Genomic DNA, 72,089 nt, shown 5'->3' on the forward strand with positions numbered 1-72,089 from the left:
GTTATACTAACCCACTAACGAGTGCGGAATCCAAGCTAGTAGGCAAACCGAGATGAAGCAAGTATAGAAACAAACACACAAGATTTCACCGATTAACACCACTGTATTAATACGTATGAAGGTTCCGGTTACAAGCACAATGTTTACAAATAGTTTGCAAACTCTCAAAGTGTGTGTGTGTGAGTTTCGGACAGAATGCTCTCCACAGAATGTCTGTCTTTCTAAGTGTGCATCTATCTTTCACACTACACTGCATGGGTATATATATACCCAGCACAGGTTGTCTATCTCGAAGGATCCGATAGATGGTCCGAAGGATCATCTATCGAGGACAAGTCATTCGAAGGATGAGCAGGGACCTCGAAGGATGATCCTTCGAGGTCTAACAGTCGAACCATATCTATCGACCATCTCGAAGGATCAATAGTATCCTTCGAGTCTATCCTTCGAGGCTATCCTTCGAGACTGACTAACATATCAAACATATGTTAACTGTTGGCCAAGTCAATCCGGAGGATGGTTGACTTGGTCAACTTACAGACTACCGAGGACATCGTTTATATACAGACCGAATACAGACAAAGTACAGACACAAGTGCACCAACAAACTCCCCCTTGGCTGTAGCTTTGTCTTTATCTTCTATAGTTGTAGACTCGTCTCGAACTTCGACGGTCTTTGGTCTTCGAGTTACCAAAACTCTGATGTCCTTTCAAGTCTTCAATGTCGGAGGATCTTCAAAGTCTTCACGTCTTGAAAGCAGAGAGTGTATCAACAAACTACCCGTATCATGTAGGCAGTGTGTTAACAAACTCCCCCTTAACATAAGCTCCCCCTTGAGTTATGCTCGTGAAATACTTTAACTTTATGAAGTGAGATCCTTGGTTCTGACATAGGTGTCATTTGTTTAAATGTTAACTGTATCCCAAGCGGTTGTTCTCATTATGCGTTTAGATTTCTTGCGTGTGCAGATGCTAAAGGCGATGAGAACATTGTAGGTCCCTTTTCTCGGAGGATCGAGAACAACCTAAACCTTGTTATACTAACCCACTAGCGAGTGCGGAATCCAAGCTAGTAGGCAAACCGGGATGAAGCAAGAACAAACACAAGAACACACAAAGTTCACCGATTAACACCACTGTATTAATACGTATGAAAGTTTACGGTTACAAGCACAAGGTTTACAATCTGTTTGCAAACTCTCTAAAGTGTGTGTGTGTGTGTGTTCCAGCAGAGTTTCTCTAACTCTCCAAATGTGCATCTGTCTAACACTAACACACTGCATGGGTATTTATACCCATACATAGCAGGTCTTGGTCGAAGGATCGATAGATGGTCCGAAGGATCATCTATCGATGACAGGGAGCTCGAACGATCAGCGTGGACATCGAAGGATCATCCTTCGATGTCTAATGGTCGAACCATATCTTTCGAGCACCTCGAAGGATGATGCGTATCCTTCGAGGCTATCCTTCGATCCAGACAACATCATGTTGTCCAAGTCAAACTAGGAGGATAGTTGACTTGGTCAACTTACAGACTGATTTAGGACATCGTTTACATACAGACCGAATACAGACAAAGTACAGACACAAGTGCACCAACAAACTCCCCCTTGGCTGTAGCTTTGTCTTTATCTTGTCTTTATCTTCTATAGATGTAGACTTGTCTCGAACTTCGACAGTCTTTGGTCTTCGAGTTTCCAAAACTCTGATGTCCTTTCAAGTCTTCAATGTCGGAGGATCTTCAAAGTCTTCACGCCTTGAAAGCAGAAAGTGTATCAACAAACTACCCGTATCATGTAGGCAGTGTGTTAACAAACTCCCCCTTAACATAAGCTCCCCCTTGAGTTATGCTCGTGAAATACTTTAACTTTATGAAGTGAGATCCTTGTGGTGTTGATGATGGCCAGCGGCAACTCGATCATCTTCATCTTTTGAGCGCCTTCTCGTCGTGTCTTCATTCCAAAGCTTGTCATCGACCATGTTCTCCTAGCCTTTAGAATCTGCACATGCAAGAAATCTAAACGCGTAATGAGAACAACTGCTTGGAACATAGTATAAACAAATGACACACGAATGACCATGTCACAATCAAACACCGTCTGACAGTTTGAAAGTTTAATAAATTTTTCAATTTTAGCCTTTAACTTTCAAAACATGCAAATTTCGACCGTTTATGAAGATTTAGTCAATTCGGTTTTCGTTCAGGTTTCAGGTAACGAAGACTCGAGCTCCAACATCGTACGATCGAAAATAAAGTAGAAATAAAATCTTTTTGGCTTTTATAAAGTTTATATTAAAACACACCTAAAATCTTTTTGGTATTTTTGAAAGTAAAAGACAACAATTTAAAATCCTTTGAGTGTTATCAAACGACATCACCGCTAATGTCGTGCTGATATGCACCAAACGACGAAACTGTTTAAAAAGAAAAACAATAAAAGTTAAGCAGTAAATAAATAAATATATACAAACATTCTTTTTGCGAGTTTCGAGGGTAAGAGAATCATATCAGTGTACGGTCATGCCAAAACACTCTTGTTGTTCAGTTAGTTAACATTAAAATAAGCATCCTATAACAATTATCGGTATTGTTGTCCACTTAAGCTCAACTTATCAGATGTAATCATGTTTAGAGGATACGTTAATGTATGATTTATACTTACCGACCGGTGTTCATCCACATCACGACACATTCCCGTATCAAGGTATGCACGAGAGTTCATCTTACCGATGAGTATACCGATTATCATCTGTTTGACCGTATAAAATTGTGAGATACTCACTTATTTTGATTTGAAAACAAGCCCTATGTGATATAATCACTTATTGATGAGGAACTTGATTTTCGTATGCATGAGGGCACAGATGCAAGTCCGTGAACAGGTCAGTACTTCCGTACAGCAGAGAGACGAACTTGACACCCGGATAAATGTGATATTTTTATCACTTATTTGATTTGGACATGTGATTGTTTATCACTTATTGAGGTCGAATGCAGTATGTAATATGTACACGTATGTATAGTATCATGGAAGATCTAGACTTGCGTCCCCGTTATTTTTCGGTAAAAGATACAACCATGATACCCAGATGATAAGCAGCATAAAGACCGAATATCTCAGAACCTCGGCAATCTATCAAACGAAATTTCGGTACTAAGACTATATGCCAATGAATGGTTCCCACCTGGTCTTCAGTCGATTAAGATTTATATCACCCTGCACACTTTAAAATGATTGTGAGCCTACCGATACATCTTATATAGAGCTGCTTATCGTTTTGCATTTAAGGTTTAAAGAGGTTTGGATAGACCACTGATGTACTATCATTTTCTCTTTTACTCGCCAGGAAACTCATTTTTGATTTTCTATTGTTTTTGTGTTTTTGAAATTTTTCGATGTTTTTGTATTTTCCGATTTTTGGATTTACTCCCCCTAAAATCAACAAACTAAGATAAATTTAAAAACACACAAAGATATGTACAAAAATGATTTTCCGATGTTGGTTTTACTCTTGCTTGACCTTAATGCCGTTTACCAATAATAAAAAGTCAAATCTAGATTTGTCAAAAGCTTTGGTAAATAAGTCGGCACGTTGGTCATCGGTGTGGACCTTAACAACATCGATTAGCCTTTTCTCAAAGCAATCACGTATGAAGTGATATTTGATTTCGATGTGTTTGGTCTTTGAATGCTGCACAGGATTTTTAGTGATATCTAAAGCAGCAGAATTATCAACGTATATAGGAGTAGTTAGAAATTCAAAACCGTAGTCCCGCAATTGTTGTTGGATCCAAAGAACTTGTGAACAACAACTTGAGGCAGCAATGTATTCAGCTTCGCATGTTGATGTAGCGACACACGTCTGCTTCTTGCACTGCCAGGTGACTAGACGATTTCCTAAAAACTGACATCCAGCCGTTGTGGATTTGCCGTCGATTTTACATCCGCCAAAATCAGAATCACTGAATGCGACCAAGTCAAAGTTATTATCCCTAGGATACCACAGACCGGTGTCTGGATAAGCCTTCAAATAACGAAAAATCCTTTTGACAGCTGCAAGATGTGAGGCCTTCGGGTTGACTTGATATCTGGCAAGCAGGCATGTTGGGTACATTATATCTGGCCTTGATGCTGTGAGGTACATAAGGGATCCGATCATCGCGCGATAGTATGAAGGGCTAACAGGTTCACCCTTCAAGTCAGGAGTTATTCCGTGATTAGTTGGCAGTGGGGTACCAATGGGCGTTGCATCGGACATCTGGAACCGGCTCAAGATGTCTCCAACATATTTAGTCTGATGGATGAATATCCCAGACTCCGTTTGTTGCACTTGTAGGCCCAAAAAGAAATTCATTTCCCCCATAGCACTCATCTCGAACTTATCCTGCATGATGCGCTCGAAATGCCTACACAAAACATCATTAGTAGAACCAAAAATAATATCATCAACATATACCTGAACCAGAAGAAGATCTCCATCTTGTTCTTTGATGAAGAGAGTACAATCGATAAGACCTCTTCGAAAACCGTTCTCCAGCAAATATGTAGATAAGGTTGCATACCAAGCTCGTGGCGCTTGATGAAGACCATAGAGAGCTTTGTTGAGCAACCAAACCCGATCGGGATGAACAGGATCTTCAAAACCTGGAGGCTGTTCGACATATACCTCTTCTTCAACCACACCATGTAGAAATGCACTTTTGACGTCCATCTGGTAAACCTTGAATCCTTTGAATGAGGCATAAGCCAGAAAGATCCGAATAGCTTCCAGACGTGCAACTGGTGCATAGACTTCGTTGTAGTCGATACCCTCTATCTGACGAAAACCTTGAACGACTAAACGAGCTTTGTTTCGAATAACCACTCCACGGTCGTCTTTCTTGCATTTGAAGACCCATCGAGTGCCAATCTTCTTGTAATTCTCAGGCTTTTCAACAAGCTTCCAAACACCAAGCTTGTGAAATTGCTGCAGTTCTTCCTGCATGGCTTCAACCCAAGCACTGTCTTTCAATGCTTCTTTCCACGACTTTGGTTCTTCTTGTGACACATAACACGCGAAGGACCAGTCATTTTGTTGACCAGATTCTCTTATAGCTGAATACAAACCAGCATTCCGGTTGTTTCTCAGCTGATTACGCGTCTGCACACCGCGATGGACATCTCCTATGATATTCTGCTGGGGATGGGTATCGTGAATCCTCATTTCAGGATTATCCGGTACACGAGCATTGATACCCAAATTGTTCAAATTAAGATCAACAACCAACTCCACACCAGGAATGTGGTTAGAGGTGGATGCATTCCCTTCAGCAGTATCTATATTCTGCATATGAGGTGTATCACCAGAGGCACCTTGAACAGGAGCAGCTGGAGCTGAAGATCCTTCGGCTGCATCATGATATTCATCATCTTCAGAAGAGTCATTATAATCAGCAGCATCTTCATAAACCTCATTTTGAACCATATTGTTGACTGACGTAGAAGCTTGAGAGTCAACAACAATAGGTCTAACCAATGGAGAGACAGCAGCGTTGTCACTTTCCAACAACATTCGAGCCGCTGCTGATTCTTCGTCAAAGGTTGGCAGATTAAAGGAGTCAAATAGCCCATCATAATCGAACATCCACGGATCACCCGGAGCCCTAACAGGACTCGTGTACCTTTGAACCCTAACTTCACTCCATAGCTCAATCTTTTTGGTAGCTAGATTCCAAACACGAAAATTCGGAGTTGCATATCCAAGGAAGAAACCCTCGATAGCTCGTGCACCAAACTTTCCATCCGGCTCAATCATAGTACAAGGAGCACCAAATGGTTCAAGGTAAGAAAGATCCGGTTTCCTTCTCTGAAGGAGTTCGAAGCAAGTCTTGCCATGTCTCTTAACTGTAAGAACTCTGTTCAACGTGTAGCAAGCAGCCGATACAGCCTCTCCCCAGAATTGAATAGGGAGTTCCGACTCTACTAACATTGTTCTCGCAGTTTCAATAATAGTTCGATTCTTCCTCTCAGCGACACCATTTTGTTGTGGAGTATAACGAGAACTGTACTCATGAAGAAGGCCTTTAGAAGTACAAAACTCATCCATAACTTGATTCTTGAATTCAGTTCCATTGTCGCTTCGGATCCTTTTCACTTTCAACGTATAGAGATTTTCCAACATTGTAAGAAGATCCTTGAGGATGCCAGGAGTTTCACTCTTGTGTGCCATAAAAGATACCCAAGAAAATCTAGAGTAGTCATCAGTAACTACTAAACAATAAGCATCACCAAACGTTGTCTTGTGCTTCATAGGTCCAAAAAGGTCCATATGAAGACGTTCGAGAGGCATGCTAACAGTGTTGATTTTCTTCAAAGTGTGAGACTTCTTTGTTTGCTTCCCCTTTTGGCACGAGACACAGATATCTTGTAGATGAAAACTTCTTACAGGCACACCATTCACAAGATTATTTTTCACCAAATGGTTCATTTTCCTCAAGTGAATGTGTCCCATTCTTCTGTGCCAAGATATAGACTCCTTTTCTGTGGCTTTTGAGACAAAACAAGTAACTTGAGCAGATGTTGTAATCGCCTGGCTCATGTCGAGAATATAAAGATCATTAACTCTCGGAGCCGATAAGAGAATCCATTCTTGTGGGATTTTGAATCCAGGTTTCAGCACATAGCAGCCAGCATCATCAAAAATCACTGAGAACTTTTTATCGCAGATTTGCGACACACTGAGAAGATTGTGATCAATTTGCTTCACATAATTGATCTTATCAAAGCACACGATACCATTGGAGATACTTCCTTCTCCAGTGATGTACCCGCCTTTATCACCCGCAAAAGCAACATACCCTCCTCTGATATTTCTCACGTCGTATAGGAGCCGTAAGTCGCCAGTCATGTGCCTGGATGCTCCACTATCAACAATCCAATGACTATTAATAGTTCCTCCTAGAACATCCTGCACATGCCAAATAAACACATCAGTTGAGAATGGGGACCCAAGCCTTAGTGGTCTTGGGTCGTCCCTTGGCATCACGATACGTAAGCTCTATCTCTTGATGGTGTTCAAGAACAACTGCTCCCCCTGAATTGTCACCCGATTTAGGTAACCAAGTTTGTCTTTGCCTACCAGTTTTTGAAGATTCTGGTTTTACAGGTTGTGACACTCTTGGTTCCTTTTGAACTGTTTTAATTTCAGATTTTAAAGCTTTTTCAACAGTTTTTATGTTCTTACGTCGTTGTTTAGTTTCTTGTTCTTTTACAGTTTGTTTATCTTGTTTAGATGAAACTGACCGACGTTGAGGGTGAACTGCTTCAGGTGGAGCCTTTTTCAACCAACTTCTTCTTTGGAGCATTTGGGCAATTTCTGATAATGTGCCCAATTTCTCCACATTTGAAACAAGTTCTCCTTTCAACAGACTTAGGAGAACTTGATCGACTATCAGATGTTGAGCTTGTAGAACCTGAGGTACTTGCTTTTTCATCACACCCGTTTGTGTGTTGGGTGTAATTGTTATCACTGTTTCGTTTCAAAATCTTGACTTGTTGTACAAAATCAGTGTTTGATTTGTTTTCAAAAGTCTCAATTTTATCTGTACCTTCTGATGCTACAAACTTAACATCTTTTCCTTTCTTCATGTAACGAGCTCCTTTTGATTCAACTTTAGCCTTTGGCTTTGGAGCTCGTTGTGGTTGTTTACCCTTAGAAGCAGTCGGTTGTTGAGTGGTTGGAGATTTTTGATTGCCAAACTGTTTCCTAATCTCAGCCTTAGGAATTGGATCACATTGTGTTACCACAATTCCCGGCAGTGTTTTTCCCAAAAATTTGTTTGTATTGTCTTCAAAGACTTTGTCAATCAAAGATTTATTTACATTTTTAATTGGAAAAACATGATCTGAATAGATTTTATTATCTCCAACCAAGGTGTACAACACATTACTGCTTTTAACAGTAGACACACCTGCCTTATCAACCTTGACAGGATCAATCACTTGCTTCTCAACTGATGGAAGCTCAGGAGTATCAGGATCACAAAGGATGTGATTCTCTCGGGAATATCTACTCCTTTCATCTTGCTAAGTGATTTATCCTGATCACTTACAGCCACATCTGATTCATCATCCGATGTTTCATAGTCCTCGATAATTGGAGGACTTTGTTTCATGGATGGTGAAGTTTCTTGTTCCTTAGGGGCTGTGTTTGGAGAACTGTCCGGTTTGAACCCTAGGCCAGTAGAAAATTCCTCAAAGTTCAAAAGGCACACTGGGTTCATACCGAGGCATTTCCTCTTCATCGGGCATCTTGGTATAGTTGTCCATCAAAGGGGGTGGACACGCCTTATACCCTACACCTTTCACGTTTCCTTTCAGTTGTTGAACGTCTATGATGTGATCAAGCACAAATCGGGAGTTAGAATAACTATCCAATTTCTGTTTGATCGCATCATGCTTGCATTGGGCAATGGCTAATTGCTTCTTAGTTTCTTCCACAAGGTTAATGTATTCATTTATACTTACTTGTTTGTGGTAAACTACTTTGTTAACCTCGGACACATTTTTCTTTAATGTTTCTATTACAGATTTAAATTCTTTTTCATTCCGGGTTAAAGCCATGTTTGCCTCTTGGCATTTTGACAGTTCAATAACCAAATTTTGATTATGACTATGAAGCTTTCTGATTCAAGCTTCACATCTGCACATGATTTACAAATACTAGGAGCAAGAGGTTCAGAAGTTACCTGACTAGTAGAGGCTGAACCATTTGCCATAAAGGCAGTTTGAAAAGAAAAAGCTCCATCTTCAGAGAATAGCTTTTCCATTTCCGTTGATGTAGCAGCAGCCTTCCTAATCAGAATTGATTTCTGACATGTAATCATGGCGAGGGATACGTTAAGGTATGATTTATACTTACCGACCGGTGTTCATCCACATCACGACACATTCCCGTATCAAGGTATGCACGAGAGTTCATCTTACCGGTGAGTATACCGATTATCATCTGTTTGACCGTATAAATTGTGAGATACTCACTTATTTTGATTTGAAAACAAGTCCTATGTGATATAATCACTTATTGATGAGGAACTTGATTTTCGTATGCATGAGGGCACAGGTGCAAGTCCGTGAACAGGTCAGTACTTCCGTACAGCAGAGAGACGAACTTGACACCCGGATAAATGTGATATTTTATCACTTATTTGTTTTGGACATGTGATTGTTTATCACTTATTGAGGTCGAATGCAGTATGCAATATGTACACGTATGTATAGTATCATGGAAGATCTAGACTTGCGTCCCCGTTATTTTTCGGTAAAAGATACAACCATGATACCCAGATGATAAGCAGCATAAAGACCGAATATCTCAGAACCTCGGCAATCTATCAAACGAAATTTCGGTACTAAGACTATATGCCAATGAATGGTTCCCACCTGGTCTTCAGTCGATTAAGATTTATATCACCCTGCACACTTTAAAATGATTGTGAGCCTACCGATACATCTTATATAGAGCTGCTTATCGTTTTGCATTTAAGGTTTAAAGAGGTTTGGATAGACCACTGATGTACTATCATTTTCTCTTTTACTCGCCAGGAAACTCATTTTTGATTTTCTATTGTTTTGTGTTTTTGAAATTTTTCGATGTTTTTGTATTTTCCGATTTTTGGATTTACTCCCCTAAAATCAACAAACTAAGATAAATTTAAAAACACACAAAGATATGTACAAAAATGATTTTCCGATGTTGGTTTTACTCTTGCTTGACCTTAATGCCGTTACCAATAATAAAAAGTCAAATCTAGATTTGTCAAAAGCTTTGGTAAATAAGTCGGCACGTTGGTCATCGGTGTGGACCTTAACAACATCGATTAGCCTTTTCTCAAAGCAATCACGTATGAAGTGATATTTGATTTCGATGTGTTTGGTCTTTGAATGCTGCACAGGATTTTTAGTGATATCTAAAGCAGCAGAATTATCAACGTATATAGGAGTAGTTAGAAATTCAAAACCGTAGTCCCGCAATTGTTGTTGGATCCAAAGAACTTGTGAACAACAACTTGAGGCAGCAATGTATTCAGCTTCGCATGTTGATGTAGCGACACACGTCTGCTTCTTGCACTGCCAGGTGACTAGACGATTTCCTAAAAACTGACATCCAGCCGTTGTGGATTTGCCGTCGATTTTACATCCGCCAAAATCAGAATCACTGAATGCGACCAAGTCAAAGTTATTATCCCTAGGATACCACAGACCGGTGTCTGGATAAGCCTTCAAATAACGAAAAATCCTTTTGACAGCTGCAAGATGTGAGGCCTTCGGGTTGACTTGATATCTGGCAAGCAGGCATGTTGGGTACATTATATCTGGCCTTGATGCTGTGAGGTACATAAGGGATCCGATCATCGCGCGATAGTATGAAGGGCTAACAGGTTCACCCTTCAAGTCAGGAGTTATTCCGTGATTAGTTGGCAGTGGGGTACCAATGGGCGTTGCATCGGACATCTGGAACCGGCTCAAGATGTCTCCAACATATTTAGTCTGATGGATGAATATCCCAGACTCCGTTTGTTGCACTTGTAGGCCCAAAAAGAAATTCATTTCCCCCATAGCACTCATCTCGAACTTATCCTGCATGATGCGCTCGAAATGCCTACACAAAACATCATTAGTAGAACCAAAAATAATATCATCAACATATACCTGAACCAGAAGAAGATCTCCATCTTGTTCTTTGATGAAGAGAGTACAATCGATAAGACCTCTTCGAAAACCGTTCTCCAGCAAATATGTAGATAAGGTTGCATACCAAGCTCGTGGCGCTTGATGAAGACCATAGAGAGCTTTGTTGAGCAACCAAACCCGATCGGGATGAACAGGATCTTCAAAACCTGGAGGCTGTTCGACATATACCTCTTCTTCAACCACACCATGTAGAAATGCACTTTTGACGTCCATCTGGTAAACCTTGAATCCTTTGAATGAGGCATAAGCCAGAAAGATCCGAATAGCTTCCAGACGTGCAACTGGTGCATAGACTTCGTTGTAGTCGATACCCTCTATCTGACGAAAACCTTGAACGACTAAACGAGCTTTGTTTCGAATAACCACTCCACGGTCGTCTTTCTTGCATTTGAAGACCCATCGAGTGCCAATCTTCTTGTAATTCTCAGGCTTTTCAACAAGCTTCCAAACACCAAGCTTGTGAAATTGCTGCAGTTCTTCCTGCATGGCTTCAACCCAAGCACTGTCTTTCAATGCTTCTTTCCACGACTTTGGTTCTTCTTGTGACACATAACACGCGAAGGACCAGTCATTTTGTTGACCAGATTCTCTTATAGCTGAATACAAACCAGCATTCCGGTTGTTTCTCAGCTGATTACGCGTCTGCACACCGCGATGGACATCTCCTATGATATTCTGCTGGGGATGGGTATCGTGAATCCTCATTTCAGGATTATCCGGTACACGAGCATTGATACCCAAATTGTTCAAATTAAGATCAACAACCAACTCCACACCAGGAATGTGGTTAGAGGTGGATGCATTCCCTTCAGCAGTATCTATATTCTGCATATGAGGTGTATCACCAGAGGCACCTTGAACAGGAGCAGCTGGAGCTGAAGATCCTTCGGCTGCATCATGATATTCATCATCTTCAGAAGAGTCATTATAATCAGCAGCATCTTCATAAACCTCATTTTGAACCATATTGTTGACTGACGTAGAAGCTTGAGAGTCAACAACAATAGGTCTAACCAATGGAGAGACAGCAGCGTTGTCACTTTCCAACAACATTCGAGCCGCTGCTGATTCTTCGTCAAAGGTTGGCAGATTAAAGGAGTCAAATAGCCCATCATAATCGAACATCCACGGATCACCCGGAGCCCTAACAGGACTCGTGTACCTTTGAACCCTAACTTCACTCCATAGCTCAATCTTTTTGGTAGCTAGATTCCAAACACGAAAATTCGGAGTTGCATATCCAAGGAAGAAACCCTCGATAGCTCGTGCACCAAACTTTCCATCCGGCTCAATCATAGTACAAGGAGCACCAAATGGTTCAAGGTAAGAAAGATCCGGTTTCCTTCTCTGAAGGAGTTCGAAGCAAGTCTTGCCATGTCTCTTAACTGTAAGAACTCTGTTCAACGTGTAGCAAGCAGCCGATACAGCCTCTCCCCAGAATTGAATAGGGAGTTCCGACTCTACTAACATTGTTCTCGCAGTTTCAATAATAGTTCGATTCTTCCTCTCAGCGACACCATTTTGTTGTGGAGTATAACGAGAACTGTACTCATGAAGAAGGCCTTTAGAAGTACAAAACTCATCCATAACTTGATTCTTGAATTCAGTTCCATTGTCGCTTCGGATCCTTTTCACTTTCAACGTATAGAGATTTTCCAACATTGTAAGAAGATCCTTGAGGATGCCAGGAGTTTCACTCTTGTGTGCCATAAAAGATACCCAAGAAAATCTAGAGTAGTCATCAGTAACTACTAAACAATAAGCATCACCAAACGTTGTCTTGTGCTTCATAGGTCCAAAAAGGTCCATATGAAGACGTTCGAGAGGCATGCTAACAGTGTTGATTTTCTTCAAAGTGTGAGACTTCTTTGTTTGCTTCCCCTTTTGGCACGAGACACAGATATCTTGTAGATGAAAACTTCTTACAGGCACACCATTCACAAGATTATTTTTCACCAAATGGTTCATTTTCCTCAAGTGAATGTGTCCCATTCTTCTGTGCCAAGATATAGACTCCTTTTCTGTGGCTTTTGAGACAAAACAAGTAACTTGAGCAGATGTTGTAATCGCCTGGCTCATGTCGAGAATATAAAGATCATTAACTCTCGGAGCCGATAAGAGAATCCATTCTTGTGGGATTTTGAATCCAGGTTTCAGCACATAGCAGCCAGCATCATCAAAAATCACTGAGAACTTTTTATCGCAGATTTGCGACACACTGAGAAGATTGTGATCAATTTGCTTCACATAATTGATCTTATCAAAGCACACGATACCATTGGAGATACTTCCTTCTCCAGTGATGTACCCGCCTTTATCACCCGCAAAAGCAACATACCCTCCTCTGATATTTCTCACGTCGTATAGGAGCCGTAAGTCGCCAGTCATGTGCCTGGATGCTCCACTATCAACAATCCAATGACTATTAATAGTTCCTCCTAGAACATCCTGCACATGCCAAATAAACACATCAGTTGAGAATGGGGACCCAAGCCTTAGTGGTCTTGGGTCGTCCCTTGGCATCACGATACGTAAGCTCTATCTCTTGATGGTGTTCAAGAACAACTGCTCCCCCTGAATTGTCACCCGATTTAGGTAACCAAGTTTGTCTTTGCCTACCAGTTTTTGAAGATTCTGGTTTTACAGGTTGTGACACTCTTGGTTCCTTTTGAACTGTTTTAATTTCAGATTTTAAAGCTTTTTCAACAGTTTTTATGTTCTTACGTCGTTGTTTAGTTTCTTGTTCTTTTACAGTTTGTTTATCTTGTTTAGATGAAACTGACCGACGTTGAGGGTGAACTGCTTCAGGTGGAGCCTTTTCAACCAACTTCTTCTTTGGAGCATTTGGGCAATTTCTGATAATGTGCCCAATTTCTCCACATTTGAAACAAGTTCTCCTTTCAACAGACTTAGGAGAACTTGATCGACTATCAGATGTTGAGCTTGTAGAACCTGAGGTACTTGCTTTTTCATCACACCCGTTTGTGTGTTGGGTGTAATTGTTATCACTGTTTCGTTTCAAAATCTTGACTTGTTGTACAAAATCAGTGTTTGATTTGTTTTCAAAAGTCTCAATTTTATCTGTACCTTCTGATGCTACAAACTTAACATCTTTTCCTTTCTTCATGTAACGAGCTCCTTTTGATTCAACTTTAGCCTTTGGCTTTGGAGCTCGTTGTGGTTGTTTACCCTTAGAAGCAGTCGGTTGTTGAGTGGTTGGAGATTTTTGATTGCCAAACTGTTTCCTAATCTCAGCCTTAGGAATTGGATCACATTGTGTTACCACAATTCCCGGCAGTGTTTTTCCCAAAAATTTGTTTGTATTGTCTTCAAAGACTTTGTCAATCAAAGATTTATTTACATTTTTAATTGGAAAAACATGATCTGAATAGATTTTATTATCTCCAACCAAGGTGTACAACACATTACTGCTTTTAACAGTAGACACACCTGCCTTATCAACCTTGACAGGATCAATCACTTGCTTCTCAACTGATGGAAGCTCAGGAGTATCAGGATCACAAAGGATGTGATTCTCTCGGGGAATATCTACTCCTTTCATCTTGCTAAGTGATTTATCCTGATCACTTACAGCCACATCTGATTCATCATCCGATGTTTCATAGTCCTCGATAATTGGAGGACTTTGTTTCATGGATGGTGAAGTTTCTTGTTCCTTAGGGGCTGTGTTTGGAGAACTGTCCGGTTTGAACCCTAGGCCAGTAGAAAATTCCTCAAAGTTCAAAGGCACACTGGGTTCATACCGAGGCATTTCCTCTTCATCGGGCATCTTGGTATAGTTGTCCATCAAAGGGGGTGGACACGCCTTATACCCTACACCTTTCACGTTTCCTTTCAGTTGTTGAACGTCTATGATGTGATCAAGCACAAATCGGGAGTTAGAATAACTATCCAATTTCTGTTTGATCGCATCATGCTTGCATTGGGCAATGGCTAATTGCTTCTTAGTTTCTTCCACAAGGTTAATGTATTCATTTATACTTACTTGTTTGTGGTAAACTACTTTGTTAACCTCGGACACATTTTTCTTTAATGTTTCTATTACAGATTTAAATTCTTTTTCATTCCGGGTTAAAGCCATGTTTGCCTCTTGGCATTTTGACAGTTCAATAACCAAATTTTGATTATGACTATGAAGCTTTTCTGATTCAAGCTTCACATCTGCACATGATTTACAAATACTAGGAGCAAGAGGTTCAGAAGTTACCTGACTAGTAGAGGCTGAACCATTTGCCATAAAGGCAGTTTGAAAAGAAAAAGCTCCATCTTCAGAGAATAGCTTTTCCATTTCCGTTGATGTAGCAGCAGCCTTCCTAATCAGAATTGATTTCTGACATTTAAGCTCATCAGCTTCATTCAGTAGCTCCTGTATATCATCATCTCCTTCTTCATTCACATCAGGCTCTGAGTGATTATCCCCAGAAACAGAGCCTTCTTCATCCGAACTGCCCGAATAACCAGAACTGTCATCGCTCCCAGAAGATTCTTCCTTTTGAACCTGCTCGATGACCTTAGCATACAATGCAGTTCCACTTCCCTGATCACCATCACCAAACTGAACTGACCAGTCACATCCTTCATCAGCTTGAACAGCCAAAGCCCGATTGTGATTGGTAGCTCCAGGCTGTCCCTGATTGTTATTCACTGCCACCATCCTCCGTTCACGGTTTTCTTGTTGGGCATTCACATTAGTCTGGTTTCTGAACGGGTTGTGATTGCCGTGTTTTGTTGGTCGAGTGCACTCACGTTTAAAGTGCCCTTTCTCGCCACAGTTAAAGCACGTGACGGCATTAATATCAAACCCATACTTCGTGTTTTTCTTTCCTTCCAACGAAGTTCTTCCAGTTCGCGCCATGAAATCTTTTGCCCTTCTAACCGCACTAGCAAAAGCCCATTTAATATCCATCAACTCCATTTCTTCCTTGTCGATCTGATCATAATCTTCATTGGTCATGTTGATGTTTCCAAGCTGACCAGCTACCAAACCACAGTAAGCACTGACCATGGTGTTGATAATTTCCATATGTTCCTTAGCAACTTCAATGCTAAGGTGTGAAAGATTTGAGTTGTCGACTCGGATAGTGTGATGACTTTGAGGCTGAGGTTGAGGATTGCTTGTATAGTGAGCTTGCTGTTGTTGTTGTTGAGGTTGTGGTTGTGGCTGTGTTGGAACAGGAATATAAGACCTCGGATCGAATTGAGGTTGTGGTGGAGCAGCTGTTGATTGAGGAAATGGAAAGGAACTCGTATTGGACACAAAAGCAGTTTGAAGCTTCGGTTGCTGAATAGAACTAGCTGAAGGACCAAAACCAGGCAAATACATTTCTGTATTCTGAGGAGCTGGAGCACGCCTTGCTTTCCTAATTTCTTCATCATTTTTATGTTCCAGCTTCTGAATGAACTCATAGATGTTAATCTCATCTAGAGCTTTAGTATGCTTCAACAACTCAATAAACGAACTCCATTTTGGGGGTAGTGCGTCAGCAAACCTATTCACCATGTCTTGTTGAGTAGCTGCCACCCCATAAGCACACATTTCACTAATCAAATGATAGAAACGTGTGGTCATATCATTCAGAGTCTCGTTTTCCAAAAACTGAAACGATTCAAATTCTTTCTTCAACAAATCATGCCTAGATTTTCGAGCAGCTGCATTGCCTTCTCCTCTAGCAACTAAGGCATCCCACAATGCTTTCGTGGTCTTGCAATATGAAAACTGATGGTAGATGTCTTTGTTGAGTGCTTGAGTAAGTATGGCATAGGCCTTTTTCTCCAATTCATAAGCCTTCTTGTCATTTTCAAGCATGTTGGCGTAACCTTCTGAAGTGGATGCTCTACTTTCAAGACTTTCATTGAATGCATTGACAAAGCACATCCAAAGGTCGGTGCTTTGTCCTTGAACATATGTGTGAAAGCGGCCTTTCCATGACGGAAAATCGTTCATGTGGTTCAGCTTTGGTGGACGATTGTTACTGCCTGTTTCACTTTCACTAATCAGAAGATTCTGAAGACTTTGACTTTGATTGGATACCAAAGCCCATTGACACGAACTTATTGATTGTTGTTGTTTTGGAATGGCACTCGTCATATATTCAGCCATCGACATCTGTTTCAGATCTGGTTGTGGATCCGTACTCCAATCCCAAGGACTTGTGCAACTCATTTTGATCAAAAATTTACAAATAACCTACACACCACAAACTGTTAGCAACAAACAGACAACAATTGAAAGATGCAATCTGATCGAAAGATCAAGACTTGTTCGAAGGATCAACAGTGATCGAAAGATTACTGTTGAGTTTCGAGCAAAGCCTTCGAAAGATTCTCAATGAAAGATCCTTATCTTTTGACTGATTATCACGAAAGATTCACAGTTCGAAAGATCTATATCTTTCGAATACTGATCTCGAAAGATTCACAATGAAAGATCCTTATCTTTCGAGATGTATCCTTATCTTTCGGACAACCAACTTTCGAAAAGATTCCAACTACGAAGGATAACCCTTAGACTTCGAAAGACTACTCGAAGGATGCTTATCTTTCGAGCTGCCTTTGATCGAAAGATGTCGAAGGATATCTTTCGATGTCGAAGGATATCTTTCGACAGCTCTGACACACTGACACACAGTACGACAGGTTGGTGAAAAGTTGATGTGGTTGGTGAGCCAACTTTCGGCAGAAAGGATGTTTCTGTCAACAACTTTTTCACCAACTTTTTGACTTTCAAAAAGTTTACCCAAAATGGCAACCTTATCCCCAAGTCCAGTCACCGGAAAGATGATCGGAACACGGCCGGAAAAATCAAAGTTTCACAAAAACAATTTTTATGTTACCCAAACCGACCCCGAACACTCCCGATAGGTTTAGTACGCGTTTTTATGCAGAAAACTACCAAAAACGGGTGCTGAACCAAGTGTCCAAACACACCAAGGAACTTGAACAAACCGGTTTTAAACAAGGTAAAGAGCGAGGCTCTGATACCACTTGTAGGTCCCTTTTCTCGGAGGATCGAGAACAACCTAAACCTTGTTATACTAACCCACTAGCGAGTGCGGAATCCAAGCTAGTAGGCAAACCGGGATGAAGCAAGAACAAACACAAGAACACACAAAGTTCACCGATTAACACCACTGTATTAATACGTATGAAAGTTTACGGTTACAAGCACAAGGTTTACAATCTGTTTGCAAACTCTCTAAAGTGTGTGTGTGTGTGTGTTCCAGCAGAGTTTCTCTAACTCTCCAAATGTGCATCTGTCTAACACTAACACACTGCATGGGTATTTATACCCATACATAGCAGGTCTTGGTCGAAGGATCGATAGATGGTCCGAAGGATCATCTATCGATGACAGGGAGCTCGAACGATCAGCGTGGACATCGAAGGATCATCCTTCGATGTCTAATGGTCGAACCATATCTTTCGAGCACCTCGAAGGATGATGCGTATCCTTCGAGGCTATCCTTCGATCCAGACAACATCATGTTGTCCAAGTCAAACTAGGAGGATAGTTGACTTGGTCAACTTACAGACTGATTTAGGACATCGTTTACATACAGACCGAATACAGACAAAGTACAGACACAAGTGCACCAACAAACATGTTCGATGACAAGCTTTGGAATGAAGACACGACGTGAAGGCACTCAAAAGAGAAAAATGATCGAGTTGCCGCTGACCCTTCATCAACACCACAAGGATCTGAAGAATTGACAAGTCAAAAGATTCACGAGAATGACTCAATGGAGAGTTCATTCTAAGGGGGACTTTGTTAACGCACTTTCTAAATGAAATGAAGAGTTTGTTGATACACTTTCTTATTACGACGCGTGTAGACTTTGAAGATCCACCGACATGAAAGACATGGAAGTCGAACCATCACATCAGCGTCCAAGGGGGAGTTTGTTGATACATTTTTGTGTGGACGCGGCACGTTCGGTTCGAGCCTTTCACAGCATGAAGACCAAGTCGGATATCCTCCTATCCCACTTGGGTCCGACAACTTTATCTCATTTGTTTTGTAACGTTAAACGAACAATGCATGTTGCATTTAGATTATTAGTTGTCTAGGTGTGTATATAGTCATTGGGCTTTGGAATTCACTTTGGGTCTTGACTTCACTTGGGCCCAAACATGACCTTGGTGAAACTCCCTGATCATGACGAAACATGATGAAACACAAAGTGTTTCATCACACTAAAGGACAAAACCATGATGAAACAAAGTGTTTCATCAATCATCACACTACAGGACAAAACACGGCGAAACTCCCCTGTTTCATCGTGTGATTGGGTTTCTTCTGGCCAATGTCTGGCCCAATGTTGTTTCGTCGAGCCCTTTTTTATTTATATAAGGCTCTTATATAATCTAGCCTGATTTGTCTGGGCCCTAATTTCCAGTCGCTATTTGCCATTGTCGCGACTGTTCCATCAACGTCTCCATTTTCAGCGCCGCTTGTTTGCGATTGCAGGTATTTGTTCGTTCATGGTTTCTCTGTTTGAATGTTTCCACTTTGCTTGTTTTCTTCCATAGATCTATCCGTTAAATCTTTTGGCCTTATTTTCTTTCTGATTTAGGGTTACAAAGTCTAGTTTCATTGTTACGCATTCAATTTCACATTTTACCTATTTTCGTCTACAAATCGGATATTTTATTCCAAAATCTTATTATTTTGCCTAAGTTTGGGTTAAGTTAGTTTGACTCTTGTGTATCTCTAACCTACCTAATCGCTGTTTGCTATTGTCGCAAACACTGTGTTTTTTCTTTTCTTGTTGACTTAGCTTCCACAGGTTTCTCAGTTAAAACCTGCTGACTTTTTTTTTTAGATTTAGGGTTACAAAATTTAGTTTAATTGTTGCAGTTACAATGTAACATCTTACCGATTTCCGTCTATGAATAGGATATTTTAATCTGAACTCTGATTATTTTGCCTAAATTATGGTTTAACCTAGTCTTACATGATTTTAGTTTGTGCTCTTCTTGATTCAGTGAGATCTAATCGGTTTGATTTGGTTTATTAAATTTGACTAAATTTGGTTTATACGATATTTGATTTTCATGGACGCCGCAGCCTGCTCTAATACAGTAACTTTAGGGCAAGATGAGATATCCGATTCAGTGTCCATGTAAGTCATTTTCCGATTGTTATCTAACTATACATCATGTGCGTTACGAGTTCAACTATAATCTTTGGTATACATGTATCAAAATAGCGACTTGTTTTCAAAACCCTCTGATCTGTCGATTTTTGCTTTTCGTAATTTAAAGGAATACATGTATAGATTTTATTTTTACGTTTTCTAATGTGTTTGTTTTAGGATTTTCGGTTTTCTAAATTAAATGTGTTGGCTAATTGAAAACATTAATTCACGATTTGGTCTGAGGGTTTTCTGTCACGAACGTGTTCTGATTATAAAAGTATATATTTTTTTTGTGTGTTAGCCATCAATCCACTCAGGGTAGACATTGATTTCACTCTTGTCCGAGGATTGGATCATAACATGTTGCTTGTTCATGGGGTATCTCTCAGGTATTATAAATTCAAATGTCCATATCCTTGTTATATGATTTTTTTTTTTCTTTTCAGATTATGATTTTGTATTTTTGAATGTTAAATATGCGCTACTATAAATCAGATGTGTACGTACACGGAAACACTATGCGACGTGGCGTACTATTCCATGCATCTTATGCCATGAACACAAGAACTAACCTGGAAGTAATCTACCATCCTAGGTATCCTTCTCTACCCCAACACCTCTTCACTTAAATGCAAATGGTCTCATCGTATGTAATTAAACATAAACATTTACTGCAGGATGTGTGCTTCTGCTTTTATAGTTCCCTATGATAAGGTCATGGAAGCACTTAACGTTAATTATTCTCCCGGAATGTGTTTTGAAATGCTTGTTGATGAAGGAGAAGACCCTGAACATATACGGAATAAGTTGTTACTTCTTGCTTTTAGATTTGAGTAGAGATGGCAATAGCGTGGATGGTGCCATAGTCACTGATTAAAGCTTTGAGACTATGTTTTCTCAAAATTAAAGTTTATTCTATTGAGATTTTGCTTTCTTACCTATACGAAAGGTACTATTAAAGTTTTGAGATTTTGCTTTCTTACCTATACGAAAGGTACTATTAAAGTTTTGAGATTTTGTTTTCTCAAAAAGATTTATGCTATTGAATATTACACTGTTAAAATTGAGTTACTTGGTAAGAATACAATCTGTTTGAAGATTTCTAAGTTTCCAGAGATCTAAATGATGGTTCGTTTAGAGAGTTTTGTTAAGGTCAAGTAAATTTGTTTATAGTGGTATCTTTGTTATTGCATTTTGCGATTTCTAGTTTCCAACGTAACCAAACTTACAAAACTGGAAGGATACTCTATGTGTGCTGTTTGTCTAATTTGTAAATTTTATTTCAAAATAGATGAATAAAAGATGCATTTCAATAAATTGCTTACACTTTTAAAATTTTCAAGATTGAAAAATTTTCAAGGTTGTGTAAATAAACTAATCTTGTTCTCGCATTATTTTTTCTTATAAATCGAGCCTTTCCATATATTACCAGGAGCTTGAATAGTCAGTTTTCCTTCAATACTGTAGGTATGTCTGGAAAGCAGAATCAAAATGCAAGCAAAAGGAAGAGATCCAAGACTATTACGAAGATGATGATACACCATCCTGGTCGATCCCAGAAATTCCTTTATTAATCATGATGCGGCTGGGAGTTGTCGACTTTCTTGCATTCAGTGGTGTGTGCAAGTTGTAGCGGACAGGTGCCCCATCAAATAGGAAAAAAGTTCATGTTGTCTAGACAACCGATGGCCATACGCATCTCCACTCGAGTGGCTAAAAGAAAAGAGTGCTGGTTAGAGGACTGTGACGGAAGAATGTTCCGGACCATCCTTCCCTGTTCTAACGGAAGAATATCCTTCCCGGTTCACGTGGTTGCTGAACTAAATGCCTTTCAGGGTACCCTTGTCTTTTCACAAACAGCGGATAGTGGGTGTTTGTGATCTCATCCTGACACTCTAGGACAATATGGTTCTCGTTTAGTGGTAAACGAGCGAGCTGGACTCATCTGTCATCCAATGTCCCAATCAGTGATTTCACATGTTTTAAAGGAAAGATATATACCCTGAACAAAGACATCGGTTTATGTGAAGTGAGACTCGATCCTAACCCCGCCCTGACACGGCTAAAAATGAAGAATTTGTTGACGTCACATGTCTTGCTTCCAGAATTTGGAATTTTGGGTGAAAAGCTATTCATGACGGGTTACCGGCCATTCGATCCATTCCCTGTTGAAGTTGACGTTGCCGAAATGAGATGGGTGATAAAAAAACCAGAATTCTGCGGGGATCATCACATGCTATGCGGGTGGGTTAGTTACGTAAATCGCAGGGGTAAAGGTAGAAAAACGCGCGTGATAGACATGCCGTACTTCCCTCATGAATGTTGTTGGGATGCTAATATCCTACATGAGTGATTGTTCTCTCTGTTTTTTGTCGAGTTTTGCATGTCTTCCAACTTTTTCAATCCATACCTATTTCTAAGATATTTGAGAACCACCATAGATGGATTTGTATCTTTGTATTTTTGGTTTGAACAGTCATGTCTCGCATTATTTGTTTTAGGTGTGCAAAACTGTTACGTTTACTCTTTTAGCCAGGTGCAGAAAAATCGAATCATGACAACAATTGATTGAGAAAAATCAGACAAAATCGAATTTGCTTGAATCCACCTACTTAATTAACGGAACCGAACCGCATCAACATAAAAAACACCATTATTTTTTATAAATAGTATGTTATGTGTCCAATATATGACTGGATTTATTAATCGAAACTAGCTTGAATCCACCTACTTTATGTTGGTTCGGTTTATACCAAATTAACCAAATTGTGATTTAGATATATTAACTCGATTATGAACAGTTTGGCTTATTAAGTGTCGGTGAATTAATTGAACTATTTTCTCCAACAACTGAATTAAGCAGATTGTTTGTAATCTAACCATATTGGTTATGAAATCTAAAGGCTCTCACTATTTGCACACCAAGTCAGGCTATCTACACAATTAGGGTTTGCATACGCTGCGTATTGACCAATACGCAGCGTATAGGGTTACCTGAATACGCTGCGTATTGGTCACTACGCAGCGTATGTAAGTGGTAGGTACACGACCAGACACTCAAACCTAGTACCGTGTCAAATCAGTCTAACATTGGGTGCGTATTGATCAATACGCAGCGTATGTCAGACTGATTTGACACTGATACGATGTTGTCCCGGGCACGTGAATAAAGTAATACGGTGAGTAGAGAGCAATACGATGCGTATTGAAGTGTCAGATGAAAGTCTATTTATCCCTCCATTCATATCTGTTACCCATCAAATTCAATTCAATATACCGTGCTTTCTTTTTCATCTTCTTCTTTAGTAAAGAATTGTTAGTTTTTTGTTCAATCTTGTTAAAATGTAAGGATAATTATTTCGGTAATCGCTATTCTAACGACACATGGGGAGCAAATGCTGCCAATGAGGAGGAGGTTGATCTGGAGTTTCTGTTGATCAAAAAACACAGTTGCCAGACTTGAACAAGACTCCCACTCCACCTGTTGATGAACCAAATTACCCGGCGCATCAAGTGTATCCAGATTACGGATACGGGTATGAATCTCCGTATGTGCAACCAAGTGGATACGATGCTGAGAATGCACCTGTTGATAAACCATATTATCCGACGCAGCAATCATATCCGGGTTACGGGGTATACGGGATGAAGGTGGATACGGAAGTTACAGTGGATACGGTGGTGAAGGTGGTTACAGTGGATACGGGGGTGAAGGTGGTTACAGTGGATACGGGGGTGAAGGTGGATACACCAGTGGATACGGGGGTGAAGTTGGATACAGTGGATACGATAGATATGGGGGTGAAGGTGGTTACAGTGGATACAGGGGTGAAGGTGGATACAATGGATATGATAGATCCGGGGGTGAAGGTGGATACGGTGGATACGGAGGCTACGGTGGATACGAAGAACATGGTGGATATGGTTATGAGCCCCGTAACACATCACTTTATGAACCATCTACCCCGGGCATTCCGTTTCAAATAAATAAGGTATCACATTAAAATAATAATTATTATTGTTATTATTATTATTATTGTTATTATTGTTAAAATACTCTAATTATTATTATTATTATTATTATTATTATTATTATTATTGTTATTATTATTGTTATTATTGTTAAAATACTATAATTATAATTATTATTATTATTATTATTATTGTTAAAAAACGAAAATTATAATTATTATTATTATTATTAAAAATATTATAATTATCAAAAATAGTCCCCGAAGTTTCGAAAATTGTCATAAATGGTCCCTGAAGTTTCGAAAATTGACACAAATGGTCCCTGAAGTTTTGAAAATTGGCACAAATGGTCTCTGAAGTTTCGAAAATTGACACAAATGGTCCTTGAAGTTTCGAAAATTGACACAAATGGTCCCTGTACTGTTCAGTTAAGTATATGCTAACTGAAGTATGAGTTTCAATTATATTTTATTATTATTATTATTATTATTATTATTATTATTATTATTATTATTATTATTATTATTATTATTATTATTATTATTATTATTATTATTATTAACGTAACTTTTTTTAGCGTTTCATGTCTCTAACTGATTTGAAGAATTGGGTACAAGAAACGGGAAAGGAGTATGATTACGTAATTGTTACCCGCCGATCAAAAAATATTGGCGGTACAACTGGGATGGTATGGCTTGTGTGCGACCGTAGTGGTGAGCACCGTAGTAAAGCAACAGTTAGGAAAGCTGGTAGCAAAAAAATCGGTTGCCCATTTTCATTACTCGTCGTCCGGGACGTGATGAATGACACGTGGGAGTTAAAAGTGGACAACGCGAACCATAACCACGAACCTACGACGAGTCTGTTGGGACACGCTTTTGTGCGAAGATTTACTGAAGCCGAATACAAGCTAGTGGAGCAGCTAACTGCTCAAAACATGGAGCCACGTATCATATTTCAAACCCTAAGAAAGCAGTTCCCTGACAGCCTGCATGTTCAGAAAGACGTGCAAAATGCGGTACAAAAAATTAGAGCGACACTAATGGACGAAAAGACTCCTATGCAGGCACTAGAAAGCCTGCTGCATGATCACCGATTCATTTACGACACCCGACAGGAACCCAAAATAGATGTCGTAACAGAGATTTTCTTTGTTCATCCTTATTCAATCACTATGTGGCGTGCATTCCCGCACGTGATGTTGATCGACGCGACCTACAAAACAAACCTCTACAACATGCCATTTGTCCAGGTTGTGGGTGTGACGTCGACTGGGAAGTCTTTTTGTATCGCACATGCCGTTATTTGTAAAGAACGAAGGGGTAACTACGTGTGGGTGCTTGAGCGGATCAAGTCGATTTTGCATGAATGTATGATGCCGCGTGTGATAGTCACGGATAGGGAGCTTGCCCTAATTAACGCGTTTTCTAAAGTATTCCCAAACGCAACCAGGCTTCTATGCCAGTTTCACATCAAACAAAATATAGTTAGAAAGTGCAAGAAAGGGTTCGATAATGAAGATTGGGGGAAATTTATGACGTACTGGCGGAGAGTGTGCGAATCCACTTCAGAGCCCATGTACAAGTACAACTTGGAGAAAATGTATAACCGACTCGTGGTTGCCAACCGAGAAAGTAAGTGTTCCTTCAACAAACGACTCACCCAATCTATTATAGTTTACACACGCTTTTACATTTCATTATTTTATTTTTATTTTTGCAGGTGTCTATGATTACGTCTACGAAAACTGGCTCAAAGACTATAAAGAAATGTTCGTTTATGCGTGGACCGATAAGTGTCGCAACTTTGGTCAGCGCACCACCAACAGAGTTGAGAGCCAGCACGCAAATTTAAAAAGATACATTACGAGCGGGAGTTCATTTGTGCGAATAGCAAGATGCGTCATTGATATAGTTGAAACTCAGTACGATGAAATACAAAAAAGTTTCACCGAGAGCATCGAAAAAACAATGAACCACCACAGACACCCGGTGTTGGACAACCTACGTGGAAAGGTTTCCCATGAAGCACTTACTTTGCTCGCAGAAGAGCTAATGAGGAAGATGGAGGTGTTGCGGAAACTTAACGCATCATGTGGTTGCCATATGTGGCTTAGCTGTGGATTGCCGTGTGCTTGTAGGCTGGAAAACTACAAACGTACAGGTAAAAAATATTAAAACCACAAACCTTTTGTTATTTTGTACGATTTAGCTATTTCTCACACCGTATTAACTTAGCTGTGCAGGGCGTATGATACAACTCGACGAAATAGATGTATTCTGGCGTAAGCTTGACTTGCTCCCGTGTAAACTGGTAGACGAGGAAGTCGATATTGTAGCAGAGCTCAATAATGTGCGGCAACATTTAGAGGCGCAGTCCCCCGTTTAGCAAAAGAGTATGCTTTCAAAGATAAAAGCGGTCTTCACCCCGAAATCGTCAACCAAGAAACCACCGATCGTCCAGCAAAATACTCGTGGTCGGCCAACATCAAAGAAAGTAGAAGAAAGGCTAGATGAAGCTGCGAGGTTAGACGAAGCTGCGAGACACAGCTCCTATGGCGAGGAAAACAACGTATATACCGCTTCCCCCAAACATAGGTACGATTTACCCCGACACAGCTCATACGTACCGTCAGAGAGCTCTCGTGGAATTGGTTCGGTTGTGAAGTCTGAAAAACCTAAAATGCAACGAAATAGTTCAACAAGTTCTAAAAAGAAGGAGACGCGGGATGATAAGGGTTTTCCATTAATAAGGGGGACGAGCACTTGTTAAGCATTAAGAGGTTTAAGAATCAAATTCCATCAAAGTTTCACTCTTACATATCGCGTATACAAGATGTGACCCCAGACGGTCATTGTGGGTACAGGTCTGTGGCTGTCGGGTTAGGTTTTACGGAACACGCATGGCCCAATATTCGAAGAGATTTACTACTGGAGATTGACCATAACAAGCCGCGTTGGAAGCATGTATTCAAAACATATAACGAAGGAGACTTTAAATGAATACGTAACAGCATCGAATGGCATTCAGTGAAAGGGTGCGATGAAAGTCACCGGATGGAAATGCCCCAGGTAGGGCTTCTCGTAGCGCAAAGGTATAATATTGTCCTCCACGTGCTAAGCATTGAATGGAGCTCTACCATCTTCCCATTAACGGATGCCCCACTAGATCCATGACCTCAAGCGGTAACGCTTGTACATGTTCACGGGGGACACTTCATACATGCTAAGTTGGAAGGAGACCACCCCATGCCTTTAGTGAACCCGTTGTGGTCGACACATTGTTCAATAGCTGCGAAACGGTGGGAAGAAATGTATAGACCGTGGTTAAAGCACTACTACGAGTTAATCAATCCTAAATCAGACCGAGACAAAGACAGAGAACCGAGTTTAAATGTTATCGAAGATTAAGCGGAAACTTGTATTTTTGTAAATTGTAGAAATTTTTTAATTTATAAAGTTTGTATCATTTTTAATTTTTATAATTCAAATAATATCATTTTTAATTAATTTTTATTTTTTAATTCAAATTTTTATAAACATAATTTTTCTTTATTATTTTTAGCTTTTCTAAATTATATTTGTGCCATTATTTATAAAAAAATATTGTTTTCTATAAATACGAACCAAGGTAAACAAAAAAAAAGAACCTATACGCTGCGTAGGGATCCCTACGCATCGTAGACAATAAAGCCCCTATTTTTGGCTTCCTTTAGCCTCAGAACAAGGGTAAAAAGGTAAAATAACAACAACAAAGGGAGCGTATTGATCAATACGTAGCGTATGTCAAAGGCGGACAATTTTCCCCCCAAATTAAAGTTTAAAATTATAAATATGTTAAATTACCATTTTGCCCCTCTAGTTAGGGCTATACGGGGCTGAATACAAGGGCAAAAAGGTCATTTTCGGACCTTTAAATACGCTGCGTATGGAGCTCTACGATACGTATATAAAGGTCATTACAATGACCTTTATACCCTTCTATCTATGCTTCGTATAGGCTATACAGAAGGGTATATAGGTCATTCTGCTGACCTTTATATACGCGTCGTAAAGAGCCATACGGAGCGTATATAAAGGTCGAAAATGACCTTTTTGCCCTTCAATTCAGCCCAGTATAGCCCTAACAGAAGGGCAAAATGGTAATTTCACAAGTCAAACGCCTTTTTTGACTTTTGCATATGCTTCGTAGGGTCCTCTACGATGCGTATTGGTTCTGATTTAAATCAGGAAAACCCCTACGCATCTCTGTTCTTCCCCAAATTACACCACACAAAACCCCTACAGGCGACTACGTATTTCCGACCGTATACACGCGAATTCGAAGTATAAACGAGGTATATATTCAACCTATTTAACTAATTTTGATTTTTTAGTATTTTATCCGTAAATTAGGGCTGTATCATAGGTAAATTAGGGTTTACAGTGAACTAGGGGTGTTTGTTTGATTGTTGTGTATGGTTATTTCACCATATTTGAAGAGGTTAAGGTCAGAGCCGGTCCAAGTATAAAAATGGTTTGTTTGATTTGTTTGATTAGGGTTTACAGTGAATTAGGGGTGTTTGTTTGATTAGGGTTTACAGTGAATTAGGGGTGTTTGTATTTGTTTGATTAGGGTTTAAAATCGTATATCTAAATGGTAAGTAAATGTACCAATGATATGAAACTGTTGCATCAATATGCATACTTTTAGTTTTATAGGATTAATGCATCAATCCTATAACATATGGTTGTATAAGTTAACGTACAAGACTGATCTTGATGCATATAGTAAACCCTTATTGTCTGCGTATGTATTTTCTGCGTATCAATCCCTTATTGTCTGCGTATGTATTGTCTGCGTATGTATTGTCTGCGTATGTATTGTCTGCGTTTAAACGCCTTTTGTAAACGGCGTTTAAACGGCTGCAAACGGGCGTGTGTAAACGGAAAATATATATTTTTAAACAGAAAATATATATTTTTTAAACTTAAACTTAAATTGTTTTTTTTTAAAACAGAAAAATAGAGGAAATGGATTTAGAAGGAGATATTCCGGAGCAGCCGCAGCGGAAACGGCGGGCGCGTCCACCGCCGGATCCTCTCGAGAATCACCCGTATTTGGAGTTTCCTCCGGAGTCCGACGCTGCTCTCCGTTGCGAGAAGCTTCGGAAGATGCATATTGGTGAACATTTTGCGGTTTCTTGGAAAACCCTCCGGAAGCTCGAGGTTGAAGATTGGGCGCGGAGGTTTGTTCCCGTTGATTCACCGTGGGGTCGTCTGTTTGAGCTATCGTTTACGCCGACCTACAGGGAGATACTGGTCGAGTTTCTGTCGTCGTTCGAGTTTCATCCTCGTCGGCCAAATGAGGTTGTAGACCCCGCGCAGCCCCCTCCCCCGCCCGAGGTTTCTTTTCGCATGGCTGGCCAGGCGCGCGAAATGTCACTTGCACAGTTTGCGGTGCATAGCAGTTTGTATACGGAGGCTGAGATCGCTACGGATCTTTATATGAAGGTACGTTTAACACAAATTTTGTATTGTTATTATTATTATTTTTAATATATAACATTTAAGATTTAATATTAATTTAACGTTTAATAAACATTCGTGTAAACAGGGGCTCGTGATGGTTGATAAACCCAAGCTATTAGGGTTTTGGGCTCTGATCGCGGAGATCACACATTGGGACCACCACCAATCCAAGGGGAGGGTTACGCTGATTGAGGATCCGCTCTTCAGGTACGTTAGTTATTAAACAGCTTTTTTTAAACAGATTTTTTTAAAACAAAATTTCTTTTTTTACTTATTTAGGTACCCTTATTTAGTTGATTTTTGTCAATTTTTGAAACATCAGGGACCATTTTTGTAAAAAATTGAAACTTCAGGGACCAAAGTGTAAATATATCAAAAAAGGGACCATTTGTGTCAATTTTTGAAACTCCAAGGACCATTTAAACCAAATTTCTTTTTAAACAGAAATTTTTTTTAAACATATTTTTTTTTAATTATTTAGTCGAAGTCGAACCGTAATCGGCGTTTGAACGACGTTTAAACCGGCAGCCGTTTGGGGCTGCGTTTGCCGCCGTAAAGCGGCGTTTATACGGCTGCAAACACAGCCCCAAAGGGCAGCGATTTCGCAGCCGTTTAAACGCTCGTTTACGGCTGCAAACGCCGCCGCAGACGGCAGTGAAAACGCAGCCGTTTGCGGCTACGTTTGCAGCTGTTTAAACGCCCGTTTACGACTGCAAACGTAGCCGCAAACGGCAGCGAAATCGCAGCCGTTTGCGGCGTTTACGGCTGCAAACACCGCCGCAGACGGCAGCGAAAACACAGCCGTCTGCGGCTGCGTTTGCAGCCGTTTAAACGCCCGTTTACGACTGCAAACGCAGCCGCAAACGGTAGCGAAATCGCAGCCGTTTAAACGCCCGTTAGAGACCTAGGCGACTTACGGTTCGACATCGACTAAATATAAAAAAAATATAATTTAACGACGACGATCTTAGTTTTGACGCTCGTAAGGCGCGTACGGTCCTAACGAGCGTCGAAACTAAGTTCGTCGTTAAAATATATATTTTTTTTATTATTTAGTCGATGTCGAACCGTAAGGCGCGTAGGTCCCTAACGAGCGTCGAAACTAAGTTCGTCGTTTTATATTTTAACGATGAACTTAGTTTCGACGCTCGTTATGGACCTACGCGCCTTACGGTTCGACTTCGACTAAATAATAAAAAAAATATAATTTAACGACGATCTTAGTTTTGACACTCGTAAGGCGCGTACGGTCCTAACGAGCGTCGAAACTAAGTTCGTCGTTAAAATATATATCTTTTTATTATTTAGTCGAAGTCGAACCGTAAGGCGCGTAGGTCTCTAACGAGCGTCAAAACTAAGTTCGTCGTTTTATATTTTAACGAAGAACTTATTTCGACGCTCGTTAGGGACCATTTGTGTCAATTTTTGAAACATCAGGGACCATTTTTGTAAAAAATTGAAACTTCAGGGACCAAAGTGTAAATATATCAAAAAAGGGACCATTTGTGTTAATTTTTGAAACTCCAAGGACCATTTAAACCAAATTTCTTTTTAAACAGAATTTTTGTTAACATATTTTTTTAATTATTTAGTCGAAGTCGAACCGTAACCGGCGTTTGAACGACGTTTAAACCGGCAGCCGTTTGGGGCTGCGTTTGCAGCCGTAAACCGGTGTTTAAACGGCTGCAAACACAGCCCCAAAGGGCAGCGATTTCGCAGCCGTTTGCGGCTGCGTTTGCAGCCGTTTAAACGCCCGTTTACGGCTGCAAACGCCGTCGCAGACGGCAGCGAAGACGCAGCCGTTTGCGGATGCGTTTGCAGCCGCTTAAACGCCCGTTTACGACTGCAAACGCAGCCGCAAACGGCAGCGAAATCGCAGCCGTTTGCGGCTGCGTTTGCAGCCGTTTAAATGCCCGTTAGGGACCTACGCGACTTACGGTTTGACTTCGACTAAATAATAAAAAAATATAATTTAACGCCGACGATCTTAGTTTTGACGCTCGTAAGGCGCGTACGGTCCTAACGAGCGTCGAAACTAAGTTCGTCGTTAAAATATATATATTTTTTTATTATTTAGTCGAAGTCGAACCGTAAGGCGCGTAGGTCCCTAACGAGCGTCGAAACTAAGTTCGTCATTTTATATTTTAACGACGAACTTAGTTTCGACGCTCATTAGGGACCTACGCGCTTTACGGTTCGACTTCGACTAAATAATAAAAAAATATAATTTAACGACGATCTCAGTTTTGACGCTCGTAAGGCGCGTACGGTCCTAAAGTGCGTCGAAGCTAAGTTCGTGGTTAAAAAATATATTTTTTTTTATTATTTAGTCGAAGTCTAACCGTAAGGCGCGTAGGTCTCTAACGAGCGTCAAAACTAAGTTCGTCGTTTTATATTTTAACGACGAACTTATTTCGACGCTCGTTAGGGACCTTACGCGCCTTACGGTTCGACTTCGACTAAATAATAAAAAAATATAATTTAACGACGATCTTAGTTTTGACGCTCGTAAGGCGCGTACGGTCCTAACGAGTGTCGAAACTAAGTTCGTCGTTAAAATATACATATTTTTTTTATTATTTAGTCGAAGTCGAACCGTAAGGCGCGTAGGTCTCTAACGAGCGTCAAAACTAAGTTCGTCGTTTTATATTTTAATGACGAACTTATTTCGACGCTCGTTAGGGACCATTTGTGTCAATTTTTGAAACATCAGGGACCATTTTTGTAAAAAATTGAAACTTCAGGGACCAAAGTGTAAATATATAAAAAAGGGACCATTTGTGTTAATTTTTGAAACTCCAAGGACCATTTAAACCAAATTTCTTTTTAAACAGAATATTTTTTAAACATATTTTTTTTAGTTATTTAGTCGAAGTCGAAGCATAACCGGCGTTTGAAAACGTTTAAACCGGCGGCCGTTTGGGGCTGCGTTTGCAGCCGTAAACCGGTGTTTAAACGGTTGCAAACACAGCCCCAAAGGGCAGCGATTTCGCAGCCGTTTAAACGCCCGTTTACGGCTGCAAACGCCGCCGCAGACGGCAGCCAAAACGCAGCCGTTTGCGGCTGCGTTTGCAGTCGTTTAAACGCCTGTTTACGACTGCAAACGCAGCCGCAAACGGCAGCGAAATCGCAGCCGTTTGCGGCTGCGTTTGCAGCCGTTTAAACGCCCGTTTACGGCTGATTATTATTTACTGACTGGTTTCCATTTATGCAGGTATTTGCACAAGATGATTTCCACTTCGATCACTGCTCGAAACAAAAGCCGGGAGTGGTGTACGAGTGGTGACTTGTTCTTTTTATATTGCCTCTTATACAAGAGGCTGTGCGCTCTCGCCTACGGGTTGGCGCAGTATTTCGCCTCCGCGTATCATCGACAGGAGCGCGTAATGCTATTCGGCGGCGCCTACGTGACCAAGATAGCCCATTCATCCGGAGAACGACCGCGGCCGTGTAGGCCCGGCGACACAGCCAAAGCGGATGGGGATAAACACAGTAAACGGGATGCATATTACCAAAGACTTTCCATGCGGGAAGCGGTTAAAGAAACTGGACGGCACGCAATACGAGCTTACACAACTGCCAGAAGAGTTCCCTCTGTTTTATCCCCCGCACGATCCGGAGCCGCATGAGCCGGCCGCCGTTCTTCCGCAGCCACCACAGCCGCGTGGACCACCCGGGGCGCCCCAGTTCCCACGCCATGTTTGGCCCGGTCCTGACCCGTCACATCAGCGGCTGCTTCGATACGTTGAAAGAAACAACTATTTGTTAGAGTGGGTGGCTGCGGCGCTGTAGCAGCAGCGACTGCATAACGGGTTACCTCCACTACCCTTCATTGCGGATGCGGACTGGGATCAGCATCAGCAGCAGCAGCAGCAGCATCAGGAGCAGCAGCAACAGCTTCAGGAGCAGCAGCAGTAGTATTTTATCGTTTTGTTATGTATGGACAAACTTTGTTATGTATTTTGTTATTTATATATCAAACTTCGGTGTAAACAGTTTCACATATTTTGAAATGTTATATTTTGAAATTCAGGCAGGTTATATAAAATTCTGGCAGGTTATTTAAAATGTTTTGTTGTATAGATAAACTTATGGAAGTCGAACCGTAAGGCGCGTAGGTCCCTAACGAGCGTCGAAACTAAGTTCGTGGTTAAAATATAAAACGACGAACTTAGTTTCGACGCTCGTTAGGGACCTACGCGCCTTACGGTTCGACTTCGACTAAAGGAATTTGAAGCATTTCAATTCATGGAAAACGAAACATTAAATGATATGACAACTCTTTTTTATCATTTAATCAGTGACATGTATTCTTATAATGTTATTGTAACCCAACAGGAAATGGTTGCAAGGTTGGCTGATGCCCTTCCCCCAAAGTGGAGTCCATTCATTGAATTGTTAAAGCATACGGGTGTTTTCGACACTGCCACTATCTATGATTTCATTCAGAGATTGGAAAACAAGGATGAAGAAGAAATCCGGAAAGCTAAACGCATTACAGTTCCTCAAAATCCAGAAATCTACCTTGGAGGGTTTAATCCTGCATCTAGTTCTAGTTCCAGTCAGCAACCAAAACCACAAACGGCCTTTGTATCCAATACAAGCACCTTCCCTCAGTCAGCTCCTTAGGTTTTCGATCCAAGTGCCTCTCTACCACCACCACATCTTATTGCACAAGCTCATGCCCTTTCAAATCCTCAATTAGATCCGAGTGCCTGGCTCCCTAAACCCCAACCTCAAAAGTCAGTATAGAAGTTGCAAAGGAACATATGGAACTTCTCAACACAATGTTCAGTGCCTACTGTGTATTGGTTGCAGGTCAAGTTAGAAACATAAATTTGACAAATGAAGATTATCAACTGATAGACCATGATGAAATGGAGTTAATTGATGTACTGCAAAGTACATATGTTTATAGTGTATATTTTGGTTAGTTTTCGGTAGTTTTGAGTCTAGTTTATGTTAGAATTTCGATACTGCTGACGTTAAGCTTTGATTTCAGGTCCCGTTTCTTAAAGTGATGAAAAATGAGTCAAAACGAGCAGTTTGGAGGAAAAACGGGATTCGAACGCGAGTTGGAAAGCTCGAAAATCAAGAAAATAATAAAATATTCCCCAGGGTGAGCCGCCGTACGTCTAGCCCCCCCCCCCTCGCGCCCCACCTAGCCCCTAATTCGCGGCTGATGTGTTTTACAGCTAGGGTTTCAAATAAAAAAATCCCAAGAAACTCAATGGAGAACCCTAATTACGAATTTTAGACATCTTTGGGCAATCTTAGAGCATTCTTGGAGCACAGTCGGAGATTTCAAGGCTTTGGAATCACTGCTACGAGTCAAGGGCGAAGAATCGAAGCATATCTCGGGTTTTCTAATCCCTTGTTTTGTCGATTTCTTTCTTAAGAACTTGTTATAATGAATTCTAGTTTAGACATCTTTGTTTTGTTTGCACTTATTGATATGCTTGTCTAAACTTTCAAGCCACCTAGACTTGATGAATGGATAATATGAAGTTTTTATCGTTTTTGTTCATTGCATGATTATTATGGTTGATTGTGTATTGTAAGAAGTTTGATTTAATGATTTGACGTATATGCATGCTGTGAGTTGGTTTATTGTTATTATTTGCTTCATATGATTCTTAGTGACGGTCTATATGACAATATAGAGTCATATTAGGGTATAGGATTTCGGGGAGTGTCTATATCACGTTAGGAAACGTTAACTCTTTAGGGAAAATTGCGCAATAACCCCTGGAAGTAATTGGTAATAATTTGCTAAATCTTAGTGTTCTACTAGTCCTAATACCTGGAAAGTGAGGGGCTATTGGTAGGTCTTACCCGGCGAATTGCTTTAGATAGTCCTTGGAAAAGGTCGTGTCTTGGTTTACCTGTCGGTTTTATTAGTCTATCAAGTCAAATTTATTAATTCAAACTACCCTAGATCTATGATTGGAAAAGAGTAGGTTAACATTAGGGTACTTACACAATAATTAGACAACTGGAAAGGCATCTAATAACCGGTAGGATTAACAGCCTAGGTAGTTCCACAGGTTTCTCCTTGAGAAGGGTCGAGGGGCTTAGTTGGTTCTTAATAGGTTTAGTATTATATGATCCCGGTTCCATAATTCATGCATTTAACTTAATCGGTAATTCTTAAAAAGTAATCCAGGATTCTTGTTTAGGTGGTCTCGTTCTCCATATAAGAAAAGCCTTTCAGTCTTCATTCGTCCTTAGTCTAGTTTTAGTTAACTTAGTAGTTTAATATAGATTTCCTAGATTTTGCGTAACCCCCCCCCCAAACAAATAAACAAGTTTTAGTCGTGTCTGTCAGTGTCTATTAGAGTCTAATTTACGTGATACATAGAGTCCTGTGGTTCGATATCCGGACTTCCTAGGTTACACTACATTGATCGGTACACTTGCCGATTATGTGGTTTTAGGTCGAGTCTAGAATCAAAGCTTTGTAGTGTCTAGTTTAGAGAGTCTAATTTGGTTAATTTTTATAGTCTATTTAGCACACATCAAGTTTTTGGCGCCGTTGCCGGGGACTCTTGGCAATTGCGTTCATTAGCTTTAGTAGACTTTACTGCGATATACGTGCTTGGTCGTCTGTTTTGTTATGAGTCTTTGTTTTTTATTTTTCATCTTGTGTCTTAGTTACTAGTGTTTGTTTGCTTTTCTTGTGTTCAGGTTTTTGCTTGTAGTGGATGCCACATCTGCGCTCGCACGAACCGCCACCACCAGTCAAGGAGTCATCATCTCAATTGGGCTAAGGCCCACGGGTTAATTCTTCATCTTCTTCTCGTTTCCACAATTTCGATTCCACCCCGTTACCCACCCCACCGCCTACACCACCACCTTCGCCAAACCATTCACCTAAAACCTCACCTAAAGTTTCTCCACCCGATAGTCCTACTTCTAGTGCCTCTAGTAATCCAGACAACTTAGAACCAATGGCCAACGCTAGGCAAACCGTCCATCAGCAAGCCACCCAGAATATCATCGGTCTTGCCTCACCCATCACTGTTCCACCCATAGTTAGCGAGAACTCATGGCAAATTCCATCTTATGCCATGCAGGCCATTACCAATAGCATCCAATTCAATGGCCGCGAGGACGAGGACGCATCGGCTCATATAAACCGGTTCTCTCGTATCCTTGCTACTTTTAGCCTTCACGGTGCCCCTAATGATGCCACTTACTTGCAGCTTTTCCCATTTTCATTAGCCGGCCGTGTGGCTACTTGGTTGGACTCTCAACTAACTGGTACCTTTACCACATGGGCGGGGCTTCGTCAAGCCTTTTTGAAAAAGTACTTCCTGCCCGCTAAAGCCTCACGTCTTAGAGACCAAATCCACTCCTTCCGCATGGAGCCCGACGAGCCTTACTACCTTGCTTGGGAGCGTTTCCAAAACCTTTGTGCTCGTTGCTCCCAGCATGGTCTTTCCGATTGGGCTTTATGTGAGAAATTTTATAACGGTCTCATCCAAGAGACTCGTGATCGTTTCGATACTAATGCGGGGGGGGGGGGGGGCATATGATGGGTATTCTTACTGTTGTTGAGTGTCTAGAGCGGTTTGAGGCATTTGCGCAGTCTCAATCGCAATCGCAAGCCGATCAGCGATATCAAAGTGGTAATTCGAATACCACTACTAGTGCACCCGCCCGAGGGGTGAATCATGTCACCATGGATCCTAGTTTAGCCGCTGTTTTGGAAAATATGTCTAGGGAACTTAAGGAAATTAAGGCTAAGGTAGACAAATGTGAGTATTGCCGAGGGGGTCACGACACGAGTGCGTGCCCATTGCTAGTTGGTGAGGAGCAAGTTGATTTGTAGGAGGTTTTGGTAGAGGTCAACCTAGCGGGTTTTGGTAATAATAATAATTTTGGGTCGGGTTGGCGAAATAATAATAATAATAACAACTTTAATAATAATAACAATTTTCGATCAAATGGATCCCCTGGTTTTCAAATAGCTCAAAATACCAATAGGGGTCAAGGTTCACTTTTTGGTGGGGGTTCAGGTGGGCAGTTCAACAAGGGGTTCAATGGGCAGGTCAAATATGGGGGGTCAAATAATCAGGGTCAAACAGGTCAAGGTTCAAGCTATGATTTAGGGGGTAGTCTAGAAAGGATTCCATGATGAGTCAATTAATTGTTAGGGATCAAACCACCCAAAAGACCCTTAGTGACCACGACCTCATGCTTAAGAACCACCAAGCCTCTTTCCAAGACCTTCAAAGTGTCGTAGGAGATATGTCTAGGAAGCTAAAGGAGAGATTACCCGGCCAGTTTGCAGGTAATACCCAACCGAACCCTAATGCTCATGCTAAAGCCATTACCACCCGTAGTGGTAAAACCGCAAGGAACCCTAGAGGTGAGGAGAGAGTAGTTGACGAGGATGGAGATTTCATAGATGAAGAGATCGAGATGGAGGCCCTTTTGTGTTTCGTCGTAGTTAAGGCCCATGATACTATATAAACAGCTTTCTGGTTTCACTTTGAAACTAGAGGAGAGCATACCCTAAGAGTTATTCTGTGAAACTGTGTGTGTATCAGTTGTTCTCGGTTCTCATCCCGTTTAATCAATAGATTGTGTTTCATTGGTTATTCCGTGTTCTTATTATCTGTGTTTGGTTTGGCATCGTTACGGGGATTCCGCACCCATGACCGTGTTTGTGATAAAAAAGGATTTGGTTTTCGTTATCGATCCTCAGATTTCGGGACCTACAGATATCACACTTATAGGCTTATACGAGGTCAATACGGGACCTAATATTTGTATTATTTTTAATTTTTATAATTAATAATATTTTTATTATTTTTAATTTTTATAATTAATAATATTTGTATTATTTTTAATAATATTGTTTTTTTATAAATAAACATGGAAATACCCCAAAATACACACAATTAATGTTCTTTTTTTATAAATAAAAAAAAGGAAAACACAAAAAAAAATTACAAAAATGGAGCTTTATATACGCTGCGTATAGATCCGTACGCAGCGTATTAGACAAAAATGACAAAACTACCCTTGTATTTGGCTTCGTATAGCGTCAACATAAGGGTATAAAAGACATTTTCAGACCTTTATATACGCTGCGTATAGGTCTATACGCAGCGTATTTAAACTTTGTGAAAAAATGATCCCTCAAACCTACCAAAATGACCCAAAAAAATCTAATGGTTTATATACGCTGCGTATAGACCTATACGCAGCGTATATGACCCTTGTTTTCTGTGCAATGATTGGTTATTAGGCACTGAGATCCATGGTTTATCTACGTAGCGTATAGGTCAATACGCAGCGTATAGCGTTAACCCTATACGCTGCGTATTGACCAATACGCTGCGTAGATAAACCCTAATTTTAGCGGGAGTTCAGATGAAGAAAGCTCGAATGCGGGAGATTATAATTCTGAAGAGGGATCTTTTTCTTATCAGACTACCTTTATGGCGAATGTCTCGGCCTCGTGTTTGTAATGCTTGTGTTTGTAATGCTTGTGCAGAATTGAAAGAGGAATCTGAAAAGGTTCACAGTCATAATCAAAGTTTAGTGATTGAGCTGTCAAAGTGCAAAGAGGCAAACATGGCCTTAGCTCGCAATGAAAAGGAATTCAAATTAGTAATCGAAACTCTAAAAAAAAAAGTGTTTCCTAATTAACAAAAACTCTTTTTAACAAACAAATTGGTATTAATAACTACATTAATATCATTGAGGAAACAAAGAAAGAGCTAGCCGTTGCCAAGTGTGAGCATGATGCGATCAAGCTCAAATTGGATAGTTATTCTAACTCCCGATATGTGCTTGATCACATCATAGATGTTCAAAAGCTGAAAGGGAATGTGAAAGGCGTTGGGTATAAGTCGTGTCTGCCCCCTTTGAGACACAACTATACAAGAATGCCCGATGAAGAGGATATGCCTTGTTTTGAACCTAGTATGCCTCTTGATTATGAGGAAGTTACTACTGGCCTAGGGTTCAAATCGGACAGTTCTTCAAGTAGTAGATCATCTGAGCAAACATAAACTTCAACATCTACGAAACAAAGTCCTCCAATCATTGAGGACTATGAGTCGTCTAATGATGAATCAGAATCAGATATGAATGACCAGGATGAATCACTTGATAAGAAGAAGGGAATAGAAATTCCAATTGAGAATCATATTTTTTGTGATCCTCCTATTCCGTGCAACAAGTTGCCAAACAAGTGATTAATCCTGTCAAGGAAGTAAAAAAATTTGTGTCTACCGTTAAGAGTAACAATATGTTGTATACTTTGGTTGGTGATACCAAAATTTATTCAGACAAGGATTTTCCAATTAAAAACGTTAATCCATCTTTAATTGACAAAATTTTTGAAGATAATACAAGCAAATTTTTGGGAAAGACGATCCCTGGAGTTGTTGTAAGTCAATGTGATCCCATTCCAAAATCCGAAGTCAGAAAACAATTTGGAAGTCAAAAATCACCAACAAAGCAACAACCTTTTGCTCCTAAGGGCAAACAACCAGTTCAACGAGCTCAAAGGCCTAATGTTTCTAAATCAAAATATGAAACAAAAGGAGCTTGTTATCAGAAGAAAAGCAATGATGTTAAATTTGTAGCATCAAATGGTACTGATAAAATTGAGACTTTTGAAAACAAATCAAAAAATGATTTTGTACAACAAGTCAAGATTTTAAAACGTAACAGTCAAAACAATTACACTCAACATACAAACGGGTGTGATGAAAAAGCAAGTACCTCAGGTTCTATGGGTTCGACATCTGTTGGTCGATCAGATTCTCCTAAGTTTGTTGAAAGGAGAACGTGTTTTAAGTGTGGGAATTTGGACATATCATTAAAAATTGTACAAATACTCCCAAAGAGAAATTTGTTGAAAGAGCACCACCTGAAAAGGTTCACCCACAACGTCGTCCTGTTTCACCAAAACATGATAAGAGAACTGTTAAAGAGCAAGAAACAAAACAACGTCGTCAAAACGTCAAAGCAGTTGAAAACGCTTTAAAATCTGAAATCAAATCTGTTGATAGGGAACCAAGTTCATCACAATCTTCAAAACCAGAAATTTCAAAATCTTTTTGTAAGAATCAAAGAGGTAAACAAAAACAAACTTGGAAACCTAAATCGGGTGAAAGTTCAGGGGGAGGTGCTGTGTTTGAAAATCATCAGGAAATTGAAACTACATTTCTTGATTCTCAGGGGCAACCCAAGTCTGTGAAGGCTGGGGTCCCCTTCCCCAACTAATCTCTGAGTGAGTGTGTAGGATGTTCCAGGAGGAACTATCGATAGTCATAAGATTGTTGATAGTGGAATGTTCACGCACAAGATTGGCGACAAAAGATATTGTTGCCTTTGATGGAAAGAAGAAAAAGAAAAGAAGTGAAAGAAATGTCTGATGAAGAGATTGAAAAGCTTCGACAAAATGAAAATCATTCCAAAGTTTGATTGTTAATGGCTTTGATCGGGTCCCCAGGATAGATTCAAACAAAATGTACGCACCTGTAGCACGTCTGAAGTTCAAAAATTCACAAGATAAACGTGCAAGTGTACATTTCTTCGCGGTGTAATTCAAGAAAATGTGTTGTTGAACAAACCAACCGGGGTGCTGATGCCTTGGCTTGGATTGAACAACCGCACACTACTTCTGAAAGAGAAAGACAAAGACCTTCGTTGGTGCAATGTGGAAGACCAGCCGGACCCAGAGGTCTATGATCTTGTTGCTGTGAAGAGATTTCTCAGTAGCTAGAAAAATCGACTTTGAAGTCCACACCGGGTGGATATCCAGTTTGGGAGAGCGCTCAGATTCCTTGCAATGCACGAAGCAGTTGCAGGATACGGTTTTGAACTTCTAATCTCTCCTATCTTTGTCGATATTTAAGCTGCTTTATGAATTATTATCATCTCGTACAACACTCTTTGGCCAGACACTTTGAACTCGAATATCACCTCACACGTGATCGTTTCAATATGAAATTCATCAATGTTGTCATGGTCTGCACCGCTTACCGACGTGCCAACTCATTTTCCCAAAATTCGATAAATCATTTCTGATTAAAACATGAGTTAATCTGACATCGGGAAATCGTTTTTGTAAATACCATTGTGTTTTTTAAAATTTATCATAGTTTGTTGATTTTAGGGGAGTAAATCCAAAATTTGAAAATTCAAAAACATCGAAAAATTTCAAAAACACAAAAACAATAGAAAAACAAAAATGAGTTTCCTGGCGAGCAAAAGAGAAAATGATAGTACATCAGTGGTCTGTCCAAACCTTTTTAAACCTTAAATGAAAAATGTTAAGCAGCTCTATATAAGATGTATCGGTAGGCTCACAATCATTTTAAAGTGTGCAGGGTTATATAAACCTTAAATCGACTGAAGACCAGGTGGGAACCATTCATTGGCATATGGTCTTAGTAACGAAATTTCGATTGAGAGATTGCCGAGGTTCTGAGATATTCGGTCTTTATGCTGTCTTATCATTTAGGTATCATGGTCGTATCTTTTATCGAAAAATTACGGAGACGAAGTCTAGATCTTCCATGATACTATACATACGTGTACATACTGCATACGACCTCAATAAGTGATCAACAATCACATGTCCCTCAAATAAGTGATAATATATCACATTTATCCGGTAAGCAAGTTCGTCTCTCTGCTGTACGAAAGTACTGACCTGTTCACGGACTTGCTCTTGTGCCCTTCATGCATCGAAAATCAAGTTCCTCATCAATAAGTGATTCTATCACATATGGCTTGGTTTCAATCAAAATAAGTGAGAATCTCACATTATACACGGTCAAACAGATGATAAACGGTATACTCACCGGTAAGATGAACCCTCGTGCATACCTTGATACGGGAATGTGTCGTGTGTGGATGAATACTGGTCGGTAAGTATAATTCATACCTTAATTATCCCCTCGCCATGATTACATCTGATAAGTTGAGCTTATGTTGATAACAATACCCATAATCGTTATAGGATGCCTATCTAAATGTTAACTAATTGAACATCAAGAGCGTTTTGGCATGACCGTACACTGATATGATTCTCTTACCCTCGAAACTCGCAAAAGAATGTCTGTAAATATTTGTTTATAGCCTTTAGTTTATGCATCTTTGTATAATTTATTGTTTTCCGTCTTTACATTTGAAAAATGAAAAATACCAAAAAGATTTTGGGTGTGTTTTAATCTAAACTTTATAAAAGCCAAAAAGATTTTGCTTCTAGTTTATTTTTTTTAGAGTGACCGATGTTGGAACTCGGGTCTATCCTACCCAAAATCCTGATTGTAAGCCGGAAAACAATTGCACCTTCATAATCTGTCGAAGTTAACAGATCTTGAAAGCTAAAGGATTAAAATTGATCATTTTTTAAACTTTCAAACTGTTGTCGGTCGGTGTTTGATTGAGATATGGTCACATAGGTGTCATTTGTTTAAATGTTAACTGTATCCCAAGCGGTTGTTCTCATTATGCGTTTAGATTTCTTGCGTGTGCAGATGCTAAAGGCGATGAGAACATGTTCGATGACAAGCTTTGGAATGAAGACACGACGTGAAGGCACTCAAAAGAGAAAAATGATCGAGTTGCCGCTGACCCTTCATCAACACCACAAGGATCTGAAGAATTGACAAGTCAAAAGATTCACGAGAATGACTCAATGGAGAGTTCATTCTAAGGGGGACTTTGTTAACGCACTTTCTAAATGAAATGAAGAGTTTGTTGATACACTTTCTTATTACGACGCGTGTAGACTTTGAAGATCCTCCGACATGAAAGACATGGAAGTCGAACCATCACATCAGCGTCCAAGGGGGAGTTTGTTGATACATTTTTGTGTGGACGCGGCACGTTCGGTTCGAGCCTTTCACAGCATGAAGACCAAGTCGGATATCCTCCTATCCCACTTGGGTCCGACAACTTTATCTCATTTGTTTTGTAACGTTAAACGAACAATGCATGTTGCATTTAGATTATTAGTTGTCTAGGTGTGTGTATATAGTCATTGGGCTTTGGAATTCACTTTGGGTCTTGACTTCACTTGGGCCCAAACATGACCTTGGTGAAACTCCCTGATCATGACGAAACATGATGAAACACAAAGTGTTTCATCACACTAAAGGACAAAACCATGATGAAACAAAGTGTTTCATCAATCATCACACTACAGGACAAAACACGGCGAAACTCCCCTGTTTCATCGTGTGATTGGGTTTCTTCTGGCCAATGTCTGGCCCAATGTTGTTTCGTCGAGCCCTTTTTTATTTATATAAGGCTCTTATATAATCTAGCCTGATTTGTCTGGGCCCTAATTTCCAGTCGCTATTTGCCATTGTCGCGACTGTTCCATCAACGTCTCCATTTTCAGCGCCGCTTGTTTGCGATTGCAGGTATTTGTTCGTTCATGGTTTCTCTGTTTGAATGTTTCCACTTTGCTTGTTTTCTTCCATAGATCTATCCGTTAAATCTTTTGGCCTTATTTTCTTTCTGATTTAGGGTTACAAAGTCTAGTTTCATTGTTACGCATTCAATTTCACATTTTACCTATTTTCGTCTACAAATCGGATATTTTATTCCAAAATCTTATTATTTTGCCTAAGTTTGGGTTAAGTTAGTTTGACTCTTGTGTATCTCTAACCTACCTAATCGCTGTTTGCTATTGTCGCAAACACTGTGTTTTTTCTTTTCTTGTTGACTTAGCTTCCACAGGTTTCTCAGTTAAAACCTGCTGACTTTTTTTTTTAGATTTAGGGTTACAAAATTTAGTTTAATTGTTGCAGTTACAATGTAACATCTTACCGATTTCCGTCTATGAATAGGATATTTTAATCTGAACTCTGATTATTTTGCCTAAATTATGGTTTAACCTAGTCTTACATGATTTTAGTTTGTGCTCTTCTTGATTCAGTGAGATCTAATCGGTTTGATTTGGTTTATTAAATTTGACTAAATTTGGTTTATACGATATTTGATTTTCATGGACGCCGCAGCCTGCTCTAATACAGTAACTTTAGGGCAAGATGAGATATCCGATTCAGTGTCCATGTAAGTCATTTTCCGATTGTTATCTAACTATACATCATGTGCGTTACGAGTTCAACTATAATCTTTGGTATACATGTATCAAAATAGCGACTTGTTTTCAAAACCCTCTGATCTGTCGATTTTTGCTTTTCGTAATTTAAAGGAATACATGTATAGATTTTATTTTTACGTTTTCTAATGTGTTTGTTTTAGGATTTTCGGTTTTCTAAATTAAATGTGTTGGCTAATTGAAAACATTAATTCACGATTTGGTCTGAGGGTTTTCTGTCACGAACGTGTTCTGATTATAAAAGTATATATTTTTTTTGTGTGTTAGCCATCAATCCACTCAGGGTAGACATTGATTTCACTCTTGTCCGAGGATTGGATCATAACATGTTGCTTGTTCATGGGGTATCTCTCAGGTATTATAAATTCAAATGTCCATATCCTTGTTATATGATTTTTTTTTTCTTTTCAGATTATGATTTTGTATTTTTGAATGTTAAATATGCGCTACTATAAATCAGATGTGTACGTACACGGAAACACTATGCGACGTGGCGTACTATTCCATGCATCTTATGCCATGAACACAAGAACTAACCTGGAAGTAATCTACCATCCTAGGTATCCTTCTCTACCCCAACACCTCTTCACTTAAATGCAAATGGTCTCATCGTATGTAATTAAACATAAACATTTACTGCAGGATGTGTGCTTCTGCTTTTATAGTTCCCTATGATAAGGTCATGGAAGCACTTAACGTTAATTATTCTCCCGGAATGTGTTTTGAAATGCTTGTTGATGAAGGAGAAGACCCTGAACATATACGGAATAAGTTGTTACTTCTTGCTTTTAGATTTGAGTAGAGATGGCAATAGCGTGGATGGTGCCATAGTCACTGATTAAAGCTTTGAGACTATGTTTTCTCAAAATTAAAGTTTATTCTATTGAGATTTTGCCTTCTTACCTATACGAAAGGTACTATTAAAGTTTTGAGATTTTGCTTTCTTACCTATACGAAAGGTACTATTAAAGTTTTGAGATTTTGTTTTCTCAAAAAGATTTATGCTATTGAATATTACACTGTTAAAATTGAGTTACATGGTAAGAATACAATCTGTTTGAAGATTTCTAAGTTTCCAGAGATCTAAATGATGGTTCGTTTAGAGAGTTTTGTTAAGATCAAGTAAATTTGTTTATAGTGGTATCTTTGTTATTGCATTTTGCGATTTCTAGTTTCCAACGTAACCAAACTTACAAAACTGGAAGGATACTCTATGTGTGCTGTTTGTCTAATTTGTAAATTTTATTTAAAAATAGATGAATAAAAGATGCATTTCAATAAATTGCTTACACTTTTTAAATTTTCAAGATTGAAAAATTTTCAAGGTTGTGTAAATAAACTAATCTTGTTCTCGCATTATTTTTTCTTATAAATCGAGCCTTTCCATATATTACCAGGAGCTTGAATAGTCAGTTTTCCTTCAATACTGTAGGTATGTCTGGAAAGCAGAATCAAAATGCAAGCAAAAAAAAGAGATCCAAGACTATTACCAAGATGATGATACACCATCCTGGTCGATCCCAGAAATTCCTTTATTAATCATGATGCGGCTGGGAGTTGTCGACTTTCTTGCATTCAGTGGTGTGTGCAAGTTGTAGCGGACAAGTGCCCCATCAAATAGGAAAAAAGTTCATGTTGTCTAGACAACCGATGGCCATACGCATCTCCACTCGAGTGGCTAAAAGAAAAGAGTGCTGGTTAGAGGACTGTGACGGAAGAATGTTCCGGACCATCCTTCCCTGTTCTAACGGAAGAATATCCTTCCCGGTTCACGTGGTTGCTGATCTAAGTGCCTTTCAGGGTACCCTTGTCTTTTCACAAACAGCGGATAGTGGGTGTTTGTGATCTCATCCTGACACTCTAGGACAATATGGTTCTCGTTTAGTGGTAAACGAGCGAGCTGGACTCATCTGTCATCCAATGTCCCAATCAGTGATTTCACATGTTTTAAAGGAAAGATATATACCCTGAACAAAGACATCGGTTTATGTGAAGTGAGACTCGATCCTAACGCCGCCCTGACACCGCTAAAAATGAAGAATTTGTTGACGTCACATGTCTTGCTTCCAGAATTTGGAACCCAAAAAGCTGTTCATTACGGGTTACCGGCCATTCGATCCATTCCCTGTTGAAGTTGACGTTGACGAAATGAGATGGGTGATTAAAGAACCAGAATTCTGCGGGGATCATCACATGCTATGCGGGTGGGTTAGTTACGTAAATCGCAGTGGTAAAGGTAGAAAAACGCGCGTGATAGACATGCCGTACTTCCCTCATGAATGTTAGGATGCTAATATCCTACATGAGTGATTGTTCTCTCTGTTTTTTGTCGACTTTTGCATGTCTTCAAACTTTTTCAATCCATACCTATTTCTATGATATTTGAGAACCACCATAGATGGATTTGTATCTTTGTATTTTTGGTTTGAACAGTCATGTCTCGCATTATTTGTTTTAGGTGTGCAGAACTGTTACGTTTACTCTTTTAGCCAGGTGCAGAAAAATCGCATCATGACAACAATTGATTGAGAAAATCAGACAAATCGAATTTGCTTGAATCCACCTACTTAATTAACCGAACCGCATCAACATAAAAAACACCATTATTTTTTATAAATAGTATGTTATGTGTCCAATATATGATTGGATTTATTAATTGAAACTAGCTTGAATCCACCTACTTTATGTTGGTTTGGTTTATACCAAATTAACCAAATTGTGATTTAGATATATTAACTCGATTATGAACAGTTTGGCTTATTCAGTGTCGGTGAATTAATTGAACTATTTTCTCCAACAACTGAATTAAGCAGATTGTTTGTAATCTAATCATATTGGTTATGAAATCTAAAAACCGTTTACAAACATGATTTTAGCTCAAACCAAACCAACAAATGATCACCTCTAGGTATATATGTATAATATGAAATAATTGAATTAAAAGGTAATGAAAACCCAACTTTTATATTTTCTATAAATAATATATTATATGTCAGTAAGCTTTGTTATAATTTTGTATTGTATATATAGTCTCATTTTTCTCTTTTATAGAGCTTATTTATATTGTTTTTATTTGGCTCATAAGTAGGTCTGTAAACGAACCGAACGTTCATGTTGGTGCATATTTTGTGTCTGTAACTTGTTCTTTATTAGCTTTGTTATTTTACGGTCTTTTATTTATCTACTCTGTATGTATTCGTCAGTCGACCAAGTCGGATATCCTCCTATCTAACTTACGTCCGACAGTTGTCTCTTTGGTATGTTTGTTTAAACTGATGCATGTCGCATTTGGTCAATAGTTTATGTCTTGTGTGTGTTTATTTAAAGTTCTGTTGCAAACTGTTTAACAGTTTGCAGCTGATCTGTTTTGCAGCCTCTCGACGAAAGACCATCTCTCGTCGTACACGTGTGTGACGAAAAACATCTTGATTCATCACACTGTCTTTCGTCCCAACAGTGATGAAAAACCTGGTTACTTGTCGACCAAGGTTTGTCGTCGGGCCCTTTATGTTTTTCGTCATGATTGGGCTGGGCTGCCTATCGAAACCACACTTGATCTTCTGTGTGAGGTCATGAGAGCATAACCTACTGTGAGTTTATCTTCAAGCATTGTGTGTATATGTATGATGTTGTTCTCATCCGTTTTATCAATAGACTGTGAATCTTTGGTTACTTCGTGTTTTTGATATTCTGTGTTTGGTTTTGCGTCATCACGGGGATTTCGCACTCGTGATCGTGTTTGTTATAAACAAGGATTTGGTTTTGTAATCGATCCTCCGAAAACGGACATACAAGTGGTATCAGAGCATTGGCTCTGCTCTTATCCTTGTTTAAAACCAAACATAGTTGTGTTTTCATCAAGTGTTGTTTGTGATTTTTCAGATTTGTGTTCTTGAAACACTTTCATAATTTTCTGAAAAATTCCTTAAAATATGTCTAGATCTTGTTATTTGCTAAAAGTTTTATCAAAAAACTTTGTTATATTAATGCTTGTTCACGTGATAGAACTGGGTTTTCATTGAAAGTTTGAGAAAATTTGCGTTTCGGAAAAATTCTCTGGTGAAAATTTTGGCCGGAAACTTCATATCTTCATCAGTTATCCTTCAAACCTTCAAAGTGTTCTTGATTTTAAAATTAAAAGATAATTGATAATTGGTTAAAATATATGGTACACCATCGTGGGTTGGTAAGATGGGTGTATTGTTAGGTTGAACGGGTGTCCTTGTCTGTACAAAAGATAAGATTTGCTTTTTGAAAAATCTAACCAACTCTCTGTGTCTTTGACCATCTTTGACGAAAAACCCAGTTGACGAATTACCTAGTATTTCGTCAAAGTAACTTCCTGTTTTTCGTAAAGTGTTTTTGACGAAAAGCCTGTTTTTCATAGCAAGTGTTTTTGACGAAAAACCAGTTTTCGTCTAATTTGTTTTTTTTCGCGAAAAACGTAGTTTTTCGTGGGGTCTCTAGTGATATTTTCAACAGTATGTTTGGAGCACTGGCTCAGGCTCGGGTCTGGATCCGACCTCCGCAGCGGCTTGGATGAAAATGATGATGCCACAACAATTAATTACTGCAAGTCAATGGGCATGCATAACGAATCAAAATCAAAGCATTCAGAATTTGTTATTAAGTGAAAGTGAATCGGGTAGCAGCAATCGCCCACCAAAGCTCAATCATATGAACGACTATCCATCATGGAAAGGTCGATTTCACACTTATGTTCTAGGGCAAAACACCGAGCTATGGACGTGTTTCACTACGCCATATAACACAGCTCTTGAAGAAGCAAGATCAAATCCAACAACCTTGGCAAATATGTAGGAAAACGACAAAAAGGCATATGATTTGGAAAAGTAGGCGTTTGCTATTATCAATTCGGTTATTGTACTAGCACGAAAGCCTTATGGGACGCCTTGGTAGCAAGAGGAGAAGGAAATGCGGCTGCAAGAAAGACACGCCACGATTTGTTGAAAAAGGAATTTGAAGCATTTCAATTCATGGAAAACGAAACATTAAATGATATGACAACTCGTTTTTATCATTTAATCAGTGAAATGTATTCTTATAATGTTATTGTAACCCAACAGGAAATGGTTGCAAGGTTTGCTGATGCCCTTCCCCCAAAGTGGAGTCCATTCATTGAATTGTTAAAGCATATGGGTGTTTTAGACACGGCCACTATCTATGATTTCATTCAGAGATTGGAAAACAAGGATGAAGAAGAAATCCGGAAAGCTAAACGCATTACAGTTCCTCAAAATCCAGAAATCTACCTTGGAGGGTTTAATCCTGCATCTAGTTCTAGTTCCAGTCAGCAACCAAAACTACAAACGGCCTTTGTATCCAATACAAGCCCCTTCCCTGAGTAAACTCCTTAGGTTTTCGATCCAAGTGCCTCTCTCCCACCACCACATCTTATTGCACAAGCTCATGCCCTTCCAAAACCTCAATTAGATCCGAGTGCCTGGCTCCCTAAACCCCAACCTCAAGCTTCCACAACTCAACCTCAATTTGATCCAAGTGCCTATCTTCCGCCACCACCACAATCCCAACCACCACCACAATCCCAACCACCACCACAAGCCCAACCACAACAAGCATGTTACAGTAACAACTTTTAGCCCCAAAACCCCAACACCGTCGGAGTTGATACTTCAAACCTCTCACAAGTCAGTATAGAAGTTGCAAAGGAACATATGGAACTTCTCAACACAATGTTCAGTGCCTACTGTGGACTGGTTGCAGGTCAAATTGGAAACATAAATTTGAGAAAATGAAGATTATCAACTGATAGACCGTGATGAAATGGAGTTAATTGATGTACTGCAAAGTACAATATTTTGGTCAGTTTTTTTGGTAGTTTTGAGTCTAGTTTAGGTTAGAATTTCGATATTGCTGACGTTAAACTTTGATTTCAGGCCCCGTTGCTTAAAGTGATGAAAAATGAGTAAAAACGAGCAGTTTGGAGGAAAAACGGGATTCGAACGCGAGTTGGAAAGCTCGAAAATCAAGAAAATAATAAAATATTCACCACGGTGCGCCGCCGTACGTCTAGCCCCCCCCCCCCCCTTGCGCCCCACCTAGCCCCTAATTCGCGGCTGTTGTGTTTTGCAGCTAGGGTTTCAAATAAAAAAATCCCAAGAAATTCAATGGAGAACCCTAATTACGAATTTTAGACATCTTTGGGCAATCTTAGAGCATTCTTGGAGCACAGTCAGAGATTTCAAGGCTTTGGAATCATTGGTACGAGTCAAGGGCGAAGAATCGAAGCATATCTCGGGTTTTCTAATCCCTTGTTTTGTCGATTTCATTCTTAAGAACTTGTTATAACGAATTCTAGTTTAGACATCTTTGTTTTGTTTGCACTTATTGATATGCTTGGCTAAACTTTCAAGCCACCTAGACTTGATGAATGGATTAATATGAAGTTTTTATCATTTTTGTTAATTGCATGATTATTATGGTTGATTGTGTTTTGTAAGAAGTTTGATTTAATTATTTGACGTATATGCATGCTTTGAGTTGGTTTATTGTTATTATTTGCTTCATATGATTCTTAGTGACGGTCTATATCACAATATATAGTCATATTAGGGTATAGGATTTTGGGGAGTGTATATATCACGTTAGGAAACGTTAAATCTTTAGGGAAAATTGCGCAATAACCCCTAGAAGTAATTGGTAATAATTTGCTAAATCTTAGTGTTCTACTATTCCTAATACCTGGAAAGTGAGGGGCTATTGGTAGGTCTTACCCGGCGAATTGCTTTAGATAGTCCTTGGAAAAGGTCGTGTCTTGGTTTACCTGTCGGTTTTATTAGTCTATCAAGTTAAATTTATTAATTCAAACTACCCTAGATCTATGATTGGAAAAGAGTAGGTCAACATTAGGGTACTTACACAATAATTAGACAACTGGAAAGGCGTCTAATAACCGGTAGGATTAACAGCCTAGGTAGTTCCACAGGTTTCTCCTTGAGAAGGGTCGAGGGGCTTAGTTGGTTCTTAATAGGTTTAGTATTATATAATCCCGGTTCGATAATTCATGCATATAACATAATCGGTAATTCTTAAAAAGTAATCCAGGATTCTTGTTTAGGTGGTCTCGTTCTCCATATAAAAAAAGCCTTTTAGTCTTCATTCGTCCTTAGTCTAGTTTTAGTTAACTTAGTAGTTTAATATAGATTTCCTAGATTTTCCGTAACCCCCCCCCCAAAGCAAATAAACAAGTTTTAGTCGTGTCTGTCAGTGTCTATTAGAGTCTAATTTACGTGATACATAGAGTCCTGTGGTTCGATATCCGGACTTCCTAGGTTATACTACATTGATCGGTACACTTGCCGATTGTGTGGTTTTAGGTCGAGTCTAGAATTAAAGCTTTGCAGTGTCTAGTTTAGAGAGTCTAATTTGGTTAATTTTTATAGTCTGTTTAGCACACATCAAGTTTTTGGCGCCGTTGCCGGGGACTCTTGGCAATTACATTCACTAGCTTTGATAGACTTTACTGCGATATACGTGCTTGGTCGTCTGTTTTGTTTTGAGTCTTTGTTTTTTATTTTTCATCTTGTGTCTTAGTTACTAGTGTTTGTTTGCTTTTCTTGTGTTCAGGTTTTTGCTTGTAGTGGATGCCACATCTTCGCTCGCACGAACCGCCACCACCAGTCAACGAGTCATTATCTCAATTGGGCCAAGGCCCACAGGTTAATTCTTCATCTTCTTCTCGTTTCCCCAATTTGGATTCCACCCCGTTACCCACCCCACCTCCTACACCACCACCTTCGCCAAACCATTCACCTAAAACCTCACCTAAAGTTTCTCCACCCGATAGTCCTACTTCTAGTGCCTCTAGTAATCCAGACAACTTAGAACCAATGGCCAACAGTAGGCAAACCGTCCATCAGCGAGCTACCCAGAATTTCACCGGTCTTGTCTCACCCATCACCGTTCCACCCATAGTTAGCGAGAACTCATGGCAAATTCCATCTTATGCCATGCAGGTAATTACCAATAGCATCCAATTCCATGGCCGCGAGGACGAGGACGCACTGGCCCATATAAACCGGTTCTCTCGTATCCTTGCTACTTTTAGCCTTCACGGTGCCCCTAGTGATGCCACTTACTTGCAGCATTTCCCATTTTCATTAGCTGGCCGTGCGGCTACTTGGTTAGACTCTCAACCAACCGGTACCTTTACCACATGGGCGAGGCTTCGTCAAGCCTTTTTGAACAAGTACTTCCCGCCCGCTAAAGCCTCACGTCTTAGAGACCAAATCCACTCCTTCCACACGGAGCCCGACGAGCCTTACTACCTTGCTTGGGAGCGTTCCAAAACCTTTGTGTTCATTGCTCCCAGCATGGTCCTTCCGATTGGGCTTTATGTGAGAAATTTTATAACGGTCTCACCCAAGAGACTCGTGATGGTTTCGATACTAATGCGGGGGGGCATATGATGGGTATTCTTACTGTTGCTGAGTGTCTAGAGCGGTTTGAGGCATTTACGCAGTCTCAATCGCAATCGCGAGCTGATCAGCGGTATCAAAGTGGTAATTCGAATACCACTACTAGTGCACCCGCCCGAGGGGTGTACCATGTCACCATGGATCCTAGTTTAGCTGCTGTTTTAGAAAACGTGTCTAGGGAACTTAAGGAAATTAAGGCTAAGGTAGACAAATGTGAGTATTGCCGAGGGGGTCACGACACGAGTGCGTGCCCATTGCTAGTTGGGTGAGGAGCAAGTTGATTTTGTAGGAGGTTTTTGTAGAGGTCAACCTAGCGGGTTTGGTTATAATAATAATTTTGGGTCGGGTTGGAGAAACAATAATAATAACAACTTTAATAATAATAACAATTTTCAATCAAATGGACCCCCTGGTTTTCAAATAGCTCAAAATACCATTAGGGGTCAAGGTTTACTTTTTGGTGGGGTTCAGGTGGGCAGTTCAACAAGGGGTTCAATGGGCAGGTCAAATATGGGGGGTCAAATAATCAGGGTCAAACAGGTCAAGGTTCAAGCTATGATTTAGGGGGTAGTCTAGAAAGGATGGAGTCCATGATGAGTCAATTAATTGTTAGGGATCAAACCACCCAAAAGACCCTTAGTGACCACGACCTCATGCTTAAGAACCACCAAGCCTCTTTCCAAGACCTTCAAAGTGTCGTAGGAGATATGTCTAGGAAGTTAGAGGATAGATTACCCGGCCAGTTTGCAGGTAATACCCAACTGAACCCTAATGCTCATGCTAAAGCCATTACCACCCGTAGTGGTAAAACCGCAGGGAACCCTAGAGGTGAGGAGAAAGTAGTTGATGAGGATGGAGATTTCATTGATGAAGAGATCGAGATGGAGGCTCCCGACAAAGTGCAAACGAGGCTAGTCCCAGCATGTACCGCATAGCCCGAGGAGTCTCAAAGTGAGAAGAAAGTTGAGAAAACCCCTATAGATGTTAAACCCTCACCCCTAGTAGACCATTCACATGTCTCGTTTCCCTCACGTCTTAGGATCAGAAATACTCAAGGGAATATGGGCAATTCTTGGACATCTTCAAGCAATTGAAGATTAACCTTCCTTTCATTGAGGTACTTCAATCGATGCCCAAATATGCGAAATTTCTTAAGGACCTTCTTAAAGAGAAGTTAGGGGAGTTGTCCAATGTCCCGTTGAATGGGGGATGTTCCGCCATTGTGTTAAATAAGCTTCCCTAAAAGCTTACCGATCCCGGTATTTTTACCATTCCTTGTCTCTTCGGTAGTAATACCAACAGTAGAGCTTTAGCTGACTTAGGTGCTAGCATCAATTTGATGGCCTTTTCTCTTTATGAGAAGCTAGACCTAGGAGAGCTTGCACCTACCCGAATGACATTGTCCTTAGCCGATCTGGCCATTAAATACCCTAGGGGTATAGTTGAGAACTTGCTAGTTAAAGTAGTCAAATTCGTGTTTCCCGCTGATTTCGTAACTCTTGATATGGAAGCAGATGAGAGAGTCCCCATTATACTAGGTCGTCCATTCTTACGTACCACTAAGGCTCTCATAGATGTTTACGATGGTAAGATCACCCTTAGGGTCGGTGAGGAGAGAGTTACATTTGAGATAGAGCGTTCCATGAACCACCCGAGTGGTTCGGATGACTATAGCGGTCCTTGTCATTCCGTCTACTTCTTGAATTCGTTTATCTCATGTGTCGATCAATGCTTAGAGTACATTAGTGGAGTGGACCGAGTGGTAGGAGAGAGGGTAGATGAGGAGGTGAAGAGTGTAGATGAAGTCGAAGAAGAAGGGATTCCTTTAATTCCCGAAGTCTTAGCCATTAGTGAGGACACCACCCAACCCCCACCCTTAGAGCTTAAGGTACTTCCATCTCATCTAGAGTATGCTTTCTTAGGGGAGGGTTCCGAGCTACCCGTCACTATATCGCCGAAGTTAGAAGAGGGATAGAAGTTAAGGTTGTTAGAGGTTTTGAGGGCCAATAGAGTGACCATTGCATGGAGGTTTTCCGACATCAAGGGCATAAGCCCTTCTTATTACACTCACCGGATACTCATGGAGGATGATTTCAAACTGGTGGTGCAACCCCAAAAGAAGGCTTAACCTCAACATGCAAGATGTAGTGAAGAAGGAGGTTCTTAAACTCCTAGATGCCGGGATGATCTATCCCATTTCCGATTCTCCATTGGTTAATCCCACTCATGTTGTCCCTAAGAAGGGGGGATAACAGTTGTCATGAACGAAAAGAACGAGCTTATCCCTTTACGTACGGTCACGGGGTGGCGCGTGTGCATCGACTACCGAAAGTTGAATGATGCCACCCGTAAAGACCACTTCCCATTGCCCTTTAGAGATCAAATGTCGGAGCATCTCGCCGGTCAACAATTCTAATGTTTTCTCGACGGCTTTTCCTGTCACTTCCAGATTCCCATCGCACCGGAGGATCAGGATAAGACCACGTTCGCATGCCCCTATGGCACCTACGTGTACCGAAGCATGCCATTCGGGTTATCTAACGCCCCAGCTACTTTTCAGCGGTGCATGGTCGCCATATTTCAGGATATGATAGAGACTTCCATGGAGGTTTTCATGGATGATTTTTCAGTATATGGTGACTCTTTCGATGCATGTTTGATGAACTTGGAGAGGATGTTGAAGCGGTGTGTGGAGACGAAGCTTATGCTAAACTGGGAGAAGTGTCACTTCATGGTGACGAAAGATATAGTATTAGGGCATAAGATTTCAAAAGAAGGTATTGAGGTAGATCGTGCAAAAATAGATACCATTAGTAGGTTATCTCCGCCCACGAGTATGAAGTCGATTAGGAGTTTTCTAGGGCATGCGGGATTCTATAGGCACTTTATTAGGGATTTCTCAAAAATTACCCGCCCCATGACCCGTTTTCTAGAGAAAGACGTTCCATTTGTCTTCGACGAGGAGTGTCTTAAGGCCTTCAACTTCTTGAAGGAACAGTTGGTTAGTGCACCTATTCTTATCTCGCCCGACTGGAGCTTGCCCTTTGAGATCATATGCGATGCGAGTGACTATGCCGTTGGAGCGGTACTAGGGCAAAGAAAGGACAAGCACTTCCACCCCATCTACTACGCGAGCAAAACGCTCAATGATGCTCAAGAAAACTACATTACCACGGAGAAAGAGCTTTTAGCCGTAGTTTTCGCTTTTGATAAATTCCGCTTGTACCTCGTGTTGTCCAAGACCATAGTATTCACCGATCACTCAGCGTAGCGTTTTCTTTTTCAAAAGAAAGACGCTAAACGCCGACTCATTCAGTGGATTCTTTTGCTTAGCGAGTTCGATATTGAGATTAGGGACAAGAGAGGGGCCGAAAATGTGGCGGCCGATCATCTATCGCGTCTAGAGGATCCCAAGAGAGAAGAAATTCGTGAGGAGGAGATTGGAGACACGTTCCGTCACGAGTCTATAGAGTTTGTTGAGGCCGAGAAAGTGGGGTTGCCATGGTTTTACGACTTAGCGAATTATCTCTCTAGTGGCAATGTTGTGAAAGGGATGTCCACACAACGAAGGAAGCGATTCATTAGCGAGGCGAGAAAATATGTTTGGGATGATCCTTTTCTCTTAAGGATGGGAGGAGATAGGGTTCTTAGGCGTTGTGTGTCAAGAGAAGAGGGGTGGTACATTATTAAACATGTGCATGAAGGCCTCACGGGAGGACACCATGGTGCACACGCCACTGCCCAAAAGGTATTCGATTGTGGTTTCTATTGGCCTACCGTTCGTAGAGATGCCGTTGAGTTCGTGAAGATGTGTGATGCATGTTAACGAACCGGCAATATTTCCGCCAAAGATGAGATGCCTCAAAACCCCATTCAAGAAGTGGAGGTTTTTGACGTTTGGGGCATCGATTTCATGGGACCCTTCCCAAACTCCAAGGGAAACCGTTATATACACCTGGTGATTGACTATGTGTCTAAATGGGTTGAGGCTCAAGCTCTTCCCACAAACGAAGCCCGAGTAGTCTTGAAATTTCTTAAGAAGCTCTTCTCCCAATTCGGTACACCGAAAGCCTTAATTAGTGACCGTGGCACTCACTTTTGCAATGCATTGATGGAAAAGTTGCTTGCACGCTACAGTGTCACTCATCGTTTGTCTACCGCATATCATCCACAAACAAGTGGAGTACAAGTGGAGAATGCGAATCGCGGTATTAAACGAATCTTAGAGAAAACAGTGGGTAAAAATAGGAAAGATTGGTCCGATAAGCTAGACGATGCATTGTGGGCGTTTAGAACCGCCTACAAGACGCCCTTAGGAACCACACATTTCATGATCGTCTACGGAAAAGCTTGTCACCTTCCCGTAGAGTTAGAGCATAGAGCGCTTTGGGCTTTGAAAACCGTTAATTTGGACATGACCGAAGCCGCTAGGAAGCGTTTCTTTCAAATCCATGAGCTTGAGGAGCTTAGGGATGCGGCGTATTCCCGATCGTTTGGAATCAAGGAGAAAACGAAAATTCTACATGATAAGAAGCTAAGGAAGGTCAAGGAGTTTAGCAAAGGTGATAAAGTGCTTCTTTACAACTCAAGATTGAAGCTTTTTGCGGGTAAGTTGAAATCAAAATGATCGGGACCTTATATGGTTCACTATGTGTTTCCGTATGGAGCGGTGGAAATTATGGATGAGTCGGATGGCCGTAGTTGGAAGGTGAACGGCCATCGATTGAAACATTACATTGGAGGAGCATTAAACAAGGACGAGAGGGAGGAAACTCCTCTCGAAATCCCACCTAAAGCCGCCAATTAGTGTCTTGGGATGAAATCCCAAGTGTAGAGTTTGTACCGTTTGTAACTTCGTTCGTTTTCGTATTTTTCATAGTTTTCGTGGTTTTTCGTGTTTGTGTTTTGTGTTTGTGAGTGATTTTGCAGGAATCGTACCGTGGAAGAGCTGAACTGGCAAAGAAGAGCTGAACTGGCAAAGAAAACGATGTCTTAGGTAAGTTTATTGGACACTTAGAAATAATTTTGGAAGTGTTGGAAGGTTGGGAAATGTTTGAAAAATTCTAAGGCATGAAAAGCAAATTTTTTCGAAACATTCTGTGAAAAACGGGCCTAGACGTAGCGCGAGGCTTTCCCCCTAACCCTACGCGTCACGCGAGGCCCCCCTGGGCGGTTTAAAAATTGTTTTTGACCCTGTTGCTGCATGCCACTTCATCTCTTCACCCTTACGAAACCCTAGTCGCCCAAACACTAAAATCACCATATCTCACTCATTTTTCCACCAAATCACTCCATTTTTCTTCCTAAATCATCACAATCACGTTCCCTACAATTCCCACCATACATTTCACCTGAAATCGTGATAAATCTTCGCGTTTTTCAACAAGCTCGTGCACCACAAGTTCAAGGCTTCATTTTTCTTGCTAAATCCGACTCCAAGGTATGTTTTCTGTGATTTCTCGTTAGTATAGGTAACGTTATTGTTCATTTGTACTATCGGGTCAATCATATTTTAGGTCTAGGGCTTGGATAGTTTGCAAAAGTTGAGATTTTTGATCCGTTAATGATGCTAGTGGTATGCGGGTGGTTTTGTTTGGGATGTTTATACAGAATGGGGCTTGCGGATGGTTCGGGTTGGTTTACTTGGGGTTGTTCGAGACTTGTGGGGTATGTTTGGGCATCTAGGCCACGTGTTTGAGCTCCATGGGGTTGTTAGCTAACACTAAGAAGTTTTTGCTAAAAGAAATAGGTTTTTGAACTGATTTTTGCAAATCCAATTAGTTTTCTAAACGGCTTTTTTTGCACAAAATGTCGCTTTATGGTTTCAAAGTTTCAAACTCTCACTTGTTTAGCCTCAAGGGTAGGGATATTTGGCACTAATGGTTAATTAAGGACAATTAAAGTGCCGGGAGGAGATAGTGTACATTGAGTCTTAAGTCGTTTGAGTTATTGAGTCTAGTAGTTTTCTTAGAGTAGTACTTAGAGTCTAGTGTCGGGTTTACTAATATGCATGTACAAGTTCACAACATTTTGCCTGTACTCAATCTCCATTCGGGTAAAGTGATGTTGAACTTACGCTTTTGTAAACGGTAACCCATTTTTTTCTTCAACTTTATTTTTAGAATTAGTCGCGAATGGAATGCTATACGGCTATTCTAGTTTTTGTTTAAAAAAAATTAAAAATACCAAAAATAGTTTGTGATTACTAACACTCTGCATTGCTTTCTCTTGTCGAAATTTTTCGTGTTTTGCAGAAACATGTCAGGTGAAGGCTTATCCTTTAACCCAAGGAAAAGGAAGATCCAATATCGAGGTCAAGATAGGAGAGTGTATTCTCGAGTTGAAAGGCTAGTTGATCACCCAGTTTTGGATTTCGAAGAAGATAGTGAAGAAAGGAACAAAACTAGTGAAATTTGTGGCAACTAATATGCTCGAACATCGCATAATTGATTGGGAATGGTTGCAAGGAATGGGAGTTAGTGACCGTGTAGCGAAATTTCTTGGGCCGAGACTGAGAGAGGACATGGATTGTCGTTGGCCACAGTATACGGAGTTGACACTTGAGTTTCATTGTACTTTTCATCATAAAGAGGGTACTTTTGCTGAGAAAATGCAGTTTCATTTTCATTGGGCAGGAATTTGTATGAGATGAGTATTGCTCAGTTTGGAGTAGCTTTGGGTTTCTACACTGAGAGGGAGGTTCAGACGGATGATTTTGTTAATGGGTTGAGGGTTGTATACAATCATGCTCGGACAAATTGTTTGGGTCCGGAGGAGTTGGCTAGATTCTGGGAGACTATTGCGACCACACCGTTCTCCGGCACGAACCTTATCTCTGCGGTTCGTGATCCGATATATAGGTATATTCTAAAGGTGTTGGCGACTACGATTGTGGCAAGAAAGTCGGGTGAGAACAAGGCAAACTAGTTGGATCTCTTTGCCTTAATGTGTATGGTTGAGAAAAGGAATTTGAATTTGGCGAGTTTTTTCGCATGGTCTTGTAATCGACCTCGTAGAGGGGGGAAACGGGCAGCGATGGAACTTGGGCCATATATTTCTAGGTTGGCAACGAATTTGGGAGCTCTTACAAAATATAAGGTGCGGCAGATGAGGGAGAGTTTTCCAACGACTTACTGGAGTGTTGGGGATTTACAGTTGGCAGGTATTTTATCATACCCGGACCCACCGGAAAGGGAGCTCAGAGAGGGTGCATAGGTTCAGCCGCCAGCAGGTACTGAGGCAGCTGAGGTCTTACAGGTTGCTTTTCCACCACGTCAGCAGCGACCTCGGCAGAGGCATCAGATCCAGCTCCATAGCACCCACTTCGACAGCCACGACCCGACCCATTCACTCATGAAGCCGCTTATGACCTGACTCAGTAGCGGTTCGATCAGCTAGAAGACAGAATGAGAGTTGATCATCAGTGGACGATGCAGAGCCACCACCGCCAGGATGACATGCTTAGGTACATGATGTCAAGTATGCGTCTAGATGTTCCTCCACCTTTTTCTGGATTACTTCCACCACGGGTTTGTGGAGGTGAGCAGCAGGCTCCGTACGTCTATGGACAGTATCCGGGGTATGATCAGTGGGGTAGACAGAGTGGGTATGGTTATGGTGGGCAGTATGGATGGCAGCAGGCAGGAGGTTCAGGAGTGCAGCAGATGGATGAGGAGAGAGATGAGGAGTGATGGAGATAGACTGAAGCAGCATATATCCTTTTATGATTATTACACTTTATGCTGTTTTAGTAGTTCGATTGGGTTGTATTAGTAAGACATATGTTTTTATCTTTCGTTTGAACTTCGGATGTTGGTACGTTGAACGTTTGGTAGTAGTTTGCTTGGTATGGTATGTTTGCATTAGGTTGATGATTGGAGCCGCTTTCCGTTCGTGTGAGAGAGAGTTTTGGCATTGTTTGCTGAGCACGTTCGAATTGGAGGGCTTATGTAGAAACGACTGGCACTTTGACAGTCTCACATATTCAGCTAAGTCGTTTCCCTTTTTGTTGTTGTATATTATTATTTTTTTCGTTTGCACTTTTTATTTTTAGGTAGTTGTTGAGTCGTATTTACGTTCTTGCATTAGGGACAATGCAATCTCTAAGTGTGGGGGTGGGAATACATGTAAATAATCGAGTCATAAACTGAAAAACACAAAAAAAAAAATTAAAAAATTTTCTAAAAAAAAAAGATTTAAAAAAACAAAAAAATGTCCTTTGCAATAAAGAAGTTTGCAAATTTACACCGAAAAGGATAGAAAACGTGAATTGTTGCTTGGGTTCGAATAATAATAATAAGAGAATATAATAAATCGAGATTGCGTCTACTTAGGGATATGTGGATAGGCCCGGGTTTGGTTTTAAGTCCCTTTGAGCTAATATACCTTAATTGTCGGTCTGCTAGTGGCTTTTCTCCTGTGAAATATGGGAAATTAAAACTGCCAATAAGAGTATAAGGGGCACCGTTATAAGTTAAAACTGTTAGAGTTTGTGATCATGCGAAAAAAATAGAATAAAAAGTGAGCTAGAAACTAAATGAAAGTAATGCATTCTTATGTAGTCGGAGGAGCTGGGGATAGCGACTCTACAGCAAGATTACCGCTAGGGTGTGTGAAATCGACCGTGCAAAGCAAAGAAAAAGAAAAAAGTACCGAAGCTTAAGTAGTCTGGGTTGGGACAGCGACTTTACAGCCGGATTGCCTCTTGGTTATGGAAAGCATCGTCTAGACTCACGAATGAAAAAAAAAAAGAAAAAAAAAACGAAGAAAAAAATATTTGATTGTAAACTCTCTTGTTTTGATATAAGACGGTTGGGAATTGGTTAGATGATCGTTCCTTCAGTCCTATAAGCTTGAGGCGGGAGTAGGTGGATGGTAGATTCTAGAGTAGGCCCTAGGTAGACTGACCACACTTAAATAAAAATCACATGATAAGGGCTTAGGATTGGATTCGGGTTTAAAGTGGACAAGTATATTCGCAATCGCAGCAAACGCAAGCCTTTGTTTTTATAAGATAAAAATAATTTTCGACTCAAGTAATTATTCGTTCTGATTCCGTTGCATAATTCTTTTTCGAGGACGAAAAAAGAGTAAGTGTGGGGATGTTTGATGTACTGCAAAGTACATATGTTTATAGTGTATATTTTGGTCAGTTTTCCGTAGTTTTGAGTCTAGTTCAGGTTAGAATTTCGATACTGCTGACGTTAAGCTTTGATTTCAGGTCCCGTTGCTTAAAGTGATGAAAAACGAGTCAAAACGAGCAGTTTGGAGGAAAAACGGGATTCGAACGCGAGTTGGAAAGCTGGAAAATCAAGAAAATAATAAAATATTCACCAGGGGGCGCCGCCGTACGCCTAGCCCCCCCCCCCCCAATCGCGCCCCACCTAGCCCCTAATTCACGGCTGATGTGTTTTGCAGCTAGGGTCTCAATAAAAAAATCCCAAGAAACTCAATGGAGAACCCTAATTACGAATTTTAGACATCTTTGGGCAATCTTAGAGCATTCTTGGAGCACAGTCGGAGATTTCAAGGCTTTGGAATCATTGGTACGAGTCAAGGGCGAAGAATTCGGGTTTTCTAATCCCTTGTTTTTCGATTTCTTTCTTAAGAACTTGTTATAATGAATTCTAGTTTATACATCTTTATTTTGTTTGCACTTATTGATATGCTTGGCAAAACTTTTAAGCCAACTAGACTTGATGAATGGATTAATATGAAGTTTTTATCGTTTTTGTTAATTGCATGATTATTATGGGTGGATTGTGTTTTGTAAGAAGTTTGATTTAATGATTTGACGTATATGCATGCTTTGAGTTGGTTTATTGTTATTATTTGCTTCGTATGATTCTTAGTGACGGTCTATATCACAATATAGAGTCATATTAGGGTATAGGATTTCAGTGAGTGTCTATATCACGTTAGGAAACCTTAACTCTTTAGGGAAAATTGCGCAATAACCCCTAGAAGTAATTGGCAATAATTTGCTAAATCTTAGTGTTCTACTAGTCCTAATACCTGGAAAGTGAGGGGTTATTGATAGGTCTTACCTGGCGAATTGCTTTAGATAGTCCTTGGAAAAGGTCGTGTCTTGGTTTACCTGTCGGTTTTATTAGTCTATCAAGTCAAATTTATTAATTCAAACTACCCTAGATCTATAATTGGAAAAGAGCAGGTCAACATTAGGGTACTTACACAATAATTAGACAACTAGAAAGGCGTCTGATAACCGGTAGGATTAACAGCATAGGTAGTTCCACAGGTTTCTCCTTGAGAAGGGTCAAGGGGCTTAGTTGGTTCTTAATAGGTTTAGTATTATATGATTCTGGTTCCATAATTCATGCATTTAACTTAATCGGTAATTCTTAAAAAGTAATCCAGGATTCTTGTTTAGGTGGTCTCGTTCTCCATATAAGAAAAGCCTTTCAGTCTTCATTCGTCCTTAGTCTAGTTTTAGTTAACTTAGTAGTTTAATATAGATTTCCTAGATTTTCCGTAACCCCCCCCCCCAAAACAAATAAACAAGTTTTAGTCGTGTCTGTCAGTGTCACACCCTGGCTTTTGCGGAAGCGTGGGTTAATTTGGTGTGACTTCTTAATATCATAGCAACAATCACAACAATGCTATATGATAAAAACGAAAGATGTTCATCCATTAAAGCAGTTTAGAAAATGCAATACATATTGTTTTTGAAATAAAACACCAACCACTGAATGTGTTACAAACCATAACTTGTTTAAAATGAGTTCATAAGACTCGACAAAAGACTATCAACAACATGAGGATTTGAGACATGCAACTCGTCCAGAAAGGATTTACACTTCCCAAACCTAAGACTCCGGATGACATCCTTATTTAATACGCAGCTAACATGCATCAGTTGCCAGATCCAATTTAATTCCCTGAAATACATGCAGTTCAAAAAGTCAACAAAAAGTTGAGCGAGTTCATGTGTAAGTCTGTGTGTATAAACCGTTTTAATATGTTGGTAAGTAAAATAGTCCCTGTTATGTAGCAATAAGGAAAAATTGATCACCATTGGGTTGCAAATCAAATAGTATATGTGAATGATGCAGGAAGACTCAAACCTAGTAAATTTGTCTCCGTTATGAAGACATAGTCACCACTATGGCCCCCCGACCTCATGGGTGTGGGCTCGCTACACCCAAATAGATCTATCACTCATGTCCCGTGGTCCTACGATGAGGATTAATGGCCTTAAGTGTCATGCCCACCACTCACTTGATCGCGTAATAAAAACCTTCCTTAAGCTAACAATACCATGTATAAAATGTCTGAAATTAATTGTAAACATGTATTCCACCCCCGAAGTATAAAACCGAAAACAGTAAAAGAAAAGTGGGTCATGAACTCACCGTAGTGCGTCTTGACTCAAATCTTAACTCTGTCCGCTACACGACAACCTACAACGTACTAATGTCTATTAGACGAACGGGCCGTGCCTTGGCTTAGAGTTTAGTGTTTTGAGTTGCGTTACTTAAGTAACATTTTGCTAAGATAATAATAATTATTTTAACTTAACTATCGTTCTTAGAAAAATAGTTAGACAACTATTTCGTATCTATCTTTCTCGAATATTTTATTAAGTGTTCGGATTTTCGAAAAATTTCGCCAGAGTCTCCTTTGTAAATAGAGGTGTCCATGCTTAATTAGCATATCATTTTCTTTTACATATATCCCGTAGTTCATTTTCAATAATCAAACCGACATATCGACATACAAAACGTTACTTACTTTATTTCAGCTTCATTACTTGAAACCGGACTGTTTTCCAGGATTTTTATAAAATAGTTATCCTTTTCCAAAAATTCTCAAATTTTTACAGAAGGTCCTATATGTTCCAAAATTTATTATGTAAAAATATCGGGGTCCAGTTCATCACTAATATTTTACAGAAAATTGTTTTACCGACTGCAATCAGATTTGTCCCTTTCTGATTGCAGTTTATGGAATAATTCACTAAAAATTATTTGTAAGTCCGATTGACGAAATTCCAGTTGGAGCTCATCGTGACAAAGGTGACCAACTACTGTAAAAATTCCAAGAGTCGATTTTACTCAGGTTTCAAGTTGTGACTCCGAATACGATACACTTTTTCTGCAGTGAAAATGCAGCTTAAGCTGCTGTCCAAAAACAGTCCCTTAAAAATAGTTAACGGTCTCGAAAAATTACGATTCTAGTTCCATTTGTTTCATTTTTCAAAAATACACATTTTAGGCTTCAGAAAATCGGTTTTTCGATATAAAATGGTCCAGTTACAGCCTGTTGAAGTTGGCTGGAAATGCAAATCAGCTTGCTGTTTGCAACGTAAAAGTTACTAAAAACACATCAACAAAGGCCCTAACCATGGTTTATCGATGATTTAATGTTCGAACTTCAATCATGCTTTAACCAGCCCTAAACCAACCTGATTTCAACTTCATATGAACTTTTTATGTAGGGTTTTTTATGCAGAATTTCATGTTCATCTTTTTAGTGTTCATTTTCTTGTGTTACTTGATTATCATCATCCTATTAAATATCATAATAAAGAACAAGATGAAACAATGGTGTGAAGGGACTTACTACTAGCACAAGCTAGGGTAACAATCTTAGTGTAAGGTTGATGAAGAAATGATAGTGCTAGAGACTTGAACAAAGCTTCCTTGAGAGTCCTTCAACTTGTAACTACCATGGATGATCTTCAAGCTTGGAAAGGAGGCTTGTAGTGAAGAAGATGAGAGTATGAGAGGTGGTGATGGTGATTTTGGTTATGGGGGGGGGGGTGAGCCGAAATAAGGGGAGGGGGTGGGGTTGAGTGAGGATCTTGAGGTCATCATGAGCATTTCTTGGAACCTTACAACCTCCAATCTATAGTCATCATTGCCTAACTATTGACCAATGAGAAATAAGATTGCAATAACTAAAATCTAAACATAATATTTTTGTAATCATGGGCAGAATTTTCGGTTGGGGGGGGGGGTAAAATGAAAAATTTTGGTAACTAATAGGTATTTAATTAGAAGGTTAGGGGTATTATCAAGAATAGTGGGTGTATGTCATGTTTATATGGTGTATGGGGGATTTTGTGACCATAACTAATTAAAAATGATAAAATAATATTCCTGACAATATTTTGGTGTCCCGGGTAATGTCTGGTTGTTCGGTTACGTATCGTTCCGTTAAAGCGTTTAATTGTACCGTATAGGGTCTTTTGTGCATCTTTTAGTAACGAAATTAATTCCAACACTTAGGAAAGCGTTCAGGACCATTTAGTCAATACTCTGTATAATATAAGTGTGTTAAAAGCTGAATTGTTACTGAATATGCAGAATTTTGTACTTAAATTGAGTTTTAGGCACTTTCCGGCACTTAAACTATCACCTAGAGACGCAGTCTTATGGTCCTCACTTCCCTACACTCCATCTTGGTGTAGTGTTTTATCTCTAGCCCATACTGGCCTAAAAATAGTATCTGTCTATGTGCTGCCATTATCAGCATGTGTCTGAGTTATCTGCTCACTGTGCTAACTGTGCTTTGTGCATCAGGTTTGTCACTAAGAGTCTGTATGAAATAAATGGAGTGACTCTATGTAAAGGATGCACGTGTATGTATATAACAAGAGTCAGTAAGCAGTTTAAATTGTCAGATGTAATCAAGCACAGTCATTAAGCACATAATTAGGGTTAATTAATTTGTACAGTACCTGTAATTATGTGGGTTGTCACATTCTCCCCCTGTTAAGAAAATTTCGTTCCGAAATTTTAAGTTCTACTTCTAGTTGCAGGGGTCTGGGGGAATAATTGTGGGTACTTGGCCTTCATACGGTCCTCACATTCCCACGTGAACTCTGGGCCATGTCGTGCATTCCACCGAACTTTGACGAGTTTGACACTACTCCGGCGTGTCTTATTAACCTTCCAATCCGTAAACTCAACCGGTTCCTCAACAAAGTGGAGTGTGTCGTTGATATGGACCTCGTCAGCATGAATGATAACTGTCTCCTGAGTTGGACTCTTTTTCAGGTTCGATACATGGAATGTATCACGCACGCCATTTAGTTCAGCAGGTAAGTCCAATTTGTATGCCACAAGCCCAATCCTTTGCAGGATTCTAAAAGGGCCGATGTAACGCGGATTCAACTTCCCACGCTTTCCAAAGCGTGCCACAACCTTCCAGGGTGAAACCTTTAACAAAACCATATCCCCAACTTGAAACTCTAAAGGTTTCCTCCTTTGGTTTGCATAGCCCTTCTGTCTGTCGCGAGCCGCCTCGATGCATTTTCGAATCTGCGCAATCTTACCTGTCGTCTCTTGGACGATTTCGGGGCCAACAAGCTGCCTATCCCCCGCATCAGCCCAGCATAGGGGTGATTGACACTTGCGTCCGTAAAGAGCTTCAAGTGGTGCTGATCCAATGCTTGTGTGGTAGCTGTTATTGTACGAGAATTCAACCAAGGGTAAGTGATTGTCCCAGCTACCACCCAGGTCCATTACACATGCTCTCAGCATATCTTCTAATGTTTGGATTGTTCTCTCACTCTGGCCATCCGTTTGTGGGTGAAATGTTGTACTCAGGTTTAACTGAGAACCGAACGCTTCTTGGAAAGACTGCCAAATCCTCGATACGAAGCGTCCACCTCTATCAGAGATAATCGAGAGAGGCACTCCATGACGTGCAACAATCTCCCTCATGTATATTTCAGCAAGTTTACATGTGTTGTCCTTCTCCTTGATCGGCAGGAAGTGCGCAGACTTTGTCAGACGGTCTACTATTACCCAAATTGTATCATGACCCTTGGGCGTCTTTGGCAATTTCGTGATAAAGTCCATGGAAATCTGTTCCCATTTCCATTTGGGTATTTCAGGTTGCTGTAGAAGACCTGAGGGTTTTTGGTATTCGACCTTTACCTTGGCGCAAGTTAAACATTTGCAGACATATACTGCAACATCGCCTTTCATCCTGGGCCACCAATAGAAATCCTTAAGATCTTGGTACATTTTATCCGCTCCTGGATGAATCGAGTACCATGACTTATGAGCCTCATCGAATATAACCTTTCTCAATCCTCCAAACAGAGGAACCCAAATTCGTCTCATAAACCCAAGGTTCCCTCCTCGTTTGGTACCAACTGTTTCTCCATCCCACGGAGGTACTCATTCTCGATATTGCCTTCTTTCAAGGCTTCTCTCTGCGCGGCACGAATGCGCAAAGAGAGGTCCGTCTGAACAATCATTTCTAAAGCCTTAACCCTTATGGGCTTAATTCTTTCCTTTCGACTGAGGGCGTCAGCGACTACATTCGGCTTCCCTGGATGATACTTGATTTCGCAGTCGTAGTCGTTCAACAACTCAACCCAGCGTCTCTGTCTCATATTGAGCTCCTTTTGTTCAAAAATGTGTTGTAAACTCTTGTGATCAGTGAAGATTGTACATCTTGTTCCATACAGATAGTGTCGCCAGATCTTCAATGCGAACACCATAGCGCCTAACTCCAACTCATGCATGGTGTAGTTCTTTTCGTGAACTTTCAGCTGGCGTGAGGCATAGGCTATGACCTTCTGTCGCTACATCAACACGCAGCCTAAACCGTGACGCGAGGCGTCACAATATACCATGAAGTCATCCGTGCCTTCGGGTAGGGCTAAAATTGGTGCGTCACAAAGCTTGTTCTTCAACAACTGAAACGCTTCTTCTTGCTTATCGCTCTAATCAAACTTCTTGTCTTTCTGAGTGAGTGCAGTCAGAGGTTGAGCGATTTTTGAAAAATCCTCAATGAATCTGCGATAATACCCAGCCAAACCTAAGAATTGTCGAATCTCGGTTGGCTTTTTTGGAGACTCCTAATTCTTGATCGCCTCGATCTTTGTGGGATCCACATGGATTCCATTTCCATTTACCACATGACCTAGGAACTGAACTTCGCATAACCAAAACTCGCATTTCGAAAAATTAGCGTACAACTTCTCCTTTTTAAGTAGCCCTAGAATAGCTCTCAAGTGTTGCTCGTGTTCTTCCTTCGTCTTCGAGTAGATCAAAATATCATCAATGAATACGATTATGAACTTGTCGAGGTACGGCTTGCAGACTCTGTTCATCAAGTCCATGAAAACTGCTGGAGCGTTTGTCAACCCAAACGGCATCACTAGAAACTCGTAATGTCCATATCGAGTTCTAAAGGCAGTTTTGGGAGTACTTTCCTCTTGTATTCTCAACTGGTGATAACCTGATCTTAGATCGATATTTGAGTAAAAACTCGAACCTTGTAGTTGATCGAACAGGTCATTGATCCTCGGCAGAGGATATCTATTATTTACAGTTAACTTGTTGAGCTCGCGGTAGTCTATGCACATACGAAAACTACCATCCTTCTTCTTAAAGAACAAAACTGGAGCTCCCCAGGGTGAGAAGCTTGGTCTGATGAATCCCTTATCTAATAGCTCTTGGAGTTGTGTTAATAGCTCTTGCATCTCTAAAGGTGCAAGTCGATAGGGTGCCTTAGCCACAGGCGCGGCGCCTGGAACTAAGTCATTGTGAAATTCGACTTGTCTTGGAGGTGGCAATCCTGGCAAGTCTTCTGGAAAGACTTTAGGATATTCCCTCACGACTAGAATGTCTTCGATCTTTGGCTCAATGGCTTCCTTATCAACGATATGTGCCAAGAAGGCAACACATCCTTTCTTCAAACACTTCCTAGCTTTCAAGCAGCTAATGATCCTCAATGGCGTATCGCGCTTTTCTCCATGAACTACAATCGTCTCTCCATCGGCCATTGGGATGCGGATGGTCTTCTCGTGACAAATCACCTCGGCTTTGTTGCTAGACAGCCAATCCATCCCTATTACTACGTCAAAGCTTCCCAACTCGACTGGTAATAGGTCTAGCGTAAATTCGTGTCCTCCCAGTTTTATCATGCATCCTCTGATTACTTCGCCCAACTAGTTTCCCATTCGCCAATTCAATTGAGTACGGAACGTCTAACTTACTAGCAGTTAACCCAAGCACATTCTTAAAGTCTAACGATACGAAACTATAATTGGCACCAGTATCAAAAAGAATAGATGCATATCGTTGATTTATAGGGAACGTACCAGTGACAACATTGGGATCTTGGCGTGCTTCCGTCGCACCAATGTTAAAAACTCGGCCTTGCGCTTGATTTAGCTTTGGGCATTCCCTTTTGAAGTGCCCAACGTCCCCGCAGTTGAAGCATCCTGGCCCTCGGCCATTCTCATTTCCATTTCCGCCTCGATTTCCGTTTATTCCCCGGTTGTTTACCAGCTTGATTCGGGGCATTTCCACGATTTCCGTTTCCCCCATTATTTCCTTGCGGCCTGTTTCCATTACCACGGTTGCTATTATTGTAACCCCTTTGAATGGCCCGTCTTCCCGCAAGATTCGCATTTCCTGAGTCGGCACGGGCCGAGATGATGGAACTGGCATGTACCACACTTGGGCAAAGTGCCCATGTAACCCTTTCCTCTGTTTTCATCACCAGTCTTGGCCATGGTTGGTGTGTTTGATTCACTTCTCTTGCTACCGCTGCTGGTTCCCTACTTCAAGTTGGAAAACTTTCGCTTGTTTTCTCCCGACGACTCCACATAAGTCTCTTTCTTTTTCTGGTCGTCCTTTGAAAACTTGTTTAGCCTGATGGCTTCTTCAGTCAGTGAGATGCTCAAGTCGATGGCTTCAGTAATGGTTATTGGTTTCGACGTTGTGACCATACTCATAATCTGAGGAGCTAACCCCCAAATGAAACGTTCAATACGCTTGAATTCAGGCGTGACCATGTATGGCACTACATGGGACAGATCATGAAACCTTTGAACATACTCGGCGATTTTTGGACCTTCCATCCTTAAGTTCCAAAATTCGGTTTCCAATCTCTGGATCTTAGCCCTGGAGCAATACTTCTTGTGCATCAGCTCTTTCAATTCAGCCCAAGTCATGGCGTACGCTGCAGCCTCTCCTATGGTTTGAACTTGGAGATTTCACCATGATAGGGCACCATCAGTGAAGAGCCCAGTGACGTATGTAACTTGTTGTCCCCATGCACATTTGCTCATTCTTATTGTCATCTCCGTCTTTTCAGTCCAACGGGTAAAAGCTACGGCACCTCCAGTGCCATCAAAGTTTTGCGGCTTGCAATCTAAGAATTGCTTGAAAGTACACCCTGTACAAGCAATGTCATTTATAGGAGTTATTAGCAGTCGCACAAGAATCATCCAAATGTAGTGTAATGCGTCTCCTATGACTGATCATTACCATTTGGAGGGTTGTTGTTGTTGTTCGAAATGTTTTCGCTTGTTTCTCCTTCAGAAGCAGCATATTGCGCAATTGCGGTATCGATGATTCCTTGCAGTTCTGCCTAGTTAGTCGGCATGCCTGCGTCCGTCGTGGAGGCATTTTCTAGAGGATGTTCCATATTGGTTAGGTCATAGTAATTATAATAATCATACGTATACATGGTAACATTCATCATTCACATAACATCTCATGTCATAACCATAACAAATAATAAAAAATGCATGGAATTAAAAGGCTTGTGATTTAAGTTTCATAAACAAACCACCAATACAGTTTCACAATTTTACCATATGTCAAAATATACTAAGGGCTACACCACCCTTGTCTGAGTACAGTAACAAATAAATCAAAAACCAAAATCGTGGTCTCAACAAGGTCTTCATAATCATGGCTCGAGCGCTGTCTTCTCCCTAAGAGTAGCCTGTCTGTAGAAGATCTGGAATCCCTATTGCCCCGAATATCCCTAGGTTGATGGTGGAGGAGGAGGTGGGAAGCGAGAGAAAATCAATCGGCGCAAATGAACCAAGTCCTCTTCAAGGGCATAAGCAAAATGCAATACGTGTGCAACCTGTTGGTCGAGAGGGAGAAAACGAACATCTGAGTCCTGAGATGATGGAAAAGGAGTGTGAGATGTTGTAGACCGAGTCTGGCAGGGGCATGGAGGGTGTGGAGCTCTCTCCAACCCCTGGACATATCGTCTCAAGGTGTCATGCTGTAACTGCAGTGACGTGAGCGTGTCCTCTATAGAGTATCCGACATGGAATGGATGATAAGGGTCGGATACAGGCATGACATGGGGTGATGACCATAGGAATGGCTCACCCATCGGTGCTGAAGTTG

General features: G+C 40.4%; 2 long non-coding RNA genes across 3 annotated transcripts; both read left to right on the plus strand.

Moving 5' to 3' along the window:
* The first annotated feature begins 19,138 nt into the window (after positions 1-19,138).
* Positions 19,139-22,423, plus strand: LOC110917808. Of its 2 annotated transcripts, none has more exons than XR_002580875.1 (6): positions 19,139-19,227; positions 19,828-19,882; positions 20,199-20,286; positions 20,393-20,492; positions 20,575-20,891; positions 21,365-22,423. It is a non-coding gene; the product is annotated as an uncharacterized LOC110917808 (long non-coding RNA). The 2 variants fall into 2 exon arrangements; XR_002580874.2 differs by having other exon boundaries at positions 20,575-20,846.
* Positions 22,424-43,695: 21,272 nt separating this feature from the next.
* LOC110918009 lies at positions 43,696-45,375 on the plus strand. The gene is made up of 5 exons (XR_002581014.2): positions 43,696-43,784; positions 44,385-44,439; positions 44,756-44,843; positions 44,949-45,048; positions 45,131-45,375. It is a non-coding gene; the product is annotated as an uncharacterized LOC110918009 (long non-coding RNA).
* The last annotated feature ends 26,714 nt before the right edge of the window (positions 45,376-72,089 follow it).

Source organism: Helianthus annuus, chromosome 16 (assembly GCF_002127325.2).
Source record: "Helianthus annuus cultivar XRQ/B chromosome 16, HanXRQr2.0-SUNRISE, whole genome shotgun sequence".
Taxonomy (NCBI): Eukaryota; Viridiplantae; Streptophyta; class Magnoliopsida; order Asterales; family Asteraceae; genus Helianthus; species Helianthus annuus.